A 72,089-nucleotide genomic window follows, 5' to 3' on the forward strand; every position below is an offset into this window, starting at 1 on the left:
GTTAAGGAAATCTGCAAACACCGTCTAGAGGACAGTACTTGGAGTCACTGTTCTCTTACAGCCCAGCCCTGAAGCTCTGAAGCCAGGAAAATGTCCTACACTTACCTCTTTCCATGTAGGAAGTAAAAGAAAAGAGAGGAAATGATAAGCGAGAAGAGGGACAGGCTCCGAGAAAGTTTTTGTTTCCAAGTCGAAAAAAATAAAAGGAATTAAATGATAATAAAGATAATGCTTAAGAAAATCTCTTGGAACTGGACCCCCCAATGTCAACGTGTTTTTATGAATGTGTTGAAGGTAGCTTGCAGGCCAGGCAAGCCTAAGCAGGATGTTGCCTGCTGAGGTGAGCATGGCAAAGAGAGCCCGTCCCGATGCACAGAAAGCAGGTGCTCTCGCAGGTAGGTGCCGTTACTGAGCCCGCTTGGGAGCCAGGCTTCTCTCTCCATCACCCACAGAACTCCAGATCCTTACAGTTTACAACTTGGCTTCTTAGATATTTACAAAGTATCAGGTTTTCTTTGGCTCAGAGGGAGACCTGGCTGGAGGCTTCTGTCCCATAAACTAAATTTCCAATGTCTCATAGAAGCTAGACTCCCAGCAGTGCTATGATGTCATGGCCCTGCTTGGCCTGGGCCCAGTTTTGTGATCTTGGTGAAGCCTTCATTTCTCCAGCCCTTGATCCCTTAGTTTCTAAAAACAGGAGGGAAAAGTTTTTTCTTGTTATAATAGCTTTAATTGAGGTAAAATTCACACACCATAATATTTACCCTTTTAAAAAGTATGCATTTCAGTGCTTTCTAGTATATTCAGAGCGCAACCATTACCACTATCTAATTTTATTTTATTTTAAAGATTTTATTTATTTATTCATTCGACAGAGATAGAGACAGCCAGCGAGAGAGAGAACACAAGCAGGGGGAGTGGGAGACGAAGAAGCAGGCTCATAGCGGAAGAGCCTGATGTGGGGCTCGATCCCATAACGCCGGGATCACGCCCTGAGCCAAAGGCAGACGCTTAACCGCTGTGCCACTCAGGCGCCCCTACCACTATCTAATTTTAGAACATTTTCATCAACCCCAAAAGAAACTGTACCGTTTAGCGGTCAATCGCATTTCCCCCTCCCCTCGGTCACTGGCAACCGCTAATTTACTTTCTGCCTCTATGAATTTGCCTATTCTGGACATTTCATATAAATGGAATCATATGTCCTTTTTTGTTTGGCCCCTTTCACTTAGTATAATGTTTTCAAAGTCCATCCGTGTTATAGCGTGTATCAATACTTCATTCCTTTTTATGGCTAAATAATAATTCCACTGTGTGGCTGTACTGCGTTTTGTTTATCCGTTCATCTGTTGATAGGCATTTGGATTATTTCTACTTTATGGCTATTATAAATAGTGTCTCTATCAACATTCATGTAAAAAGTTATTGTGTGGACATATGTTTTCATTTGTCTCAGGTGTATACCCAAGAGTGGAATTGCTGGGTCATATAGTCACTCCACGTTTAGCATTTTGAGAATCTGCCAGACTGTTTTTGGCCATACCATTTCACATTCCCATTGGCAGTGCTGAACAGGGTTCCAATTTCTCTACATCCTCATCAACGCTTGTTACTGTCTGTCTTTTATTTTAGCTTTCCTAGTGGGTTGGAAGTGTTTTCTTATTGAAGTAGAATTGCGAACAATATCCCACAAGCACCAGGTGTACATCATCCTAATTTGATGTTTGTATATTATGAAATGATCCCCACAGGGAGTGTAGTTCCCGTCCAAGGCATGCAAAGTTATTACAATATCACTGACTATAGTCCCTGTGCTGTGCATTACAGCCCCGTGACTTAATTATTTCATAAGTGGGAATTTGTACTTCTTAATCTCCTTCCTCTATTTTCTCTGTACCCTCATCCTCTCTCTTCTCTGGCAACCAACAGTTTGTTTCCTACATCTATGAGTCTGTTTCTGTTTTGTTTTGTTTTTTTAGGTTCCACATATAAGTAAAATCATATGGTATTTTTCTTTCTCTGTCTGACTTATTTCACTTAGCAGAATACTCTCTAGGTCCATCTCTGTTGTCACAAATGGCAAGATTTCATTCTTTTTTATGGCTGAGTAATATTCCATGATATGTATACACCACATCTTTTTACCTCTTCATCTATTAGTGGACATTTGCCGTTGCTTCCATGTCTTGGCTACTGTAAATAATGCTGCAATAAACATAGAAGTGACTATACTTCTCTGAATTGGTGTTTTTGTTTTCTTTGGATAAATACCCAGAAGTGGAATTGCTGGATTGAATGGTAGTTCAATTTTTAATTTTTTGAGGAAACTCCATACTGTTTTCCATAGTAGCTGCACCAACTTACACTCTTACCAATAGTGTATGATGAGTCCCTTTTCTCCACATCCTTTCAAACATTTATTGTCTTTCTGATAATAGCCAATCTGATGGGTAGGAAGTAGTATCTCGTTGTGGCTTTGATTTGCATTTCCCTGATGATCAATGATATCGAGCATCTTTTCACTGGCCTATGGCCATCTATATGTCTTCTATTCAAGTCCTCTGCCCATTTTATAATCATGTTGATTGTTTTTTATATATTAAGTTGTGTAAGTTCTTTATATATTTTGGATCTTAACCTCTTATTGGATGTGTAATTTGCAAACATTTTATCCCAATCAGTGTGTTTCCTTTCCATTTTGTGGATGGTTTTCTTCACTGTGCAAAAGATTTTTAGTTTGATGTAAGTCCATTTCCTTATTTTAGCTTTTGTTGCCCTTAACTGAGAAGACTGAGCCAAATACATAAATAAATAAATAATGCTTAGACTAATGTCATAGATAACTACCTATTTTATCTTCTAGAAATTTCATGGTTTCAGGTCTTATGTTCAAGTCTTTAATCCATTTTGAATTTATTTTTGTATGTAGTATAAAAAAATGGTCCAGTCTCAGTCTTTTGCGTGTAGCTGTCCAGTTTTCCCCACATCATTTATTGAAGAGATTGTCTTTTCCGCATGGCATATTCTTGCCATCTTTATCATAGATTAACTGACTATATATGAGAGGGTTTATTTCTAGAATCTCTATTCAATTCCATTGTCTCCTTTCATGCAAATGCCATACTGTTTTGATTACTATAGCTTTGTAATATGGTTTGAAATCAGGGAGCATGAAAGTTCCAGTATTGTTCTTCCTCAAGACGGGGCTTTTGGCTATTCAGAGTCTTCTGTGGTTCATACAAATTTTGGCACTCCTTGTTCTTGCTCTGTGAAAAATACCTTTGGTAATTTGATGGGGATTGCATTGAATCTATAGATGGCCTTGAGTAATACAGACATTTTAACAATACTGATTCTTCCAATCCATTAGCATAGTATATCTTTTCATTTATTTTCACTTATTTCCATTTATTAAATGAAGAATTTGTCTTCAATTTCTTTCATCAATGTCACAGTTTTCTGAGTACAGGTCTTTTACCTTATTGGTTAAATTTATTCCAGATATTTTATTCTTTGTTTTCTTCCAAATTTTATTTAAGTTGCAGTTAGGTAACATACAGCTTCAGGTGTAGGATTCAGGGATTCGTCATTCGCATCCAATACCCAGTGCTCATCACAATAAGGGCCCTTCTTACTATCCATCACTCATCTCTCCCATCTCCCTACTGACCTCCTCTCCAGCAACCCTCAGTTTGTTCTCTAGATTTAAGAGTCGCTTTTATGGTTTGCCTCTCTTTCTCTTTTCCCCCCTATGTTCACCTGTTTTGTTTCTTAAATTCCACATATGAGTGAAATCACATAGTATCTGCCTTTCTCTGACTGACTTATTTCACTTAGCACAATACTCTCTAGCTTTATCCACATTGTTGCAAATGGCAAGGTTTTGTTCCTCTTCATGGCTGAGTAACATTCCATTGTGTACATGCACATGTGTATACCACAACTTCTTTATGCATTCATCAGTCAATGGACACTCGGGCTGTTTCCATAGTTTGGCTATTGTTGATAACGCTGCTGTAAACATCAGGGTGCATGTAGCCCTTCACATCAGTATTTTTATATCCTTTGGGTAAATACTAGTAGTGCAATTGCTGGACTGTGGAGCCGTTCTATTTTTAGCTTTTGGAGGAAACTCCATATGGTTTTCCATAGTGGCTGCACCAGGTTGCATTCCCACCAACAGCGTAAGAGGGTTCCCCTTTCTCTGCATCTTCCCCAACATCTGTTGTTTCCTGTCTTGTTAATTTGAGCCATCCTGACTGGTGTGAGTTGATATCTCATTGTGGTTTTGATTTGTATTTCCCTGATGATGAGTGATGTTGAGCATCTTTTCATGTGTCTGTTGGCCATCTGGATGTCTTCTTTGGTAAAATGTCTTTTCATGTCTTCTGCCCATTTTTTAAATTGTAATTATAAATGAGATTGTTTTCTTAATTTCAATTTCTGATAGCTCATCATTAGTGTATAGCGACACAATGAATTTCTGTATGTTAATCTTGTATCCTGTTACTTTACTGAATTCATTTATTTGTTCTAATAGTTTTTTCATGGAGTCTTTAGGGTTTTCTACTTATAGTATCATGTCATCTGCAAATACTGTTAGATTTACTTCTTCCTTTCCAATTTTGATGTCTTTTTCTTGCCTAATTGTTGTGACTAAGATGTCCACACCATGTTGAATAAAAGTGGTGAGAGTGGGCATCCTCATCTTGTTCCTGATCTCAGAGGAAAAACTTTCAGCTTTTTACCACTGAGGATGAGACTAGCTGTGAGTTTGTTATATGTGACCTTTATTTTGTTGAGGTCCATTTCTTCTATACCCACTTTGTTGAGAATTTTTATCATAAATGTTTGCTAAATATTGTCAAATGATTTTTCTGCATCTATTTAGATAATCCTATGATTTTTATTCTTCATTTTGTTTTTGTGGTGTATCATGATGATTAATTTGCAGATGTCGAATCCTCTTGCAACCCTGGAGTAAATCCCACTTGATCATGCTGTGTGATCCTTCTAACCTATTGTTAAATTCAGTTTGCTAATATTTGGTTGAGTGTTTTTGCTCTATATTCACCAGGGATGTTGACCTGTAAATTTCTTTTTGGTGGTGTCTTTGTCTGATTGATACCAGGATAAAGCTGGTCTCATAAAATGAGTTTTGAAGTGCTCCTTCATCTTCAGTTTTTTGAAATAATTTGAGGACAGGTACTAACTCTTCTTTAAATGTTTGATAAAATTCATCTATAGTACTATCTGGTCCTGGACTTTTGGTTTTTGAAAAGCTTTTAAAGTACCGATTCAATTTCATTGCTTGTAACCAGTCTTTTCAGATTTCCTATTTCCTTGTGATTCAGTCTCGGAAAGTTGTGTGTTTCTAGGAATTTATCCATTTCTTCTAGGTTTGCAATTTGTTAGTGTATAATTGTTCATTGTAATCTCTTATGATTTTTTTTCCTGTGGTATCAGTTGTAACTTCTCTTTCATTTTTTATTTTATTTATTTGGGATCTTTCGCTTTCTTTTCTTGATGAGTCTGGCTAGAGGTTCATCGTTTTCTTTTTATCTCTTCAGAGAACCACTTTCAGTTTCATTGATCTTTTCTATTTTGTTAGTCTCTATTTCATTTGTTTCTGCTCTGATCTTTGTTATTTTCTTCCTTCTACCAACTGGGTTTTGTTTGTTTATTTTTGGTTTCTGTTTGGTTTCTTTGGGTGTAAAGTTATATTCTTTGAGACTTTCCTTGTTTCTCGAGGTGGACCTGTATCACTATGAACTTTCCTCTTAGAACTCTTTTTGCTGTGTTCCGTAGATTTTAGAAAATTGGGTTTCCATTTTCAATTTGTCTCAAGGTATTTTTTATTTTCCTCCTTAATTTCTTCATTGATTTCCTCTTCGAATGCTTCATTGTGTGTTTAGATGCATGTTATTTTAGGCTCCACATTTGTGTTTTTTCCAGTTTTCATCTTGTAATTGATTCCTAGTTTCATACCATTGTACCCAGAGAAGATGATTGATCTGATTTTAATCCTCTTGTGTTTATTAAGATTTGTTTTGAGGTCTAACATGTGATCTAACCTGGAAAATGTTTCGTGTGCACTTGAAAAGAATGTGTGTTCTGCAGTGGTTGGATGAAATGTCCTGTATATATTAAGTTCATCTAGTCTAATGTGTCATTTCAGGCCAACGTTTCCTTACTAATTCTCTGTCTGAATGCTCTATCCATTGGTATTAACTGGGGATTTTAAGTCCTCTACTATTATTGTATTACTGTCAACTTCCCTCCTCATGGCTGTTAATGTTTGCTTTATACATTTCAGTGCTCCTAGTTTGGGTGCATAAATATGTATGAATGTTACATCCTCTTCTTGGATTGACCCCTTTATCATTATGCAATATCCTTCTTTGTTTTGTTACAGTCTTTATCTTAGAGTCTGATATTATTTGAGATGACTATTGCTACTCCAGCTTTCCTTTTGTTTCCATTTGCATGGAATATTCTTTACCATTCCTTTACTCTCAGCCTATGTGTATTTTTAGGTCTGAAGTGAGTCTGCTATAGGCAACACAGAGATGGGCCTGGGTTTTTTTTTTAATCCATTCAATCACCCTATGTCTTTCGATTGTGGCATTTGGTCCATTTACATTTAAAGTGATTATTGATAGATATATATTTATTGCCATTGTGTTAATTGTTTTTTGGTTGTTTTTGTAGTTCTCTGTTCCTTCCTTCTTGGTCTTTCCTTGTGGTTTGATGGTTTTCTTCAGTGTTGTTTATTGCTATGTTTTCTGTGTCTCTATTATAGGTGTTTGGTTTGTGGTTATTATGAGGTTCATATATATTGATATACATATACATATGGCAGCCTATTTTAAGTTGATGGTCATTTAAGATCAAATGCATTCTAAAAGTATGGGACCCTTCATGAATTTGCATGTCATCCTTGAGCAGGGGCCTTGCTAATCTTCTCAGTATCATTCCAATTCCAAAATGAGAAATTGATCAGTAATTGTCAAAAATGACAACCCTGAGTGAAAAGTACATTTTTTTACAGAACTCAATATAAATTTAATTTAGACATCTTATTTTATTTTATTTTATTATTTTTTAAGATTTTATTTATTTGAGAGAGAGAGAGAGCCAGCCAGCGAGAGAAGGAACACAAGCCGGGGGAGTGGGAGAGGAAGAAGCAGGCTCATAGCGGAGGAGCCTGATGTGGGGCTCGATCCCACAATGCCGGGATCACGCCCTGAGCCGAAGGCAGACGCTTAACCGCTGTGCCACCCAGGCGCCCCCTATACATCTTATTTTAATTTAATAATTATAATAGGTACATTAAATCACTGTATTGAATTCCAATATTTTATAAAACAGTATTTATCCTTACTACCTGCAATATACTTTTTTTCTCTCTCTTTTTATTGCTGGTGGTCATGAAATAAATTGCATGACCTGCTAAGTAGTTCACAATGCACAGTTTAAAATCTCTGATCTAGATCATTAATTCATTCAAAAGTATTTATTCAACACTAGCATATGCCAGATTGCCAAGTATTGTTCTAAGTTCAGCAGAGAATTAAAAGACAAGAATTATTGCCCCTATAGAGCTTCCATTCTGGAAGTGGGAATACACACACACACACACACATTATATGTGATATATATGATATAGCCCTATAAATTATATGGTATGTCAGATTGTGTAGCAGATGTTATTAGTGCCGCACACATAACCCTGAATATCAGATCATATCATCACTGGTGTGCTTCCTCGTATTCCAGGAGCCAAGATCTGCATGTCTTTGCTTTGAAACTTTTTCCAAAATCACAGAAGGCTTATTTGTCCACCTTTAGGAGGAGCAGAAATTAATACTCCATCCCCAAGAAACCTACGCCCAACGACTGATGGAAGTTGGTGTAAAACTACCCCAGCTTCTTCTCCGCTTGAGTGGGGTAATTTTGGAGCATCTTCCAAGAAACCACTTACACTTGAGATCTTGGCACAAAGTCTACTTATGGGGTAACTCCAACTGTGAAAGAAGATAGTACATGTTTTGATAAAAAATTAAATAGGGAAAGAGGTTAGAGAAGAGCATAGGGGATAATTTTAAATGGGGAGATCTGGGAAGGCCTCACTGATAAGAAACCAGTGCTATTTGAGGAAAGGCCTGAAGGCAGGGGGGAAGAAAGATATGTGGTTATGGAAGAGAAAGGATGTTTCAGACAACGGGAACAATAAAGTGTAAAGGCCCAGAAGCAAGAGTAAGTGGACAAGTGCAATGGACTAAATGTTTGTATCACCACAAATTCATATGCTGAAGCCCTAATTTCTAATGTGATGGTATTTGGAGATGGGCCTTTTGGAGGTAAGTAGATTTAAATGAAGTCATGAGAATGGATCCCCCATGGTGAGATTAGTGCCCTTATAATGAGATGAAGGGAACCAGTCCTCTTTCAGCCATGTAGGGATATAACAAGAAGTCAGCTCTCTATGAACAAGGAGGAGAGCTCTCACCAGAACCCGACCATGGTGACACCCCGATCTCAGACACCCCGCTTTTGGAACCAGGAGAAATAAATTGCTATTTAAACTACCCATGATATCTATGTTATTCTGTTAGAGCTGCCCTGACTAAGACAACCAATGGAACAACAGCAGGAAAAGACAGGAGATGCATGGGAGAGGTCTGAGATATAAGAGGCAAATCTAAGTAGACACTTTTCAACTCACCATTTTGTTCTCTGACCATATATTGCTGATTGAGGGTTGTACATTTGGAAATCTGATTCAAAATTATACCATGTTATTTAAAGTCAGGAAATGTGGTAATAGCAGGCAGGCAGAGAAGCTGACAGAGGTGTCAGAGGTTGTATGTGAACATATCAGAACTTCCACCAAAACTCATATATGTTGGGGTTTTTTTAAAGAAATCTTTCTAAAAATAAATAATAAAGTAAGCTTTCTACAGTGACTTGCATGGTTTCCCATTATTAAGTAAGTCTTACCGCCAGGCTTCAGGGGTGCCCTGGGAGTTTTCACGTTTCCAGTCATTAGCTGATCTGAACCTTTTCATTGGCTGTTTATGGCACAATGCAATTGTCTTTTGACATCAGTTTTCTCATCTAAAAAATGACTCTACCAGCCTTGAACACCACTGACACCATCATACCTGTTTGGTAAACACTCATTCATTCCCTTAAGGAAGGGGATGGATCAAAAGAACAGTAAGAGAATAAAGGGGGTTGAGAAATAACTTTTGGGTTGTTATGGGGAGAAAGGACTCCTCCATCTTTTTTACAGTCACATTTTAGAGAAGGGAATTCCTTTTATGCTAATCCAAACAGAGGCCCATCTTTGTTTAAACTCTTTCAGTGATGGACTCCTCACTGCTTTGCAAAATGGCCATTTCAATTCTCATGCCCCATTGATTATATTAAAAGTTCCCCATTATTTTGAATTAAACTCCAAAGAACTTTCTAAGCAACTCAGAAGTATCTCTTTCATGTGACAATCCTTCATATGATTGAATAAAACCAACCCACTTGCCCCGGTTTTCCTCTGCCAAACATCATCAGATCTATAAGACATTCCACATATGATTGCAAGCACTTGAACATAACTTAGACGATTTACTTGTCAGCAATTATACTAACCATAAAACTTACTGCACACCCGATGCTGTTCTAAGTGCTTTTAGTTCAATTATCCCATTTAATATTCAAGCAGTCCTATGAGGTAAGTACATTATTATTCCTATTTTATAGATGAGGACGATATGAAACATAGAAGGTAAATAATTTGCCTAATTACATATAACCAATAAGTTGTGGAGCCAGACACTCAAACTTGCTAGTTTGACTCTAGAGCCCATATTATTCACTCATTCTGTTCTACCACCTGTCAGAAGTTCAGGAATAACAAAAGTAAAACCACTGAATCACTGATGTAGTACTGAGTAAAAGTTAATTGTGCAATCACTAAACAGATAATTTGCAAACCAGGAGCACTCAAACAAAAACATGGAAAGAGGTTCAAGGGTACACTATTATAAAGCAGCTTTACATCATGAGAAAACAGTGATTTTATTCTTCACAGTGATTGGTTATAATATTAGAATTTTCTTAAATAATGAGGAATTGGTCAATAGTTACCTTATATCAACCTTGAAAAACAGTTTACGTTTTGCTTATGATTTTTATAGGCACAAGCAAAAAATGACCCAGGTCAAGTTAGTCTTGCAAAAATAAGCTAAGTTAAGTTTTGTTTGTATGACTTAACTGATTTTGTCTCCTCAGGGAATTTTCAAGGCAAGTATCTGTTTGTTTTTTTAATTTTGACACACCTATCCACTAACAAACCCATGGTTAATTACTATGACTCCAGATTAAGATTCAGACCTTCTGGCTCCTAGTCCAATGCTCTTTTCACCATGTCACATTATCCTGAGTGGGGATGGAATGCCCTTGGGGGAAAGAAAGGGGGTTCAGGGAAGTGAGAAATGGGTATAGAATTCCCAAATCCGAATCCCCAGAAGAACTGCATATCTGTTTATCTTTCACTTCTGTTACCAAAAATAACCTTCCCTATTTCTGAATTTAGTCAGGAAAAATGCACATTGGCAAAGACAAAAAGGTAGTCTTGCTCTAGAAAAGACTTCTAAGAGTCTCCTTAATTGTCACACCTTAGGCCCCAGTGAAGACAAAGATCAGGGAAGTCTTCACTTCGAACCAGGAAGGAAGCAGTGGCCTCCAGCCACATACCCTTTTCACCTGAGGCTGTTGAGATGGTGAAAATTCCATGGTGAAAGCTTCTTTTGTGTGGTGTTTTCCTTCTTCCCCAAAGAGCTAAGAGATGGAGTAAGGAGAAAGGGATGGCTTCAGCTTATAAAGCTAAATCTGAAAGATTTCATCAAGCATGTGAACTCTCAGGAAGGGCACATGAAGCAAAATCTCAGAGAAAGGAACCAAGGAAGGAGACAGAAATGACAATTGCCAATAGCATTATAAATTGTCAATAGCATGGCAGCAGGCAGGGCGATCTACTCAATCTGAAAGCCAGCTCATGCCATGTTGCTCAATGCCCCAGTGGCTTCCCTCTTCCCTCTCAACAGGAGACAATTCAGAAAGGCACTGCCGAGTCCTCATTCAGATCTCTGCTGAACTTAAATTATCAGAGAGGGTCATCTTGACTCTGGGACTTAATTCAAATTCTCTCTCTCCCATTTCTCTGCTTTGTTTTACTTCTTAGCATATACCACTCCCTGGCATATGGTTTGTTTGTTTTTAGTCTCTCCTCCCCCCAACTCCAGAATATAATGCCATGGAAGACATTTCAGACTGAGTCTAATTTTTTTTTCCTGCTGTAATCCAGCATCTAAAACTGAAACTGATAATTGTTGATGGATGGATGGATGAATGAATGAAAAAAAAACGAATGAACAAAACTAGGAGGAAAAAAGAAAGCAGATAGGTAAAGATAATAACAAACAAATGAATAATTTCAATAGTAAGGAGACCTGAAAAATGAGGCTTGTAACACGAATATGGACAGGAAGATGGGGCAAGATAAGAGGAACTGATTAAGTCCTTAGGGGTTTAAAAAATAAGAATGTTCATCTTGTCTGCAAACCAACCAAGGGCCTATTTTAATAGCTCTTTCTCTCTGATCCCACACACACAAAAATGATTTCAATAGCTTTTACTTAGTGAGCCAGACATATGATATATACTAGTTCCAGTCTTCACAATGACCCTGAGATTAAGGAATTATTATTCCCACTTTGCAGATGAGGAAAGTGGGAGCAAAAAGTTAAGCAGTTTATTCACAATAACCAAAAGATGAGCACCACTCAAATATCCACCAACAGATGAATGGATAACAAAATGTTGCATATTATTCAATTATAAAAAGGAATGAAATTATGATACATGGGTAAACCTAAAAAAAAAGAAAAGAAAGAAAAGAGTGTGCTATGTGAAAGCAGCCAGACACAAAATGTCACCTATTGTATGATTCCATTAATATGAAACAAACAGAATACATAAATCCATAGAAACAGAAAGCAGATGGGATGCCAAGGACTGGGAGGAGAGGGATGGGTGCTTAATGAGTGTAAATGGGTCCTCCTTTGGGGGTGATGAAAATGTTTTGGAACTAGATATAGATAATGGTTGCATGACATTGTGAGTATAATAAATGACACTGTATTGTACACTTTAGAATAGTCGATTTTATGCTCACTTCGATAATTAAATTAAGCTTAAATTACATGGTTAGTAATTTGCACAGTGTTAAAGCGAGTTCCACAAGTTCAAATGAAAGGACACTAAACAGCAATAAGAACACATATGAAAGTATAAAATTCACTGGTAAAAATAAATGAATACACAATACTGTAATACTGTAATTAGAGATTAGCATTAATAATAACTATAGCCACAAATATTTGATAAAGGGTACACAATATAAAAAGATGTAAATTGTCACCATAAAGCATATGGGGGGAGAGGTCAAAGTGTAGAGTTTTTATATACTATAGAAGTGATGTTGTTGTACGCTTAAAATACTCATAACTATAAAATGTTTTATGTAAGCCTCATGGTAACCACAAAAAAAAAACCTATGAAAGATAAACAAAGGGAAAGAAAGCAAACATATTACCACAAAAAATCAACAAAATACAAAAGAAAGCAAGAGAGAAAACAACAAACAAAAGAACTACAAGACAGACAAAAACAATTAGCAAAATGTCAATAGTAAATCCTTTCATATCAATAATTACTTTAACATAAATTAATTAAACTCCCTAATCAAAAGAATGGCTAAATTAATTTTTAAAAAAGGAGAGAATGAGAGAACCAACTATATGCTATTTACAGTAGACTCACTCTAGATTTAAGGACAAACAGGCTAAAAATGAAGAGATGATAAAGATATTCCACAAAAATGTAAAAAAATAAAAGAGCAGAGATGGCCAAACTTATACAGACAAAATAGACTTTAAGTAAAAAACTGTCACTAGAGGCAAAGAAGGATATTATGTAATGACAAAAGGATCAATTCATCAAGAAAAAATAACAATTATAAACATATATTGACCTGACAAGAGAGCACCTAAATAAATAAAGCAAAAGTTGACAGATCTGAAGGAAAAAATAGACAGTAACATAATAATAGTAAAAGACCTCAATAACCCACTTTCCATAATGGATAGAATATCCAGACAGAAGAGCAATAAGGAAACAGAGGACTGGGCAACACTCTAGACCAAATGAACCTAACAGAAATATACAGAACGTTCCATGCAACAGCAGTAAAATACACATTTTCTTCAATCACACATGGAATATTCTCCAGGAAAGAGTACATGTTAGGTCACAAAACGAGCCTTAATGTCAATTGTAAAAATATTGAAATCATACCAAATATCTTTTCAAAAACAAAGTGGAATGAAACTAGAGATCAATAACAGAAGGAAAACTAGAAAATGCACAAATATGTGGAAATTAAATAACACACTCTTGGCAACCATTGAGTCAAAGAAGATATCAAAAGGGAAACCAGAAAATTACTTGAGACAAATGAAAACAAAAGTATAACATACAAAAACTTATGGGATGCAGCAAACGGAGAACTAAGAGGGAAGTTTATAGTGATAAACACCTGCATTAAAAAAGAAAGATCTAAAAACAAAACCCAACCTTAAACCTCAAAGAGCTAGAAAAAAAGAAAAACACTAAGCCCAAAGTTAACAGAAAGAATAAATAATAGAGATTAGAGAAGAAATCAATGAAATAGAGAACAGAAAAACAAACAGAAGAAAATCAACAAAATCAAGTTGTTTTTTTTTTGAAAAGATAAAACAGACAAACCTTTAGCTGGACTAAGGGAAAAAAGGAGAGAAGAATCAAATAAATGATATTATAAATGAAAGGGGAATTATTACACCTGACAGGAGAGAAGTGAAAAGGATCACAAGGGACTACACAAGAGAACCCCTGTGTGCTGTTGTTAGGAATGCAAAATAGTGCAGCTGCTTATGGAAAATAGTATGAAGTTTCTTCAAAAAATTGAAAATAGAACTAACGTATGGTCCAGCAGTCCCACTTTGGGTATATATCCCCAAAATTGATATCAGGATCTCAAAGAGATATCTGTGCTCTCCTGTTCACTGCAGCATTGGTCACAATAGTCAAGATAGGGAAACAAGCTAAGTATCAGATGAATGGATAAAGAAAATGTGGTATGTTCATGCAGTGGGATAATATTCAGCCTTTAAAAAAAGAAATCCTGTCATATGAGAGAACATGGATGACGCTGGAGGACATGATGTAAGGGACATAAGCCAGTCACAGAAAGATAAATACTGCATGATTCTACTTATATTTGGTATCTAAAATAGTCAAACTCATAGGGATGCCTGGGTGGCTCAGTAAGTTAAGTGTCTGACTCTTGATTTTAGCTCAGGTCATGATCTCAGGGTCCTGGGATTCAGCCCTGCATCGGGTTCCATGATCTGTGGGGGAATCCGCTTGAGATTCTCCCTCTCCCTCTGCCTCTCCCCCACCTTGCTCACGCGCGCACATGTGTGCACGCTCTCTCACTCTCTCACTCTCTCAAATACATAAATAAATCTCTAAAAAATTAAATTAAATTAAATAGCCAAACTCATAGAAGGAGAGTGGAATGGTAATTTCTAGCAGCTGGAGGGAGGAGAAAATGGGAAGTCATGGTTCGAGGGGCATAAAGTTTCAATTCTGCAAGATGAATAAGTTCAAGGAGAGCTGCTGTACCATGTTAGGTCTATAGTTAACAATATTGCATAGTACACTTAACATTTTAAGAGGGTAAATCTCGTGTTAAGGGTTCTTACTACAATTGAACATACAATAAAATAAACGAATATTCCTCATGTATCAGAAACGTAGTTGGAAATTTATCTGACAGCATGTTCCCAATCATATGATTTCTCAGTTTTACAATCTGGGAAGTGGAATTTATGACATCCAGCTGTCCTTATATTTCCCTCCATCCCTTCCCAAAAACACATACAAGATAGAGATGGAAAAAGCGTGTAAGTCGAAGTCAACTTTTCCCCTGATAACAACCAGGCACTTCGAGAGGAACACTCCTGTTACCCTCACTCGGGCTTTATGAACTCCAGCCCTGAAGCAGCAGATCTTGTCAAAAAAACAAAGTCAGATTCAGAAGGTATGGGCTGGGTCTGAGATCCTGCATTTCTAATAAGCTCCTAGGTGATGCCAACGCAGCTCGTCTAAGGACCACACTTTGGGTAGCAAGACGCTTACACACTAGCCCGAAGAAACCCGTGCATCTAATGCACAGACTAACAACTCGATTACATTTTATGCAGCGTGCTCAGTTTCCCTCTTTAAGGTTAGGAGACATGGATCCTCATCGGTCAACAGACCAGCTCTCTTAGCATCTTCCACGTGGAGAAAAGTATTCCCATTCCCATGTTCATAAAGGTTCATTGTACTTAGCCTAACTGCTTATCCACTAGTGAGGGTTTCCTTGGAAGAAAGGAAACATTATCTAATAATAGTAATGCCCTATATTTACACACGGGTTTATGATTTACCAAATGCACTGGCACATGTCATCAGCCTCACAATGATCCTTACGGGTAGAACAGAGGAGTAGATGATAAACCTACTTGATCAAGCAACCAGATAGAAGCAACAGCCTTCAGAATTCCAGTGATCAGGGAAAGCTTTTAGAAAAAAGTGACTTTGAATACGAAGATCAGGAACGGATACAGTTTTGAGTAGGTGAGGACTGGGGGAAATATCATGCCAAGGAGGGAAGATGGAATTCAAACACACCGTAAATATTTATTGAGCTACTACTCCCCAAACCAGTAAGATCAGCAAGAGCAAGTAGGCACCATTAAGGAGTTTTAATTCAGGGAGTGATCTTGGTTTTTTTTTTTTTTGTCTTTTTTTTAATAATAATATTTTTTATTATATTATGTTAGTCACCATACAGTACATCCCTGGTTTTTGATGTAAAGTTTGATGATTCATTAGTTGCGTATAACACCCAGTGCACCATGCAATACGTGCCCTCCTTACTACCCATCACCAGCCTATCCCATTCCCCCACCCCCCTCCCCTCTGAAGCCCTCAGTTTGTTTCTCAGAGTCCATAGTCTCTCATGCTTCATTCCCCCTTCTGATTACCCCCTTTCTTTTTTTTTTTAAGATTTTATTTATTTATTCGACAGAGAGAGACAGCCAGCGAGAGAAGGAACACAAGCAGGGGGAGTGGGAGAGGAAGAAGCAGGCTCCCAGCAGAGGAGCCTGATGTGGGGCTCGATCCCAGAACTCCGGGGTCATGCCCTGAGCCAAAGGCAGACGCTTAACGACTGAGCCACCCAGGCACCCCTACCCCCTCTTTCTTTATCCCTTTCTTCTCCTATCAATCTTCCTAGTTCTTATGTACCATAGATGAGAGAAACCATATAATTGTCTTTCTCTGCTTGACTTATTTTGCTTAGCATTATCTCCTCCAGTGCCATCCATTTTGCAGCAAATGTTGAGAAATTGTTCTTTTTGATAGCTGAGTAATATTCCATTGTATATATGGACCACATCTTTTTAATCCAGTCACCTGTTGAAGGGCATCTCGGCTCCTTCCACGATTTAGCTATTGTGGACAATGCTGCTATGAACATTGGGGTGCATATGGCCCTTCTCTTCACTACGTCTGTATCTTTGGGGTAAATACCCAGTAGTGCAATTCAGGGAGTGATCTGATCAGATTCAGCATGGGAGCATTTGAGTTTCACACAGGCAAGGCTGGTGAGAGGGAGGCCATCCAGCAGGGGGCTACAGAAGGGGAAGAACTGAGAAGCGATGAAGGCATGACCTAGAGCATTAACAGTGGAAAGGGAGAAAAAAATACTTGTGTCTGATTGGATGTAGACTGTGACAGAGGGAACATTAACAGTTGAAGCCATCAGAAGAGATAAGCTTTTATAACTCAAGGACCATAAAAATGTGCATGCCCTTTGACTTAATTATGTCTCACTGGGATTTTAGGCTAAGGAAATAAATCCCCCAAAGGCAACCTTTCTTTCCACAGACATGTCCATTGTAGTATTATTTATAACAGTAAAAGTTTGGGAACAACTGAAATGTTCATAAGATGGTATGATTAAGTAAATTATTGTGCAATGAGCGTAAAACGACATTATAAGATTGAAGAAAAAAACTGAAGAATATTTTTAAAAGACCTAAATAAAGACAGAGGTATATTTCCTGGGTGGAAGAATTAATGCTTCAATACTATATATTTTTTTCAAATTAATAAATAAATGCAATGTAATACCCAAGAAATTTTTTTAATTTGAACAAATTGATTCTAAAAGTTTATGAAAAAATAAATACATCACATGTATAAGCAAAATTTTAAAAAGAAAGACTGTGATAAAGTACTTGCACTAATTGGTATTATAATATGGTACTTTTACAAGACGGTTACCAAAATCATGCATTATTGGCATGCAAACAAAACAGAGTAGTGCCCAGAATAGACATGAATATACATGTAAACGTAATGTATGATATTGACATCAGAAATCATTGGAGAAATCCTGGATTTTTCAATAAAGGGAAATGGATAATTGATTATGCATTCAGAAGAAAATTAATATTTATAATATTTATAAATAAAAATATATAATTATATTTGATGTGTGTAATATGCATAAATATTGAATATACTAATATGTTAATAATTGCTTGGTCACATTTTAATTAAAATATATTATAATTGAATATTAATTATATAGTTAATATATGTGATATTTATAACATATTTATAATATTTATAAATATAAAATGTAATAAATATAATTTTTATAATATTTCTAAATTCCTAGGGTAATTAAAAAACTATTGTTAAAAAATTAACAGTAGTAGAAACAAAGAAGCAATAGAGAAAATCCAGTTAACCCAGAATATAATGAACAGGTTTGATGAGATGAAAACTCAAAACTTATGTGCAGTAAAATAGTTCATAAACAAAATCAAGGGAAATAGGACAGAGAAATGTTTACAATAGATTTTACTAGGTGTTAATATGTATAATAGTAGCAGAGACCTCAAAGATTAATTTTGAAAAAGACACACATACCATAAGAAAAATAGGAATAGGATTGAACAGCCACAGCATAAAAAAAGAGTTCAAATAATAAGCATATGGACTCAACCTCCCGAGAAGTCAGGAGACCGTGAATTAGAACAATAAGACACCATATTTTGCTTACCTGACTGGCAAAAGTCAGACTGATAAAACCCAGTGGTGCCAAGAATGTGAGAAAACATCGTTGGTAGAAGTGTATATTAGTAAGAGTGTATATTGCTAAATATTTGGGGAATATTTACCTACCTTATGATTCAGTAATCTCACTTCTAGGATTTTCTTCTATAACAACTTTGGAGAGCAACTTGGCAGTGATCTATCAAAAGTTCAGTTCTCATTCCCTCTGACCCAACTATGCCATTTCTAAATGCCTATCCTAAGGTACATGCAAAGATAATCATGGCAGCACTTTTTACAATAAAAAGCTGAAATTACCAAAGATCTAACCATGGAAGGATGGTAGAATAAATTACAAACTAGACAGCCATTAAAAATAATGAGTTAAGTCTGTAGCTAGTAACCTAGAATTTATAACTGCACTAAACTTAAAAAAGACAAATCACAGAAATCGTTACATTTTTAGTTTAAAAAATGTTTGTAGGGGCACCTGGGTGGCACAGCGGTTAAGCATCTGCCTTCAGCTCAGGGCGTGATCCCGGCATTGTGGGATCGAGCCCCACATCAGGCTCCTCTGCTATGAGCCTGCTTCTTCCTCTCCCACTCCCCCTGCTTGTGTTCCCTCTCTCACTGGCTGTCTCTATCTCTGTCAAATAAATAAATAAAATCTTAAAAAAAAAAAATAAAATAAAAAAAATAAAAATGTTTGCAGGTGCATATGGAGACATGACGACATACATGTAGGAAAGGGATAGATATGCCCCAATGTGTTCATGGCGGTCACCTCCAGAGATGAGATCAGAGGAAAGGAGGAGAGAGTATGATTTGGGAAGGTTATATCTGACTTTATAGATATAGATCTAGATTTTTTTAACAGTGCTGTGATGTGAGTGATTTTTTTTCACTCTTGGTATTTTAGCATTTTTCTTTTTCTTTCTTTCTTTCTTTCTTTTTCTTTCTTTCTTTCTTTCTTTCTTTCTCTTTCTTTTTTTTATATATATATTTTTGGAAAGGAATATAGTCCTCAAAGAAAAAAGATGAAGAACCAAAGGCAAAACTATTCCCAGCCAAGAAGAAGGAGAAAGAAGAGAGACATGGGCGAAAGGAAACCCAGAGAAGTCACGGACAGGACAGAAAGGGTCTGGGGAGGGCTGGGGCTGAGAACCAAGGAATGGCAGCTTCGGGAGGAAGAAGGGATGGAGGCCAGGCGCTGCAGAGAGGCCAGGATGAGGGTGCCACCCAAAGCACAAAGGATGAGGAGCGGTATTGCAAGCCGGGGTGCCAACGGGGATTATGCAGCCCTGTTCCACTCTGTCTGTGCGCCTCTGGAGAAACAGAGAATCAGGGCCTCACCCTAAACTTCCTCAATTAGCAGCTCTTCAAGTGACACCCAGAAGCAGTAGCTTTGAAACACTCCTCAGATGATGCTGGTGTGCAGTCAAGGTTGAGAACCACGGATTGAAGGCATTCAAATCCCAGTGAGTCAAGGAAGCTGAGGAGCGAGGTCCCTACCTTCCAAGAGTTGACAGTCTGGACTTACCTAGAGTGCTATCTTTTTTTTTTTTTTTAAAGATTTTATTTATTTATTTGACAGAGATAGAGACAGCCAGCGAGAGGGGGGACACAAGCAAGGGGAATGGGAGAGGAAGAAGCAGGCTCATAGCAGAGGAGCCTGATGTGGGGCTCGATCCCATAACGCTGGGATCACGCCCTGAGCCGAAGGCAGACGCTTAACCGCTGTGCCACCCAGGCGCCCCTAGAGTGCTATCTTTTTCACCAGCTATTAAACTGTCTGACTAGAACAAGTCCAAGAAAACGGAGGAAACCTTTGCCTTGCAAAAGTCATACAGAAATATTNGCTATCTTTTTCACCAGCTATTAAACTGTCTGACTAGAACAAGTCCAAGAAAACGGAGGAAACCTTTGCCTTGCAAAAGTCATACAGAAATATTCTGTCATTGAAGATTTCATGTCAGCCAGCCGTTTGGGAAATAAAAAATAGGGCTTGCCGACTTGTGTGGCCATCATGAGTGGAAGCAAAGGTCCCTGGAGGATCACAGGGAGCAGATGAAGGCTATGCATGAAAGATGCATCTCCCCCTAGACGGAGAGAACCAGATGGAGTCTCTTGCCATGTTACTGAACAGGAAGCATCAGGTGATGGAGGTGGGCTTCCAGGCCAAAAGGATGGCCAAAGCATCCTGGGATTTTCAACGTCTTCCTGAGGCCTGGCGAATGGCTGCCAGTAAACATTTGCCAGTGATTCCAGGGTGGCAGTAAAAGTGCCATCAAAGGGGGGAAAGCCCAGTGTTCCAGTAACTTATTTTTGAAACTAGAGGCTTTGTTTATAATATCTCCTTGATACTAGCTCTGGGTTATGAAACAATCAGCTGCAGTATTAATCAATGGCATCAAACAGACATGAGCAACTTAGTAATTGATGGATAACTATTTGATTCAGGCAGTTACTATTTGTTTCAGTACCCTTTTTTGCAAGAGAAAAGGCTGCGGTTGTGGATGGTTTTGTTATTACCAAATTTAAAAAAAAACCCTATTAGAAAAAATAAATTCTACATTTGCAGAAAATAAGAAAAGGGTGGCCCTACTCGTGTGGTGGAAAGGAAACACACAGCACCCTGGAAATTTGGGCTTTGGGGGATCAGAAAAGAAAGCGAAACCCTGCTTAGGTCACTGACTGTTTTCTTCTGCCCCTTTCACTCTGACCCCTCCTTCTTGTCAGGGAAGGGGAGATTCAACTCCCTGGAGCCCCCGCCAAATATGTCAAGCTGCTGTTACTCAGAAATAAGGAAAGATTTTTGACACGGAGACTGTCCACGTCTTGACTGCCTGCAGGAATACCATCTTCGAGGTCATTCCATTTTTTAAGCCATTCTTAACGATTATTTTGTCTCTGCATTTTCTGGGGCCGGCTCAGTGGAAGATGTGTGGCCCTGATCCTGCGAAACCAATCTGGGATAATCAGGTATTTCTTCTCCACGTCTTTGCTGTGCTCTGGCTCCCCCCAGCACCTCCCTCACCTTGCAAACCTGGCAGGCTCTGGACATTTTGCATGCTGAAGAAAATCACTGTTTTGCCTCCAGCAAGGAACATAAATGTTGCAACACTGACTCCTCCTCTAATGAAGAAAGGGGGAACAAGTGCACCGAGTTGAGCTGCTTCTCACGGAGCCACCGGGCTGGGGACGGTGGCTCCCAGGCTGGGATCCTGCGCCTCGCGTCTTCTGGGCTTCCCCCACCCCGCCCCCGCCCCCTCCTTTTTCCGTCTTATTGGATCCTCTCCCTGTCTCTGGATTTTACCGGCTGTTCGAGAAAGGGCTTTACACACAATGGATCTCCACGTCCTTTTGCAAGAAGTGCTCACGGACTGATATGGCAGACTTTGCTCCCAGGCAAAAGTGAGTAACCACCGCCGGGCTGAGCCTGCGGCGGACGCGAGGGCTGCGGGTTCGAGGCCCGGGAGCAAGAGGGCAGCGCGCGTTGGGCGCAGGGGGCTGCGGGTTCGAGGCCCGGGTACGGCGAGGGCTACGGCTCCAGGAAAGCACCAGAACCCAGCCGTAGGCGACAGAGGCGCTGCCTGGCTGCGGCCGCAGGTGCGAAAGCCGGGGCTGTGACCGCAGTCAGCCGTGCTGTCCCCTCGGAGAGAAACTAAAAGTGCCCCCTCCCCCTTACAACAGCACACCTTGGTCTTTTTTAAAGGCGCCTTCGGATGCGCCCTGGAGAGGGAGTTTCGGCGTGACCGTGGGATTCTCGCAATGTAAATTATTTACGTCAAACTGAAAAAGAAAAAATAGCGGGAAGGGGCTCGGGCATGTGAGGTGATGGACGCGGGCTCGCGCGGACTCCCGCCGGCGGCGCACCCTCCCGGGCAGCCGGTGGGGAAAGTTCAGTGTCACCCGCGCCCGCCCGAAAGGCGGGGCTCCCCCGCGAGGGCAGTGGGCGCCGGGGCAGGTCCGAGGCTCCCGCCAGAGCCGTAGCCCCGAGCGGGGGCGGGAGGGAGGCCTTCCAGCCCCGGAGGCAGCAGCGGGCAGAGCCCGCCCGCGGAGAGCGGCGGACTCGGGAGGCGGACGGCACACTCGGGTCACTGGGGAGCGGGGCGCCGTGCGGGGGACAGCAGGGCGGGAGTGCCGGCTCTGGCAGCAGGAAAATATCCTTGCAGTGACCTCTACCTGTATCCTGGGGAAACAGCCCGCGTCGCCCTCATAAGCAATTCAGGGTTTTCTGTGACTGCACTTGAAAACGGTTGCAAAATAGTACTATTAATCTGAAGAGATGCGTTTGTTTTCATTCATCAAGTTGGCTGGTAAAGATCCCCCCCCCCACAGTCTAATGCTTCTTGGTCAGCTCCCCCACCTAGTCCCATGCTTCTTGGTCAGTGGAGTGCTGCTATCCCTAGAGGTGCCTCTGGCTGTGCAAACTCTGGCAAGGCAATCATCCTCTCTGGGCCTCGGTTTTCTTTGCAACATTTAAGGAAATTAATCATTCCATATATGTATCATTAAACATTGTATATGTATATACATAGTATATTTTATATATAATATATATACATTTACCATATATATATTTATATATGGCATAAATGTGCTGAATAGTGTAAGGAAGAAGCAGATGAAAACTTTAATTTTAGTGGTTCTTAAAAATTTGGAATCGTGGGTGCTTTTGAGAATTAGCTAAGAGTCTTCTCCCAAGGGGGAAAATGTTCTTACCTAATGTACGTAAAGTTTTGCAAGCAATCCCTCAAGGTTTGTGGACACTCCCTGAAGACCCTGCCTGAACCCCAGGTAAACATTCCTCTTCTTCCTTTTGAGGAACTTTTGTATCAAGACCACCCCCCTAAACCTCTGCTGGCAGCTGGGCTGGCTAGGAAAGTAATCTACAGCCCTCCCGTGGGGGTCTGGAGTCAGCCATGCTGCTGAAGGAGCAAGCACTCCTGTCATGAGTAAGCTCCTGGGATACCATTTCCCAAAGGCTTCACCAGTCTCTGCCTCCGGGGGAACCTTCCTCACAAACTCTTTTCATGACTTTCCAAAGGTGAGGTCCTCACCCCTGGAGTTTTCAGTCCTATACACAGCACTCGAAGGCCACCTGTAGAAAGTCACAGTCTCAAAGACAGCTCTTTAGGTCACCCAGCTGGATGTCAGACAGTGATGCCGAAGCTTTTTTTTCGAAACAAAGTGCTGTTTGCTGCCCTGTGCATAGTAAGAGTAGTAATGATGCTCTTTTGGACCTATGCACTTTTCTTTTAAAGTACTAAGGACTCCTATTGGGGCACCTGGGTGACTCAGTTGGTTAAGCATCTGACTTGATTGTGTCAGGCTCCACGCCCAGCATGGATTCTCTCCCTTTCCCTCTCCCCCCGCAAAAAAGAAAAAATAACAAATAATAAATAAAATAAAGTACTAGGGACTCCTGTCTTATGGGACCTGAGGCTTCCATTGGCAATGCCAGCAGGGTACAGCAGAGGACACATGGAGCTCTGGAACCCAACAGACTGGGCTTCAAGTCTCAGCTCCCACACTTGGACAAGTCACCGAACTACTCCAAGCCTCACTTTCCCTGTTTGTAAAATGGGGAGCAATACTGCCTTTCTTGCACAGTTGTTAGGAAAATGAGAAATGGAGGGGCGCCTGGGTGGCTCAGTCGTTAAGTGTCTGCCTCCGGTTCAGGGCATGATCCCAGCGTTCTGGGATCAAGCCCCACGTCAGGCTCCTCCACTGGGACCCTGCTTCTTCCTCTCCCGCTCCCCCTGCCTTTGTTCCCTTTCTCGCTGGCTGTCTCTCTCTATCAAATAAATAAATAAAATCTTTAAAAAAAAAAAAAGGAAAATGAGAAATGGAAATGGCTGGTTTCTAGTCTGTAGTAAACTGGTATTATTAATATTAATGTGAGGTTATAAGTAAGTGTTAAATAGTTTCATGCTTTTTTTTAGAGCAGTTTACTCTTCCACAGGGCTTGTGTCAGCAAAAGAATGAGTAAAGTCAATTCTGGTCTAATTAGTCTCAAAGATGAGGGGTGGGTTCGAAATACAGAGTTGGCTTTACTGCTTCCCCTTTATCAAGCGGAGCAGTGTGTGTTGCCAGCAAATAAAATGTGCCCAGACTGACAAGGATTCTCGACCCTTCCTCCCTATTCTCTTTTGGCCCATAATCTCGAACATGGACTCGCTAGCTCTCTGCTTGTAGTGACAAATACCCCTGCGTGGACACCAGCGAGGTCTCATGGCTTCATCCATCTCCAGAAACCCTAGAAACTGTCTCTGTAAAGAGAATTGTCCCCACTGTCATCGTTCAAAGTGAGGCACAGATATAGCCAATTGAGCTTATCCCATCTCTCTGTATCTCTCCACTTCTCTCTGTGTCTCTCTTTGGTACTGGCCCCTCAGTTTCAAGAAGCTGGATGACTTTGAGATGTGGGAAAGAGATATCAGAATCCTAAAAGGAAATTGGATACCTTCAAAGTAGCCATTCCAAAGATGGGTCAGTTTTCTGGCAAGGCATTCTTGCATGCAAAGACGACAGTCCTGGTACCTCCTTTTCACTGAGCCTTCGAGATGGACTAAGCACTTTGCTATGTGACCTCAGTTAATTCTCATAGCAACACTGCAGGGTATGAATTATCATTTAAAGCTTTACAGATAAATTGAGACTTTAAAAAATTTACATAACTTGGCCAGTCTGCAGAGCTGCTGAAAGGCAGAACCAGGATCCCAGCCCAGGTCTGTCTGACTTTGACGCTCACTTTTTTCACACTGCCTGGTGCCACCAAGCTCCCTGGCATCAGGGGGTTGCCTCATGCCCATTGGGTCCCAACCCAGTTCTTCTTCTTCAGAGCATTTAGAGCAGGAATAAGCAAGTCTTCTAGATGATTTAAGTGGTGTGAACATACACGTTGCATGCAATACCTTTTAACAGGCAGCGACAATGAAATGGCCTGTGAAGAATGATCTTCTCAATGCTTTCCAGATCCAGCTGGCCACGGCAGGCAAGGCTGGCTCTGAGCCACTCACTTCCTGCGACTCTTTTAGGTTCAAAAGAGCTCTGAATGTTCACTCTCCACAGCCTTGAGAATCAGGACACCATTTACAGTTACCTCCCTGTGTGAAGCATTTATTCATTCGTTTATTCATTTAACAAACCCTTGCGGAGCTCTGTGTAAGGTAGAGCTCTATGCTAGAGAGAGGGACAGATAGGAGGCAGGTGAGCAAATGCAGAAATAAGATCATTTCAGATACTGAGAAATGCTATGAAGAAAGTGAAGAGCGGCTGGGGGCTCAAGAGTAACAGGGCTTGGAGGCAACTTGAAATACGGCAGCCAAGATTTCCACAAAGAGGTCACTCTTGAACTTAAACCTGCATAAAAAGAGGGAGCCAGCCTGAAGAAGGCCTGGGGACACACTGCCTTCGCAGAAAAACCTCCAGGGAAAGAGCTGGGAGCGGAATAAATGGACCAGTAGAGCCTCAAATATAATGAGATGGCACCTTGGAAATCAATTCGAGTTTTATGGAGGGGAAGTTCTTGACTGACTGCCTGTCATACTCTTTCTTCTCAGCTGTGCTGTGGACTTACCTCCTATCTTATTTAAGCTCCCCAACCACCTGGTGAGTTCGCTATTTTTGTCTTGATTTGATAGTGGAGGAAACCAAGATTCACAGAAGGGAAGCAGCTAGCGTGAGGTCACAGAGCTGGTCTTCGAATCCCGTAGTCTGTTTTGCTCCAAAGCCGAAAACTTTTTGCTAACATAGCATGTGGCCCTTGAAATAATCTCTCCCAGAAGATAGCAAGGAGCTAACAGAAGGAAAGTGTCAAAAGTATATCAGGTGACTAAATGCTGACAGGCAATTTGTATCTCGTGCCCCAAATTCCAGTGAGCGTGTCTAAACTTGCTCCGTGCAGCACACCAGCTCTAGCCACGTGTGAGGACTGGGTACTTGAAATGTGATTAATCCAAACTGAGATGTGCTGTAAGTGTAAAAATATATGCTAGACTTCAAAGACCTAGAGCCAAAAACAAAAACAAAAAAACCCACCTCATTAATTTTTATACTGATCATATGTTAAAATGGTAATATTTTGGATGCATTGGTTTAGATGAAATATACTATTAAAATTAATTTCATCTGTTTCCTTTTAATTTTTTTTAAGAGTTTATTTACTTATTTGAGAGAGAGCAGGAAGGGAGGGGGCAGAGGGAGAAGCAGACTCCCCGCTGAGCAGGGACCCTGATATGGGACTCAATCCCAGGACCCTGGAATCAGACCCGAGCTGAAGGCAGATGCTTAACCAACTGAGCCACCCAGGTGCCCCTCCTTTTAATTTTTTTTTAAAGATTTTTTATTTATTTATTCGACAGAGATAGAGACAGCCAGCTAGAGAAGGAACACAAGCAGGGGGAGTGGGAGAGGAAGAAGCAGGCTCATAGCAGAGGAGCCTGATATGGGGCTCGATCCCGTAATGCCAGGATCACGCCCTGAGCCGAAGGCAGATGCTTAACCGCTGTGCCACCCCGGCGCCCCCCCTCCTTTTAATTTTTTAATGCAATTAATAGGAAAGCTCAAATTGCATGTATGACTTGCATCATAATGCATTTAACAAAACTGGTATAGACTAATGGGTGACAAATATATGATAGGATACTTTTCTCCCTTCTTCCTAACATAATTTCATCTTTATTCTTGGCTTAGACTTCTCAAGTCTTACCCATCAGGCAAATCTCAAGAAGCTTTCCAACATCCTAAGACCAAAGCGTCATTTTGAATCTAAAATTAGATTTACCTTAAAGTCACTTCCCAGGACAATGTCTCTGTCATTCTGGCACTTCATAAAATCAGATTAGGAGACAGCTAGGCCTTCATGTTTGTGTGCAAAGCCCATCAAATAAGACATCTCATTGGGATGATGTTTCTTCCTCTCTTCCTTTCACTTAAAACAGCCTGAACAATATGGAGTCTCAGTTTCCAGAAGGACTGCTCCAAGAATATCACAGAGGGCCATTTTGATTTCTTTTGTCCGCTAGCTAAAGTGGCCCTTGAATATCACATCACCAAAGTAAAGATATGATTTGTTCCTATAATATCGTGTATTCCAAAGGGAAAGCAATCCGATTCTGAAGTTGTTACAGGAAGCCTCTGACCTGGGATATTGGAGGCCTGGATTCTGCTTCGTCTACTGGTTTGTGTATAACCCTCACCCTGCTTCCCCCAGCAATCCTGCAGCAAGTTCAGAGCTGATGAGATAATGCCACATAAAATGCTCATGAAGAAACATGCTATACAAATGTTGGCTGGGTGTCACTGATGACCTGAGGACTATAGACATTCATCCATGGGAAAGAGTTTCCTTTCTGTAGCTTGAGCAAAACACTATAGGAGATGTTCTGGGACGCCTAGGTGGCTCCGTTTGTTAGGCGTCTGCCTTCGGCTCAGATCATGATCCCAGGGTCCTGGGATCGAGTCCCGTGTCAGGCTCCTTGCTTAGCCGGGAGCCTGCTTCTCCCTCTGCCTACTGCTTCCCCTGTTGTGCTCTCTCTCTCTCTGACAAATAAATAAATAAGATCTTTAAAAAAAAAAAGATGTTGTTTTAGATATACAAATAGTGTTTGTTCATTTTCACTTGAAATCTTCATCTGAGGGGGAAATGACAGTGAAAAGCTGAGCCCAAGTGAATTTTAGTATATCTACATCAACAGCAACCATATCCTTCAGCATCTTTTAAGTCAAGAAGTCTGTGCCAGACTCCAGAAGGAAAATAACAGAACAAAACCGAGGTCTTTGCTCTGGAGGAACGTATTATCTTGTTGAGAAGATGGGCATAAACATAAAAACACCAGGAGCAATGTCAGATAATATTCTCCAAGTGTTAGGTGAATGAAACAGAGTTTGGAGATTCCAGAGGGCAGTGTGCCTGAGAAAGACAAGGTACAAGATGGATATCAAAGGGTGCAAAATGAGGCTAAGGACAAATGGAGATGGGGAGAGAGGGCATTTCCAGTAAGGAAACATGCACGTGGTCCCACAACAATAGGAATGTGCTGAGAGGGTTTGGTGTTGTGAAAAGGAATGATTGGCATCCTCACCAGGGAAACTTTTACAACATATTGATCCCTCAATCCCACCCCAAGGGTTTTCATTTAATCAGTTTAGGAGTAGGGACGGGGTATCGGTATTATTGTTGTTGTTGTTGTTTTTAATTCTCCAGAATATTCTAAAATGAATATTGTGAGTCAGAGTTGAAAATCACTGAGCAAAAAACACAAGGTTTTTAGATCATAATCATGGGAAGGAAAATTTAAAGGGTAATATTTGAAAGGGGATTAAATGGACAATCAAGAATTGTGGTCTTTATAGAAATTTGATATGCATGTATATTTCTTTTTTTTTTTTTTTTCTTTTTAAGTAGGCTCCACACCTAACATGGAGCCCATCACAGGGCTTGAACTCATGACCCGGAGATCAAGACCTGAGCTGAGATCAAGAGTTGGATGCTTAACCAACTGAGCCACCTAGACACCCCTATACATGTATATTCCTATGTAGTCTTTTTAATTCATAGATAATTGTTGGTCACAGTGACCCTGTCCACTTGGGTATGGCTAAAAGTTGTAACTAACTGCCTGTTTCCTTACTCTGTGTGTGCTTGCAGTGTCCTGTAGTCAGTCCTACCTAAGTGTGGGGCAGTTGGTATCTCACAGTTGCTCGTATCCACCAGGCTTGGTGTAATCTTTGGGAAGGGCTTTATTATCATGCCCATTTGTGCCCACAGTAGCTATTTTACAATAATCTGTAAACTTCCCTCACCTCTCCAACTTGACAAATTGGGAAATAAAATTTAATTACTTGCCTTGGGCCTTGAGGCTAACTGGCAACAGAGGTGAAATGAGAATTCTCAGCCACTGCATTCCCCATATCTTATTTGGCTCCCAAAGCGAGTCAGCCCAGTCTCCTGTTGATTTAGAATACTCTGTCCCGGCAATGTTATTTCTTCAATGAATGAATCAGTGTTATAGATCAGTAGGTGAAAAATGACAAGTCGGCCTGAGCTGCAGCGCTATGATGATGAGTGTCAGCAGGGCAGAGGCAGCCACAGCAGTCCCAGGAGGCCCATCCCTATGATCTAGGAGTTCCTATTCAAGTGAAAGTTTGGCCATGCCTTTTACAGCTCCTCCAGCCCTACCTCTGTGAAGCGAAGGCTCCTTAACCCCAGAACTTTGGGGCTATTCTAATTCCTCTCTGAAGCTCCTGTTCACTGAAAAGATGTAGATTTTTGTTACACACCTGAAAAGAAGAGAAGAAAGCCCAGCAATTTTTGCAGCTGCATTTTTAAAGAATTCTTTGTGTGTTTGGGGAACTTCTGGATTTATTGGCAATGGTGAGGCCGGGAGATCTTCATGAAAGGTAGTGGAAGAAAGCTAGAGTCTGGGCACTAGACTCTTTAGAACAAGATCAGTTAATTTTGCACCATCTCCAAATGGGTTATTTCCTCTTTTTCTGTCTCTAAGTCCGTTACCGATTTAAGAACAATTTCCAGGATCTTCTGTTATAGCAAAAAGCAAGTCTCTGAAACCGTAATCCTCAACACCAATTGCTCATGACAGTCATCTCAGGAGCTTTAAGAATACGGATGCCCAGGCCCCACCCACTGACCCACTGAATCAAGATTCTGGGAACAGAGCCTGGGTATCTGTATTTATTTACAATTCTCCTGGTGATTATAATGTGCATCAGTACGAGCTGATCTTACTGCTCAGCTAAGATCAAAATCTTAATTACTTATTTGTATTTCTCCTTTTGTTTTGTTTTAGATCACATGACCCCAGAAAATCATCCAAACCATATTTGTGCTGTCATTCTCCTCTTTGGGAACCATAGCATAATATTAAGTTTTCTACTTATCTAAACCAACTCCAAACTCAGAATGCCCTGCATAGCCTCATGACGAAAATTTCTGGAAGTGCAATTTGGAGATCAGTTTGCCAGAAGCTTGATGAGTATGAGACTGAAAGATAAAGGTTAAGCTTCTCTGCCACCCATGCATTGAATTTCCCAATTGCTATGTTGATGTGTAGCAACACTTGCTTTCCTCTCTCAGCCATTTCAAAGCCAATCAATTCCATTCTTGTTCACACCCTTATTAAAAATGTAATTACAGCAGTATGCTCCAGGGATTGTCATGGGATAGACTTTACAAAGTGAAATGGCTAAGAACTAACTAGGTTGTGCAAAACCCTCTCAGCCCGAGAAGTCATTTGGGATACAAGAGACTACCAGCCCCAGGGTAGGTTAGGTAAGTCATGAATTTTAGTTTGGAAAGAGACAATTACAAGTCACCCAAATGTGGAAGAACGTAGGATACAGAAAATGGTTCTGGAATCAATCTGGGAATAATAATCCAGGGTCTAGTTAAGTCTGAGACTCGGAAGGTTGTATTAATGCCAGAAAGCATTGGGTGGCCTAGTCGGTTAAGCGTCTGCCTTCGGCTCAGGTCATGACCCCAGAGTCCAGGCATCCGGCCCCACATGGGGCTCCCTGCTCAGCGGGGAGTCTGCTTCTCCCTCTGCCCCTCACCCTGCTCGTGCTCTCCTCTCTATGTCTCTCTCAAATAAAAAAATCTTTAAAAAAAAAACAACTAAGTTTTTATACTAGATTTGGAGGGCAAGGGAGAAAGGGAGTGATGTACCATTGTACTTTTCTAGAGTGTTAAGATTGCAGAATTAGAAGACAAGAAATTGTGAAGGGCGTTGCAGAGAGTAGGGTGGACAAAGCCCTCCTGGTAGCCAAGCATCATGGACGTTGGCAGTTTTTATTCACTCAACTTTGATGGAGGGTCCACTACGGCCAGAGGCTGTTATGTGACCTGGAGAGAGAATGATAAAGTTCCTGCTCGAATAAAATTTATGCTCCTGTGACAGGAAACAGATATCCACATTAAGAAATCAGTAAGTAAAATCCAGTAAGTTGGTTAGTGCTTAGATCAAGTGAGGTAAAGGGAATGGCGTCTGATGAGGGCTGCTTTGAACAGGATCACAAGAGGTGTTCTCTCTGACGTGGTGGCATCTGAGCTAACACGCCAGTGTCAAAGCAGTACAGAAATCAGGAAGACAGAAAGCCAGGTAGAAGCCCTGAGGTTGGAACAGGGTTGACAGTTCAGGAAACAAAGGAGACCCGTATGGCTAGATCTCAGCGAGGAAGAGGGAGAGCGTCAGGAAACAGCCCAGAGGGCTGGAGGTCATGGGGTGGAGTTAGGATTTTAAGTGCTTTAAGCAAATCGTTGGGAGGTTTTAAGTAGGGGTGTAATATGTTCTTTTTTTTTTTAGTTCAATTAATTAACATCTAGTGTATTATAAAATACCTTATTACATGTATTATTAACATAGTGTCGTTTCAGAGGTAGAATTTAGTGATTCATCAGTTGCATGTAACACCCAGTGCTCATCACATCAAGTGCCCTCCTTGCAGAATGCAGCGTAAGCTGGAAGCAGAGGGGGAACAGGGCAGGTAGAGTGGGTGAGGGTGGAACCGCTAAGGCGGGAGCATGGAGTAGAAGGAGGGTGGGAGCCAGGTGCGGTGTTGGAGGTGGGGCCAGCGTGCCTTCCAGGTGCATAGGGCCAGCAACAGTGATGGCGGACCTAGTCCTATTTAAGATCATTGCTTCTGCCCCATCCCTACTCAGGTCACCGGTTTTGAGCCAAAATGGAATAAGCTCTAATGCTATTTGGAAACATTAGGGATTTTACCCTAGCTTATTCAAGCAGAAAAAAAAAAAATCAAATTCCTGTCCAGGGAGAAATTTGTTTGCTGCTTTTTACCTCCTAACCCTTAAAATGTCATCCTGTCTCATAAGACTTTTTTGATGGATTTTATTGTTTTTGATTACTATGCTTTCCATAAATGCTGGAAACGTCACATTCACGTTCCTGAGTTTACTTTTTTTCTGAGTATTTGGACACTCTGGCTGCATTTACCGAACCCTTCATGCCATCAGACATTTACACATGGCTTTTTGCCATTGGTCAGTTTCTCCACGTAAATGCTGACATCACAATAGCAAGCATTTAATGAGCACTTACTGTATCCAAGGAATTGTTTTAAGAATTTCACATGTAATCCTCCCAGCCACCCTTTGAGTGAGTACTCTTACTACTATCATTTTATAAATGAAGAAACTGAGGCAAAAAAAAAAAAAGAGGTTAAAGTCATCTGCCCAAGTTCACACACCTGGAAAGTGGCCAAGCCAGGTCTTGCACTGAGGCTCGCTGCACAGCTCCACGTTCTCTTGCTGTGTTGCTTTCCTTCTGTTTCCTTTCCACTCTTTGCTACAAAACTGAAGCTGCTACCTTCAGAATCAGACTTGTTTCTCCTGCAAAAACCCCAGGGTGCCACTAAGAGACACTTTGGCGGGGCAGGGCTTCTGGGAATGGGACTGGAGAGGAAATGCCACAATTCAGAGGCTGGATGATTCAGCCCCTCTCCAGGAGGACACTGCATCTAGGCCACCCGGCCAAGGTGGGAGGAGAACCACCTTCCCAGGGAGCTGGCTGGACAAAGTTGCCAACACCTGAGGACTCTCATGAAATGCCCCCTCTTCTCCTTACCTCTTCTTCTGCCCACCGCTCAGAGTTCCTGTGTTGTGCCCACCTACCTGTCCCTTCTCAAAAGATGGAGGAACTCAGAGTTTCTCAATAAGCTATGCAACAAATTCTGGTTGCTCTGCAGGGTCATCTGAGGCTGGCCTTTAGAAACTAATGACAACAAGAGGGTCATTAACTTGTTTGTTATCACATTCTTTTCAGATGTAGTGTTCATAATTTATCAGTCGAGTATAACACCCAGTGCTCATCATATCACGTGCCCTCCTTAATGCCCATCTCCCAGTTACCCCATCACCCCACCCACCTCCCCTCCAGCTACCCTCAATTTGTTTCCTACACTTAAGAGTCTCTCATGGTTTTTCTCCATCTCTGATGACTTCCCATTCAGTTTTCCCTCCCTTCCCCTTATGATCATCTGTGCTGTTTCTTATATTCCACATATGAGTGAAACCATATGATAATTGTCTTTCTCTGTTTGACTTATTTTGCTCAGCATAATACCCTCCAGTTCCACCCATGTCGATGTAAATGGTAAGCATTCATCCTTTCTGTTGGCTGAGTAATATTTCATTATATATATATATATATACCACATCTTCTTTATCCATTCATCTGTCAATGGACATCTAGGCTCTTTCCACAGTTTGGCTATTGTGGACACTACTGCTATAAACATTGGGGTGCATGTGCCCCTTCAGATCAATACATTTGTATCTTTGGGGTAAATACCTAGTAGTGCAATTGCTAGGTCAGAGGGTAGCTCTATTTTTAACTTTTTGAGCCGCATCCATACCGTTTTCCAGAGTGGCTGTACCAGCTTGCATTCCCAACAAGAGTGTAAGAGGGTTCCGCTTTCTCCACATCCTGCCAGGATTTGTTGTTTCCTGTCTTGTTAATTTTAGCCATTCTGACAGGTGTGAGGTGGTATCTCATTGTGGTTTTGATTTGCATTTCCCCGATGCCGAGTGATGTGGAGCATTTTTTCATGTGTCCGTTAGCCATTTGTATGTCTTCTTTGGAGAAATGTCTGTTCATGTCTTCTGCCCATTTCTTGACTGAATTATTTGTTCTTTGGGTGTTGAGTAAGTTCTTCATAGTTCTTGGATGCCAGTCCTTTATCTGATATGTCATTTGTAAATACCTTCCTCCATTCTGTACGTTGCCTTTTAGTTTTGTCAACTCTTTTCTTAGCTGTGCAGAAACTTTTTATCTTGATGAAATCCCAGTAGTTCATTTTTGCTTTTGTTTCCCTTACCTTGGAGATATGTCTAGTAAGAAGTTGCTGCAGCCAAGGTTGAAGAGGTTGCTGCCTGTGTTCTCCTCTAGGATTTTGGTGGATTCCTATCTCACACTGAGGTCTTTCATCCATTTAGAGTTTATCTTTGTGTATGGTGTAAGAAAATGGTCCAGTTTCATTCTTCTGCATGTGATTGTCCTAGCCTCAGCAATCAGGCAACAAAAAGAAATAAAAGGCATTCAAATTGGCAAGAAGAAGTCAAACTCTCACTCTTTGCAGATGACATGATACTTTATGTGTTATCACATTTTTGCTTTAAAAATATTGAAGATTCACTCCACAGTTTCATTATTAGAAGAATAAGCCTGGGGAACACAGTAGTCCAGACTGTTTTCTCTACCTTCTTCCAGAAAATTCTCTCAAGTAACTTCATTTTCCAGTAATCAGTGTGAAAGTAACAGACCTTCCTCCTTTCCTAATGGTAGTATCAGCAATGAATTTAACAGAACTGAGGTTTATGCAAAGAAATGCATTAAAGTTTATCTCCTTTAATGAATTCTTCAGCAGCAAACTGTAGAGGCAATAATTGTAAAAATTCATCTTCTGTGCTGTAAGTTTTAACTTATTATATATTTCAGTTAAATAGAAAGCATTTTTTTCTTGCTCCAATTGCCGTAGGGTAATTTTCTATAGAAACTGACATGCATTCATTGGAAGTGTTGAATTTATGTAATCAAGTCATCAATCTGTTCATTCAACTGTTTGATTTTCAATAAAAGTATTATTTTAAAATGTTATACAATGTATGTCAGATATTTCCTATGGTTATATTAACTTCCAAATTCAAAACTACAAAGGAAAAAGAGAACTATAATTATAGTTGCATTAGACTCTCATCTTATTTAAGTTAGGAAGACAGCAGTGGGACATCAGTTAATTTTTAAAAAGTCTTCGAATATCTTCCAGATAGCTCAGAACCCTATAGACAGCTTCATTTTAAAAAATTTATCTTTAGGATTGTTTGTTCCAGATCTTTCAATCCTAAAATTTGTATGGAACCAGAAAAGACCCCGAATCACTAAGGAAATGTTGAAAAAGAAAAACAAAGCTGGGGTCATCACATTGCCTGATTTCAAGTTATATTACAAAGCTGTGATCACCAAGACAGCATAGTACTGGCACAAGAACAGACACATAGATCAGTGGAACAGAATAGAGAGCTCACATATGGACCCTCAACTCTATGGTCAACTGATCTTTGACAAGACAGGAGAAAATATCCAAAGGAAAAAAGACAGTCTCCTCAATAAATGGTGCCGGGAAAATTGGACAGCCACATGCAGAGGAATGAAACTGGACCATTCTCTCACACCATACACAAAGATAAACTCTAAATGGATGAAAGACCTCAATGTGAGACAAGAATCCATCAAAATCCTACAGGAGAGCATAGGCAGTAACGTCTTCGATATTGGCCACAACAACTTCTTTCAAGACAAGTCCCCAAAGGCAAGGGAAACAAAAGCAAAAATGAACTGTTGGGACTTCATCAAGATAAAAAGCTTCTGCACAGCTAAGGAAACAGTCAACAAAACAAAGAGGCAACCCAAGAAATATTTGCAAATGACATTACAGATAAAGTGCTGGTATCCACGATCTATAAAGAACTTCTCAAGCTCAACACCCAGAAAAACAAATAATCAAGTCAAAAAATGGACAGAAGACACGAACAGACACTTTTCCAATGAAGACATACAAATGGCTAACGGACACATGAAAAATGTTCAACATCAGTAGCCATCAAAGAAATTCAAATCAAAACCACAGTGAGATACCACCTTATACCAGTTAGAATGGCAAAAATTAATAAGGCAGGAAACAGCAAATGTTGGAAAGGATGCAGAGAAAGGGGAACCCTCCTACACTGTTGTTGGGAATGCAAGCTGGTACAGCCACTTGGGAAAACAGTATAGAGGCAGCTCAAAAAGTTAAAAATAGAGCTACCCTCTGACCCAGCAATTGCACTACTAGGTATTTACCCCAAAGATACAAATGTATTGATCCTAAGGGGCACATGCACCCCAATGTTCACAGCAGCAATGTCCACAATAGCCACACTGCGGAAGGAGCCGAGAAACCCTTCAACGGACGAATGGATAAAGATGTGGTCCCTGTATACAATGCAATATTGCTCAGCCATCAGAAAGGATGAATACCCACCATTTGCACTCACATGGATGGAACTGGAGGGGATTATGCTAAGTTAAAGAAGTCAAGGAGAGAAAGACAATTATCATATGGTTTCACTTATATGTAGAACATAAGGAATAGCATGGAGGATAACAGGAGAAGGAAGGGAAAAATAAAGGGGGGAGGAATCAGAGAGGGGGGTGAATCATGAGAGACTATGGACTCCAGGAAACAAACTGAGGGTTTCGGAGGGGGGACGTGGGGGGATGGGTTAGCATGGTGATGGGTATTAGGGAGGGCACTTATTGCAATAAGCGCTGGGTGTTATTCGCAAACAATGAAGCATGGAACACTACATCAAAAACTAATGAAGTACTGTATGATAACTAATATAACATAATTTAAAAAAGGAAAAAAATTCATCTTTAAACCAATAAAGTTATTTCCTCCCTTATTGGAACAGGTTTGATTAAATATTCAGCAAAAAGTAGGAGTGAATATGTACCAAATGTTGATATGTCCAGAAACCAAGTCATTCAAATCTCAGAGCAGTGTGATGGGAGCTGTTCGATCACAAGGGTGACTCCATCCATCACCTCCTTCAGGGCTTAACTAGAAGAATTTTATTTTTCTTTTAGCAAACTTTTCTGATTTTACTTTTCAAAGGACATCACTGAAACCGTAACACTGTTCAGACCTGTGACTTTTAAAACTGTATTTATTTTTGTACACGGTTTAAAAGTCAAGGTACAAAAGAGTGTTCATTGAAAAATACTTCTTTCTCCTATCTTGCAGCCACCGTATTGCCCCCATAGGCAATCACTCTTACTGGATAATTATCAAAAATATGCCATGCTTTTATGAAGATACACTATGCAAATATGGGCTAGATGTCCTTTGTTTAGTTATTTCATAGCTTTAAGATGCTGCAACTCCTTGAAGCCAGAGCTTGCATTCTATTGCTGACCTCCCAGTCCTGCTAGCATGGATTCTATATTGGTCCCAGAGCTTCCTGTCTAAACTCAAGTTAAGGCACACTCAATGTGCCTAGTAGAGGATGAATAGCAATATTTTTGGAGAAGGGTTCATCTGACAGGTATAGAGGAGGAGATGAGATTACATAAGATGCCCATGTGTGGCTATTGGTAGGCATGCGCTTTCAATGGTGATTTTACAAATAATCCAGATGGAGTAGTTAAGTATCAGGGTGAGAGTTACCCTCTGTGCCTTACTTTCTCATCTCTACAATCAGGACACTAAAACATCCGTTCCACAGTTGCTGGGAGAATAAGACAAGATGAGCGTATGTAAAACACTTGGCACCAAGGAAGCACTCCATTCACGGGAGTTGTTAGTTTCACCTTCATCAAAGAACTCATGACTTAGTGGTGGAGACCAACGAATGTACGGTCAATGAGGCAAAATTCCAAGGACATGGACTCAGTGTTGAGTCTGAGCTTAGCATGATTAATGAGCCTCTAAGTCCCTCAAAAATCCTGTCTGTGTCATTCAGTTCAACCATTTCCCTTCCTTCCTGCACTTCACCAGCAGACCAACATGGCACTTCTAGTTGGCAGTCCTTATAAAAGAATTGACCTGAATGCAAAGGCGGCATATTCCTTCTTTCTGCTGAATCTGTTTCAATCTGTGCCACTAGGAAGGGTCCATAGAAAGTTTGCTAAACCTCTTTTAAGCCTCAGTGTCCTTATTGGGAAAAATGGAGACTATAGTGCCTATATTCCAGGACTATTCCGAGGGTGGAGTACGATCATGGATGAGAAACACCTCATCTATGCTTTCCCCTCGAATGAGCCTGCGCCCTTCTCCCGTGAACCCCATATATTCGGATGGTTAGAGCAGTGTGTCGCACATAGAAGAAAGTCTCAGGATGACAATAGTTGGTTGATTTGGTGACTTGTGCACCCAGCCACACGTGGTGCACTTTCAGGACCGTGCTTATAGCCAGATACTTAATTGGGAGTACATGGGCCTTTAGAACCCAAATCTGATAAATATTCAGGAAAACTCCTCAAGAGAGATGATGCTAAGAGATTAGCTAAATACCCTTTCTCCAGTTGCCCTACATTTGATGCCAGCAGGCACATCAGAGCCGGTTGGGCAGCGTGTGATTCCGAGAAATGAGAAAAGTGAAGAAGCACCTGTTCTTCCTCCCGTAAAGCCAAGGCAAAGGGAGAAGCGCAGGGATAGATTGTACCATTGCAAGCACAATGGGGAAGGTTGGAAATGGGCTGCAAAAAAAAAAAATCACATTGCTGGTGAGGACACGGCTTCTCACTCATGCTGGAGAGCCTGTCAGACTGGTCTCAGGCCAGACAAAGGCCTGAGTGGCCAGGGGCTGGACTGTACGGGCACCGGGCCCCGGGCACCTAGGATTGAAGACCAACCTAACAAAGCATGTCTGTTTCCATTTGTGAGAGATGAAATGATAGGGGTTTTGTGGCAAGCCAAACAATTGCAAAAGCAAGAATGCCTGCTTTCCTGTGGCCACATGGAGGGGGCCTCAGACTCGGTGGTGGTGTGGCGCTGGCTCTGCGGACTGTGCCAGAAGGAACTGTCAGGGTTAGATGGTTGTTGTTGTTCTCAGGTTAATTCTTATTCTTTCATATACTTCTGATTCCTTAAACCTAATTGTGACTAGTGCTATGAAAAGGACATTTCCACTTGTGCACAAAGTGTGTGGTAAGAATCCAACAGCAAAAATCTACAAAAGACTAAAGTAGGTATAGGAACAGCTGCAACAAGGGCTTCGGATATCCTGTGTTGTACTGTTCAGGTGAGAATCAGTAATGTCCGGGGAATACTTGGAAACCTAAGGCACGATCCAAGTGTAAATCACTTAAAAGGTTGTGGGTTTCTTTTAAAATTAAAATCACATATGGCGGCTTAGGGAAATCTTCAAGTGGAACGTAAGCAATGCTCGTGGACTCTCACCAAAGTTCTCAGGAAACGGAGTAAGAACTTGACAACTACACGTCAAATGTAAAGCCGCTTCCCACAGTGGTATTTCATGGAGACCTGTTTTACAGAAGTGGACATTGACTGGGACCTTTTCACTGATGCTCCTTTGGAAGCAGTGAATTTCCCAGTAGGACTTGATTATCGTACAATGTGATAGGTAGCTCTGATTATCCAAGCACCTAGGACATTATTCAGAGGCAGAGCACTAAGCTTCTCCGGGAATCTTTCTTCTGTGCAGGTAGGAGGCTGCTATGGACACTTCCTTTTTGTGGGTGAATTTGCCCAGCAGATGGCAAACATTCAGTGGGAGAAGAAGGATGACACCGATTATCGCTGATGATGGTTAAAAATGAAATTACCTTAATGAATCTCATACTTGGACTTAGTGACTGAGTCAGAGATCTAGTTTTGTGCATGAAGTGTTCAATCATCATGTCTCAAAGTCGAGATCTTGATCATTAACTGCTGGGGCTTTTTTCCGCTCGGTTTTGACAGAAAATTTAAATTCTCTATGGGATTCAATATTTAGAAAATAGGAAAGGATTTTAATATTGCCAACCCCAACATAGCAACTCCCTGACTTCCAACTGATATCAATTTGTCACATGGGAACTACATTCAACTACAAACTCCACCTTTAACAATGGTCTCTATATTCTGGGCACTACTGTCAGAAGAGGGATCAAGGCATTTGCCCACAGGTGAAAATTTGTCCCAGAAAATGTGTTTCATTATGCAAAGTGGGAACAAAAACCCCCAACAATGGCTCGGTTTTTCTAACTTGTTCTCTTATATAACAATGTAGGCAGTGCAACTGTTGTGATTACCAAAATCATGTCATAATACATGTATGCAGATTGATTTCATGCCAGGGAACTTCATGGGGGAAAAAAAGAAGAAAAGTCACTATTTCCAAAGACTATGAATTTGATGTCTCTGTGGGTAAAATCCTGCTAATATATTTGGTGTACAGGAAAGTGCAATATTTGGATCTGAAAATCAGAAGCCCTAATCTTAATTCCAGCTGACCTTATGACATCATCTCAAACTTCTGAGTTTCATTTCCCAGTAATTCCATGATTGTTTGTGGAAGGGGAGCCCCCAATTGGAAAGCATCAAAAACAGCCAAAATACAATCAGAAGCGTGTTTTCTCATCATCCCCCTAAAATTCAGGAAGCGTCTTTAACTTGATTACCAAACCTCCAAAGATATGATGATCAAATGATGGCTAAATATGCATTTTTTTAAGCTGAATTGCTGCCCTAGCCAAAATTCTGCACCAAACAAGGGGTGTTCATCTAGATTAATGCATTTCATCTTGCTTAATGTGGACCTCAAATATGAATAATATTAGCATGTTCCTAATATGTCCTAGCCTGGAATCAGCAAACTTCTTTTGTATAAAGCCAGATAGTGATAAGTTTTAGGACTTGCAAGCCACATGGCTTTTGTCACAATTATTCCACTCTGCCCTTGTCAGATAAAAGCAGCCCCATAGCCAATGCATAAATGAAAGATGTGGCCATTTTCTTTTTTTTTCAAGATTTTATTTATTTATTTGACAGAGAGAAAGAGAGAGAAAGAGAGCACAAACGGGGAGCAGCAGGCAGAGGGAGAGGGAGAATCAGGATCCCCGCTGACCAGAGAGACTGATGTGGGGTTTGATCCCAAGACCCTGGGATCATGACCTGAGCCAAAGGCAGATGCTTAACCAACTGAGCCACCCAGGCGCCCCTGGAGTGGACATTTTCCAACAAAACTTCATTATCAAAAATAGCCAAAGGGGTCAGATTTGGCCCATGGGTTATATTTTGCTGACCCCTGTTCTGGACTCTCTTAATACCTCAGTGTCCATCTGCTGTCATATCACAGATTTAATTTATACTAAACTCTGTTTAACCTATTAATATTTTAGTTAATGTTATATAATACATTATGAAACTGTTGTCACACCATACGTGATTGTATCTAAATTTTTCTTTGCTCTATTAATATTTAGATAATATTACATCATGAATATGTTGTCATATCACATGTGATTTTTTTAATCTTTGTTTATTCTATCAATATTTGTAGTCAGTAACAAACACAACTTGAGGTAATGAGTCTCTTAACTGCCTAACGGATAATGTAGTAAATCCTCTCCCCTTCCTTAACCTTTTCTGATGCAAAGAGATTTTACATAGTTACAGTATTGGGAATAAGTCTATTTACCATATCCCTGTCTCTCTTGATTTTAACCATATCCTGTGGTAGCTTTTATCTTTGCAGAATGAATAGCTGTAATCTTCATGTTTGTCCCTCAATAACCCCATCTGCCTCATCTCCTTGATCACGATACGCCTCCATCAGTGAGTCTCTTCAGGCTTTGTGGGTCCTTGTAGTGTAGTGACTAGACCGGGACAGAGTGTTCCGGCTTGGTCATATCCTCTCTTCCTAATGCTGTCCAGTTGTATCTTTTGACTGCAGCAAGCAGTAAAGAAAGTAAAAAAAGGTGAAAGTGGGGAAGAAATTGAGAAAACCCAGAGGATTTTTGGAAGAACAAAATGGACCACATGAGAAGGAAACATTGACTCTTGTAAAACACTCTGAAGTGGCTACTAATGCATTCCGTAATTCCTTTAAATCTTAGTTGTGGACCACAGTTATGCTTTCTGGAAGGTTGAAAGAGTGAGAACAAAACTAACATCCTGCCTTGCGTAGGCATGATCCTGTAGAAATTTCAAGTGAAGAGCTCTGGTAAGAGTTTGTCTGTGATGGAAACCAAACACACAGAGTGTACACAAGTCACACTTCGGTGTGGTGAGAAAATTTGGGACATAATTTAGCACAATGGGCTAAACAACTCTGGAATGAGCTCTCCTGCCCGGACAGGACTACACTACTTATTCGGCAAGAGCTACCTTTGCACTGAACTCTCTCCTGTGCCCTCCTGACCCAGTGGGGAAAGTTAACCTGATTAGAGAGATCAGTTATAAAGGGACTGTGTCATCATTAAAAGTCCTGTGCAGGGACATCTGAGTGGCTCAGTTGGTTAAGCTTCTGACTCTTGATTTCAGTTCCGGTCATGATCTCAGGGTCATGGTATCGAGCCACACATCGGGGGGAGAAAAAAAAGTTCTGTGCAGAAGTTCAAATTAAAATTTATCATAATCATCATTGCAAAATGCAAATGAAACAAACATATCAAAATTCATGAAACAAACATATCAAACCACTTAGACACTGGGAAAATAATAGTGAGCAGAATGGTCTCTTCCCATGTAGAGCTTGTATAATGAGGAAACAGAGCCAATCAAATTCAAGTATGTTTGTAAGTATGGTAAGGACAACAAAGGGGAAGTACATTATTTAGTAAAACAGTAACTGTGAGAAAGTAATGATTGATCTAAGATCAAAATGGGAAGGAAGAGTTTTCTCAACAAAAGGAACAGCACATGCCAAGGCACCAAGGTAGGACAGAGCATGCCAAATATGGGGGAATAGAAGAAACTCAGAGAAACAAAATATAAGAAAAAGCTGGAGAATGAGAGAGAGGCCAGGCCACATAGGATCTCAAGAAGCAATAGGGAGCCTTTGGGGTGTTTGAAGAAGAAGGATAGCATGTCCTGTTGGTATTTTTAAAAGGAAATATCAAACCATTCATTTAGGGAAGAAATAGCTTAAAGTTAATGTTTTATCTTCTTTTTCAAAAAATCAAAATGAAATAATCTAGGGAAAAAAAAAAAAACAACCACTCAGGCTACTCTGTGGAGAATATTGTCAGAAGCAAAAGTCAATGCCTATGCACTTAGTATGATTTTTAAATTATAGCCTGGAAGGTGGCCCAAGCCTCTGTACCATCACACAGTTAAGACGTTCCTTTGGTAAATGCTTGGAAATGAATGTTTGATTGACACCCTCCATGAGTTTTAATACTTTGGGATCTCAGGCAAATACTTTAGAGGATGAAAAAGCGATTTAATTACCCTCTGTTTAGGAACTCACCAGCCCTGATTTTCCCTAGTGTTTACCTGGCATTTCCATCTCCAAGAATTACTTCCAGCAGTAAGCCAACCAGTTGGCTTATCCTCCAAGTCTGGCTAGTTCTTAACTGTGGGTCTTAAGTAGCTTATTGGTCTCTGAGGGTTTGTTTTTTTATTTGCCTACCTCTTGACTTTGCCCCAGGAGAAGAACTGTGCAGGAGTTCAAATTAAAATTTATCATAGTCATCATTGGGAGTAACTCTGCAAAATTCATGATACAAATGTATCAAACCACTTAGACACTACGCCAAGTGCTGGGGAAATAATAGTGAGCAGAATGGTGTCTTCCCATGTAGAGCTCATAGTATGATGAGGAAACATGCCAATCAAATTTGCTCCAAGACAACTGTTTTTAGGTCAATGGAGTCTAAGAAAGTTTGATTTTATTTGGTACTTTAAGGAGATAAAATAATTTTGCATAAGAATATAAATGTTTACTCTACATATTATAGAGTAGGCGAGGAGTCCAGGAGTCAGTGAATGGTTAGAAAAATGGATTTTTAGGGGCACCTGTGTGGCTCAGTCATTAAGCGTCTGCCTTCGGCTCAGGTCATGATCCCAGGTTCCCGCATCGGGCTCCCTGCTCCGCTAGGAGCCTGCTTCTTCCTCTCCCACTCCGCCTACTTGTGGTCCCTCTCTTGCAGGCTGTCTCTCTCTCTGTCAAATAAACAGATAAATAAAATCTTTTTAAAAAATGGATTTTTATATAGGCTTAAAATTTTAATTACTTTTTTCTGGCATTATAGAACGGAATAAAGAAAATTGATATCACCCATATTCCATCACCTAGAAAAAGAATTACTGTTTACATATGGTAAATTTTTCCTCTTTCAATTCTAAAAAAAAATTAGCAATATATTATATATGCATTTTTTAGAACTTTTTTTAAAACAATGTTACATGATAATCAATTATATGTGTTTCTGATAACATGTGTTTGAAGCCGTCCTAACATTCCATCATAGGAATTACTGATTTTGCCAATTTGATAAGTCTAAAATAATATTAATTTTCATTTCTGTGATTACCAGGCATAATTATTTTTCATACATTTACCACCCTTCCTATGTCTTCTTTTATGAATTACTTCTTATGTCCATTATCAAGATTTCTATTTGTTTCTCAGTATTGTCTTAATTTTTAAGAAATGAACTCTATTTTAAGGATATTAATCTGTATTCTATAATATTTATTATACATATTTTTACCCAGTTTGGTCTTCTTCTTTTAATTCTGTGTCAAGTATTTTTGGTAAACACGCTAGTAGATTTTTATGGCTCGAGTTCTATCCCTGTTTTCCTTTGTGATTCCTTTGTAGCTGTACTTAGTGTTATGTATCAGGCAGGAAGTAACATACTGGAAGTAAAACAGAACAAGACAGGGGTGGCTTTGCCTTCTCAGAGCTTAGAGTCTAGTGAGGAAGACAGACAAAAGCCAAGCACATTATATTACACATCATGTAATATGTGAGAGAAAGTACAGGGCGGCATGAGGCCCCTAATCTGGACGCTGAGTTAAAAGAAGTCTTCTGGAATGAAGCAACTTCCTAGCTGAGTATGAAGAGACGGGGTGATGTCAGTTGGGGCAGAGAAAAACAGTATGTGCGAAGGTTCGTGTTCAGTGACCTCAATGCTAAGTGTCTCCTGTGCGTAGGACATGGAGTGCCTACGTGCTGGGGGGGAGGGGAATGAAGGTGGAGGGTGTGGGGAGACCACCAGGAGGCTGCTGTTTGCAGTAGTGCAGGGGAGAGAGAATGATGATGGGCAAGGAATGTGCTGCATCGTTCATCCCTTTTCCCTGGATAAACAATGCTTTGGCTATACAGTTCTTACGCCTATCATATCGTCTACTACAGAATAATTGATTGTTTTATTGTCTTATGTCAGTTCGGGGGCCAGCACCATACTGGTTTTGAGTTTTATGAAACATTTAAACTGGTAGGACATGTATCCTCTCATCACTTTTCACTTTCAGAATTTATCTACTCTTGTCAGTGTGTTCTGGGTAACCTCTAAAACAATTTTGAAAAATTAGAAAAGCGTATGTATATATATGTGTGTGTGTAGAGATATATGTATAGGTATGTATGTATATGCATGTGTATACACACACACACACAATCTCCCATTGGTAATTGGATAATGCGTTAGGCCTATAGATCAGTCACAAAAGAACTGACAATCTTTTTAATAGAGTCAGCTCATCAGGAAGCATAGAACATCTACCCATGTACTTGAATTTTTTTTATATTTCTTGTTAAAATGTTATAGTTTTACTCAAATAGGTTATTCTTTTTTGTTAAGGTTATTCTTATGTATCTTATAATTTTTGTTTTTTCTTATGAATGGATCTTTTTTTCCATATCTTCTCTCTGCTATTGCTGGACTATAGGAAAAATACTAATGCATATATATTTTCTTTATATCTAACTATTTAACTCTCAATTGATTATAAGAATTTTTAGTTGATTATAAGAATTTGTAATCATGGTGTCTATTAATAATATGGTAATTTTCCTCTTTCCAATAGTTATATCCAATTTTTATTTGGTGTCCTCTAGCATTGATTACAATTTTATTAAATAGTAATGATAATGGTGAACATCCTTAGTATCAATTTTAAGAACAATGCTGTTATTTAATATTTTTTATAAGTATGTTCTATGAGAGCTAATAAAACAAGCATGGGAAATGCTACAAATGAAATCCTCTCTCCCAAGGATTAATAATTCATATTCATAAATTAATGGTATGAGATCTGCAATAAAGACACTAGCTGAACTGAGCTGAACCCAACATTTCTAAAATGTATTTGACCACAGCAGTCTTTTCTTTCATTTGGAAATTTACACCAGTGATAACAGTCAACACTATATTCATTTGATCTTACTTTTCTCAATTTTTCTGTGCACCCTTGTCATAGACATGACCATCTACTTTTATAATCCAGTTCAGAATGAAATGATATGCTTAAATAGCCCTATTAAAGATGAGACATTTAATCCATTTTATTCCTTTCAACCATTTTCTCAGTATTTGTGGGAATAATTTAACATTTTTTTTCAGGTTACTGTCGGTTACACATTTTATATTATTTTACTTCTCTTTCATGAATTTTTTAAATCTATTCAGAAACATAATCATATTTACAATACATTCTTGGATAGTTACATCGTTATCTGGTTTCTGTGTACATAGTTAATGGCTGCTTACACTATAAATTTCTTATTTTTGACTCATTTTAATTAATCTCTCAGGCAGCTAACGATATCTTTAAGAGTTATTGTAAGTAAAGCAAGGAGATCATATTTTTTTGAATCCTTTGATCTGCTTAAACAAACTTCTGTTGTCTTTCACCATAAAGAATGATTTTCCTGTGTATAAAATTCTTGTCTCACCATCTTTCTTGCCTTTTGCATTTAAGTCAGGTGGTGGAAAAATCTGAGATGATTCATATTTTTGTTTCTTAGTAACCCTTTTTTTTCCCCTGGACTTAAAGGTTTTGCTTTCCAATTCAAATATTTTGTCATAACGCATCTAGGTGTGAGGTTTTTTTCTGATTTTCATAGCACTTGCTGAATCATGTCAATTTTCAGAGTCAGACCTTCCATTAGCACTGGGACGTTTTCCATTTTCAAAGCTTCTTTTCTGATTCTGAATATTTCTTCAGTTATGTTTTATTTATTCTCTTCTTTAAAATGCATTCTTAAAATTTGAATGCTTTTTTATGAGATGTAACTTACATCCAGTGAAATACAAAGATGCTAAGTGGACAGTTTTATCCACTTGAGTTTTGCCAAAACTCATATATATCTAAGTAACCCACATCCCTACCAAGATAGCTAACATTCCCATCACAGAATTTCCTCATATTCCTTCCCAGGTAATCCCAACCCCAGAAGCAACACTGATCTGATTTCTATCACTTTAGAGTTGTTTTGCTTGTTCTGAATATCATATAAATGGAATCATACAATAATATTATGCATGAGACTTCTTTGCATGAATTTTTTAGATTTTTTGAGATTTTTTAACTTTTTTTATTCAGGTTTATTAAGTGATGTATTTTATATTCTTTTACTGCTCTTTCATGAATTATTTTATCTATTCAGCAATGTAATCATATTTACAGTGCATTCTTGGATAGTTACATAGTTATCTTTTTCTGTGTACATAGTTTTTGCCCATGTTGTTGCTTGTATCACTGATTCATTTCACGTGTTGCTGAGTAGTATTCTATTACATGGATACTGTATGATTTGTTGATTGATTTTCCTACTTATGGATACCTGGGCTATTTTCAGTTCAGGGCTATTATGAATAAAGTGGCTGTTAACATTCTTTTTAGGTTTGTTGTGGACATTGTTTTCTTTTTTTCTTTCTTTCTTTCTTTTCTTTTTTCTTTCTTTCTTTTTTTTTTTTTTTTTTTTTTTTTTTTTTTTTTTTTTTTTTTTTTTTTTTTTTTTTTTTTGATAATTCTGTAGGGATGGAATTTGGAGGTCAAAGACAGGGAATATATTTAACTGTTGAGAAACTGACAGCAGTTTTCCAAAATGCTTGTTGCCATTTTACATCCCTCCCAGCCATTTATGAGTTTCGCTTACTCTATATCCCTGGTGGAACTGGTGGTGTCATTCTAATTTAGCCCTCCTGGTAGGCATGTAGCACTATCGCATTGTGTCTCTTTTTCATGAGTATGAATTGGCCCTAGTTTGATTGTGTGCCCTACTTTGTGTTTCTGGCATCTCATCTCATTGAATCCTTTTAAGGAGAACAATGTAGGGCTTCTATTTTAAGGAGTGTCTGCTTCTGTGTCCCGTACTGTCAGTCTTACCTCTTACTGCCTTCAGTGGACATAGTAATATGATTATTAATACTATTCATTTTTTGATCTTCCTACCATCGTCCTTGTCTGACCCAGCCTTCTATCTCCTAACAGCTACCTGTCCACTTTCACGGTGTCTTTTTTCTACATCAGCCGAGAATGAGAAACGGTTTTCTAAAATTGCCCTTGAGAGGGTGTTTGTTTAAAGTATTGTTAAATACTTTATCCACTGTCTGTGCTATTTGCTTTTCATGCTTACTCATCCAGGAATGAAACTGAATCCACTTAGACCCAATATTTGTGAACACATGACATGTGCAATGTGTTCTGGGACCTGCTCGATATGTACCAGGCTGTAAGTTTTCTGGTTCACAGCTGGAGGGCAGAATGACATGTTCTAGTTCAGTATCAGCATCGAACAGCCATGACGCTGGTGTAGCTTTGTGTATTGAGATACGATCTCCTCTTTCCCCACCACCTATTCTCCTACGCACAAGGCAGGAACCACAAAAATTCATCATCTTCGAGATGCCTTCCTTCCAGGACTCTTCCTCTCTCCCCCCACTAGTCTTTACTCATTGGATATATGTTCCAGGATCCAGTGTGCTATTGCCTGCTCTTGTAATGTCCCAATTCACTGTTTTCTGAAGTTTGAGATTTCTCTGTGAATATGGAAGGGATGCTCTGCTGGGTTGAAGATGGTCGCATTCAGTGAAAGGGTAGCTGAACATTTTCAGGAAGGGAGTGAACTATCTGCCGTCTTCTTTGAAGCCAAAGGTTTGGTTTTGTTTTCAGCAGCAAATTGTATTTGTTAGTAATTGGGGTTCACCTTTCAGCACCGTGGATCATGTTAGTCCTGATATTTCCTCGGTGTTTCTGGCTGCAGACTGACCGTAGGTCTTGGGGTTTTTTTATATTGTCTAGACCTATTCTTCTCTTCCTTTCTCCACACCATGTCTTTATAAGTAGTCAAAAACAGGTACTTCTTTCCAGAAATCTAATAAATGTCTTCTTAAGTCCTTTTCAATTTAAGATTTTATCATTCTGCCTATTTCCTCCATGAATCTTGGCTAACTTCCTCACCTAATCAAGTCCAAGTTTGTGTGAACAACTATCATATTTCTCTATTTTACATGATGAACTCTCTATCATTCTTTAGCATTTTGAAGTTCTATCTCCACCAGAAAAACCTTTTACAGATGACCAAATATCCTGGGGGAGAAGAGTGGCAGAAATCTAATTAATCCTATTTTTATTATTTTCTTAAAAGGATGACTAGGTGTATGTCTTGAAAGATGTGGCATTATCATCTCTGAGTGGCATCTGAATTCAAGACACCTAATGCTCACTGAGGTCCTATGATGCATCAGGAATTGTACTAGAAAGTAGATAATATAAGACATTATCTCTTGCATTGAGGAATTCAAGGTCTTCTTCTTACCGCTACCAGTATCATGGGCAGGACTGCTGAGTCCAGCCTTTGGAATTTGGAAGTCACCCACATTGTTTAAAATTCTTTTGACTAGAGATGCCTGGGTGGCTCAGTTGCTAAACATCTGCCTTTGGCTCAAGTTATGATCCCAAGGTCGTGGGATGGAGCCCCAAGTCGGGGGCCTTGCTCAGCAGGGAGCCCGTCTCACCCTCTGCCTGCTGCTCCCCCTGCTTATGTGCTCTCTCTCTCTGACAAATAAGTAAATAAAATCTTAAAATAATAATAATAAAATCTAACAATAAAAATAAAAATCTTTTGACATTCATACAAATATATATTTTTTCCCTTTAGGAGTATATTCTTTACGTCTCTCAGGAAAGTTTTTGACTCTGGAATTATATTGCATTGTTCTCTGAGGGTAATAAGATTGGTGAGGTGAGAGCCTTTGAAGAATAACACTAAGTAGCCCAGAAACTAAGACTGAGGCTTCAACGTGGCTCTCAAGGCATCCTATAGGAATCCTCTGCCACGTACGATGAAAATCACAAACCCTGCTCCCTCAGGAAGTAGGCCTACCCTAGCCACAAGATTCAAAACATAGCTATTAAATATTCCATCATCATACATAAGTATGTGTTATACACAGGATACTTTTCTAATCCAGGAGTGAGACAGCAAAGTTAAATTATAATCTTCTTTTGAGAGAAAAGTTTCATGCAATTAGCCTTTGAAATATTCCCTGAAGTACCATGAAAACATTGTCCCACAAAACAGTGTTTCTAAGAAACACATATGTCCCTGCCCTTGATTTTTCTTATCACCACCAATAAAAATAACAGCTAGGTTGTTCTCTTCATGACCCTCAAAAAAAAAAAATAAATAAATAAATCAGTCTTCACTTTCTCAATCTTGACTTGCAACCCCAAGGATACCGAACAAAGATAAAGGTTCAAGGAGAAAAAGATCAACTACGTGCTCAAAATATTTAGCATAGCAATTCTGAGCTTTTGATGAAGCCTCAAAATTCCCATGTTTGTCCACTAGCTGAAAAAAGGAGCTTTGTTATTAGGAAACCATATTCAAGAAGTAAGGTAGCCCTACTAACAGTTTTCCTGCTCCCGTATGAATTACTGGTCTCTTTACACGGATGTTTGACAGGTTCTTAGCAAAGCTGTATTGGACCAGGACAGAGCCCCATCAGATCTGTACTAATTGCTATGGAACCATCATTTACCAGATTTCTGCTCCCTTTTATGACATGAGTGGTAGACAACACTTCAGACCACAAATGGGCAGAACATGTTGAATCTGAAGTTTGGGCATGACATGATGCTGTCTGCCTCCTTGTGATGATTTCAAATACAATGGAATGACCCTGGCCATGGTAGGAACTCAAGAAATCTTGGTTCGTCATTTCTTTTCTTCCATCCAATGGGTCTTGCTAGTTACACATGCAACAGAATGTCCCACTGAACATGGCATCTCCTGCGGCCACTGTCCCCTCTGGCATAACCACATGTTAGATAGCTAAATGTTTTTTTTTTTTAAGATTTTATTTATTTATTTGACAGAGAGCGAGACAGCCAGCAAGAGAGGGAACACAAGCAGGAGGAGTGGGAGAGGAAGAAGCAGGCTTCCAGCGGAGGAGCCCGATGCGGGGCTTGATCCCAGGACTCCAGGATCACACCCTGAGCCAAAGGCAGACGCCTAACGACTGAGCCACCCAGGCGCCCCAAAAGGGTTTTTTTAACTATATTTTGCCGGGAGCCCAACTTCTATAGCACTAGACTCCCAGTCACTGGACTTCTACTACCTATAGAAAAGGACAGCTCAGTCTTTCTAAAAGGATTGTTCTCAAACAAGGGAGCATTTGAGGCAACACATCAACAAGGTAGCCTGGTAATTGGTGCTCCTTCCAAAGCCAGATGAAAGATTTGTGGTTGGCTCAGATCGTCTTCTCTCCCATTAGAAAGCAAAATTTACCAAGGACACAGCTGACACTGAGACGCCATCAGGGATATATGACATGTTTAAGAATGAGGTCAGGAATAGGGCCATTAAACAATGTCCCCTATTTGATTACATTAAAGGAGGAATTTCCACTGACATTGTCAGAGGCATAAAATAATTGCCAGCTTTCACAGGAGCATAGGACTGACCTAAGGCTATATTGCATTCATGTCGTGTCTTTTGTTAATATATCTTGTGTTATTAGTTTACTTTCAAACAGATGCCCTGACGTATTTTTCTAAAGTAGAAACAAGTCGTATTATGATCATCGTTCTTAAGAGAATTACCTAAAATGTATTCATTTAATCTCTCAGTCATTTTCCAACTGCTGTTGCTTGCCCATTATGTATTGGATATGATGTAAGGCACAAATATAAAAAGGTGACCATTTTCTACCCTCAAGAAACACACAAGTCGGGTGGAGGAGAGAGATGTGATAGAGGCATGGATGGGGGTCGGGGCAGTTATTAGACAAGCAGAAGAAGAGAGTAAGGAGGAGATTCTATAGAGGAAATAGCACACAAACTTGTAGCGAGTCACATGTTCCTGAGGTCTGGAGCAGTTGCAAGTAGCCTGGCAGGCAAAACACACGAGGAAGAAGTAGCAAAGGACAGCAAGTGTAGCTGAGAAAAGTAGTTTGGGTCAGACTGTAAAGGGCTGAATATCGAGCTAAGTGCTTTCTTCTGTGATTTGTGGGAGTCACAGTTAGTAGAGGACTTGAAGTCAGACCTCTTGATTCGCAGGCATGGTTTCATCTGCGGGATTACACTTGTCCCTCCTAATGCAAATGACCGTCACACTGGATTTAACTGAAGATCACTGAATGCAAATACATAAATTGCCTATCAGAAGCAATCATGGAGTTTTCTTCTCATTATCTCCATGTAATAAATGAGGAAAGTAAAGTATAAAGAGTTAAGTGACTCGTCCAGAGTCACACGACGAGTTAGGTGATCCCAGGCAATCTGGCTTCAGAGACTGTAGTCTTAGCTACACCACATATCCCACTTAGACCTAGAGATCTTTATGCAGTTGTGTGTTCTTCTGATGTGAGCATTGGCAAGTAAAGGCTCCCTTCCAGAATAGATTTGATAACTGGCTAAGTTGGAAACTAAAAGGATGAATGGTCTATAACGCAAGTCTTGGGATCAAGGAATGAAAGATACTCCCTAATCATGTCTCCAGATATCTTTTTCTTTACCCTTTCCTGGCTTTTTGAAGCCAGGCATCTGGGACAGGGCAGCCTCATCCTGTTAAGAGCAGTGAAGTATTAGAAGGATGCTACTCTGTGAGGCTACAAATACTGCAATTGTATTCACTACTCAAGACTTTGAAGTTATAGCCTGCAAACCTGAGAGAGAGGATTTTGTGCCCGATTAGTATTGGTTGTTTGGTTTTGTTTAAATATTCATGGAGAGAATGGCAAAGAAATTGGACTGTAAGTTGAAGTTCAAGCAGGACAGACAGGCCCTACAATGCTTCTCTTTGTGCAATGATATTAATAACATCCCAACAGGCCTTAGGGCTGTCTTCTTCCTTCATACTTATCAAAGGAGTAAGATATCATTTTCCTTGGAAGCTTGAATGTTAAATATATTCCACAACAGGATTCGAAAATCATGGTTTTAAAAGTCACCTATTGTGTTTTGAATATCTATAGCCTTCGATACCTTATTAGGAGTCAATATTTGCTGGAAGTTTAACATCAAAGATCCATTGTGTGGAGGAGGCAGAGACAGCCTGAAACATAGAATCGGTACAGTGGCCATTGTTGCAGTAGGACATATCTAACAATGTAAAGAAAAGCTTTCAGTTAATTAGGACAGAACTTCCTCAGCTTACAGTAGGGTCACATCCTGGTGCACCCATTGTCAGTTGAAAATATTGTAAGTTGAAAATACATTTAGGACACCTAACCTACAGAACCTTACAGCTGAGGCTAGTCTACCTTAAATGTGCTCAGAACACTTCCGTGAGCCTCCAGTTCGTCCCAATCATCTAACACAAAGCCGATTTTATAATAAAGTGTTGACTGTCTCATGTAATTTATTGGCTACTGCACTGAAATGGAAAACAGCATGGTCGTATGGGGACAGAAGGCTGTAGGTGTAATAGTTGTTCGCCCTCATGATGGCTCTTTGCTGTAGCCCAGCATCACCAGAAAGGCTCTTCCCACATATCACTAGCCCAGGAGAAGATCAAAATTCACAATTCAACGTATGATTTCTACTAAATGCATATTGCTTCAGTACTGCCACAGTCGGAAAATCCGAAGTCAAACCACACTGAGGTTGGAGACCGTCTGCGCGGGGGTACGCTGCAACTGCTGTGCCCAGTGGTGATCTCCGTTTCCCCAGAAGTATTTGGGCAGGGATTGAATGACCCTTGGAGGGTGGTGCTGAGGTGGAATAAGAGCATGATGTCCCAGGCTAGAATGGTGGCCTCCAAATGTTCCTGCAGCTCTCAAGTGTTAGGAAATAATTTGCAAGCATGGGCCTGCCCAAAGACCTGAGTATTCCATTTTATCATACTGACCCATTCCATATAGAAGAGGATGTTCAGTCCACTTTTTGGAAGTTGTTGTCATCTTCATGTTCATTTTTCTATCTCTGAAATTTTAATATATGTTGAGCATATAGATATTATATATCCATATGTTATATATTCGTATGTTATGTATTGACAAATAGTTATATAGATCTATGCATCTGTGTGTATATGCATATGGCAGATACCTTTAACAACATTTCAGTAATCCTCTGACCATGTTTGCAAGGTAGAACATGAGAGGTATTTCTATGATTATAGTACAGATGAAAAAACAGGGGCCCGGGATCTTCCCACAGTCTCCTGCCTCTGAGGCTTGTTTGGTAATGGCCCTTTGAATAGAGTCCTTTATTTTATGTGTGGATATTTTGTTCAGTTTTAATTACAATGAAAACTGCTTAAAGGAGGGGCCATAGGAAATTTGGATAACTTTCTATGGAGATTTTATCGTTTGTTTTGTTGCTTTAGAATGCATTGTTCTTGGTCTAAGATTTCCCCTCCTCACACATAGTTAATATTTAAGAAGCACATCTTAAATTCAGTTGTCATGCAAGCACTTTCCCAGTCTCTGGTCAGAGCAAAAGGAGGCTATGCACAACTTACCTCTGATGAGACAGCTACAAGTCAAAGCATCCCGACAACAGGGCGAATTTCAGGTAATGTGATGCTCCCAGGATTTACATAGAAGTAGCAATTTAAATGTGTATGGGTGACGAAATCAGCTCCTGCCTGGTCAAATGATAGATTTCTCAGAAGCATTTGTAAAACTGAATCCAACTTTTGTTGCCTTAGGGAGACTGTATAAAGCAGGAATAACTGCTAGATTAAAAGGAGAATTGGTTTGCTTTCCTGTTGTGATGTTGAGAGGCAGGGGTGATGGTTTGGCTAGACCCTGCTGGAGAGCCTCCAGAAAAAGATTCAGAGTCCCCTACTTGGAAATAAGAAGTCAACTTTTTTCTCACTTTCTTTCTTTTTTTTTTTTAAGATTTATTTTATTTTAGAGAGAGAGAGAGAGTAGAGGGAGAGGCTGAGGGAGAGAATCTTCAAGCAGACTCCCTGCTGAGCACAGAGCCTTACACAGGCTCAATTCCATGACCCATGAGATCATGACCTGAGCCAAAACCAAGAGTCGGGTGCTCAACTGACTGAGCCACCCAGGCACCCCTGAACCTCTTTCTGCTTTCAGGCTTTGTATAAGAAATCTCACTCAAGAATCAACTACATATTTTTATAAGGTCATGGTTTTGCAAGATACTGGGACATGTTTTCCCAAGTCAGTGGTTTCACTAAGAACTGAGTGTCTTAGAACTGCTAACATTTCTGAGGCATCTTGATAGACACTAAATCAAATAAGCCCCCACCCCAGGGCTTGTCTGTATTCCAAGTCAACACAGGCTTTATTCTCTCTTGCCATAAAGATTCATTTGCGGTACTCATTAGTCATTCTCCAAGCTTTTTTTTTTAATGTTTTTGTATTATATTATGTTAGTCGCCATACAGTAGTACATCCGTGGTTTCTGATGCTAAGTTCGATGATTCATTAGTTGCATATAACACCCAGTGCACCATGCAATACGTGCCCTCCTTACTACCCATCACCAGCCTATCCCATTCCCCCACCCCGCTTCCCCTCTGAAGCCCTCAGTTTGTTTCCCAGAGTCCATAGTCTCTCAAGCTTTTAACTTGGGCAAGCACAGATTAGTGTCAGATGCTTTTCTTTTTCTCTGTTGGGATGCCCTCAAAAAACTGAGCTGTACCAACTGGTGAAAATTCTACGTTTCTTTTTCTTGTCCAGCTGAATTGCCACTTCTTCCCTTTCATCTTACCCCCTTGCCCCAAAGCAGTGCTTGGTACGCTAATGTCACTGTCATGATGGATTGTTCAGATGGCACCAGGAGAGTGAGCAATCGAACTACCTCTGTTCAGTGCTGTGTCCCTGAGTCGTAGAAGATGGACCCAAGCTTTTCACCACTCTTATGAGATAGGAGACTCTTCAGGAACATACTTCACTGTCAAAACATGGGACAAGAAGGAGAGAAGGTTTCCAGGAGATGAATTTCTGCTCACTCCTGCCCATCACCTTGCCTTTGCAGAGTTCTTCCAGGGATTTATTTTTCATTCCATCCTCATAGACACTCCAGGAAGTATGTATTATCAGTCTCATTTTTCAGAGATGAAGAGAACGAGGCAAAACGGTGAAGTGATGTGCCCACGGCCACGTGGCCGAGAAGCAGCCAGGCAAAGGCCTGGGCACAGGTCTTCTGACATGTGCCGTATCCAAGCCTCTTTTTTCTCCTTCCTGGCTGCCTTCCCAGTTTTGTGGAAAGAATCAAAGCCTGGAAGGATAAATAACAACAACAAGAGTAAAATTAATGATCGGCTTTTTAGCATTTGCCATGTGCTAGATTCCATACTAATAACTTCAGGTACATTATTGCTTCCACCCTTTCATAATTTTTGAGGGCTATCCTCAGCATTCCCACTGAAAGAAGAAACTGGGTTTCAGATAGGGTAAGTGACTTGCTCAAAGTTACATGGGTTGGTAGAGACAGAATCCATCTCTAGGTATTGAACCATGGAATCTGCTAGTTCTATCAAGCAAAAATTGGAGGGGAGGAAAAGAAAAAAAAAAAAAAAGCATGGCCTTAGGAACAGAGTCCTGAGCAAAAAGGGTAAAAGATCTGCGTCTGAAAATGGGGCTGATACTATTAGGCCTGGTATCTCAAAGAGGAGGATCCAGCCAGGCCAGGCATGGCTGTAGTCTCTCAAAGCTGAGGAACACCATACAAAGAGAAGGTATCATTCTTAGTGTTAGAACTGCCCTAGTGTCCTGACCCCTCATAGCACTACAGGCCAGTCTGGGCTCTTCCCTCAGCCCCCTGTTCGCTCCATAGCTGCCAGATCACCTTGGTTAGGAAGAACTTCATTCTCAGAGAATGTGTCCATAAAAATATCTCCATTTCCTGGTAGTAAGAAAATTTATTGAGTGAGATTAAGCTACCCTCTACAAACAATATAGATAGATAGATAGATAGATAGATAGATAGATAGATAGATAGATGATAGATAGATAGATTTTGTTTATTTATTTGACAGCAGAGAGCACACAAGCAGGGGAAACAGCAGAGGGAGCGGGAGAAGCAGGCTCCCACTGAGCAGAGACCCAGGTGTGGGGCTCGATCCCAGGACCCTGGGATCCTGACCCAAGCCGAAAGCAGACTCTTAACCGCTTAACCGACTGAGCCCCCTAGGCACCCTAAACAGTATATTTTTGAGCAGTCTCCTCCTGGCCTCTGGGCAAAGCCATTGTCAGTCAACAAACTAGAGGGAATCGCTGCCTGGAGGGTTTTTATACTCTGGGAATGACTACCAACCTTCTCTTACGCTGGAGCAAGTAGGGCTTTCAGAGGGAAGATCCTAGGGCAGGTTGGGGCCAAGGCCAAGACAGAATGAATTGCTCTTGTGTCCAGGGTCATTGACCAACACGAGAGTCGCCATTTACTGATTGCCTCCTATGGGACAGGTATGTTAATACATTATTTCTCCTGATTGCTCTGTGAAGTATTTTTATCCCCAGTTTCCAAAGGAAGAAAGTGAGGTTCTGGGAGAAATACTTCTAGAGCTCTAGTAAGTTTTATACTGGTCTTCCTGCCGTGTCATCCATCCCCTGTCACCTCAACAATTAGCCAAGTTTCCAGTTTCCCACCCCTCCTCCAGGGCAGCCCTCCTTCCTGCCAGTCATCAGAGCCACTCAGGGCTCAGAGGACCATGCTGGCAGGAAAGAAACTGCATTTTCTGAAACTCACACCCACACTGTGGGTTGGGTCTGGGCTAGGACCACTGACCTGGTCTCTACTTTTTTTTGTTTTTGTTTTTGGTTGGGAGGAGACTTTCTCAAAGCCTCTGTTTTTCTTCTATTCATTCAGTCCTGGGTTTCTATTTAGTTGTGATGACAGATAAAATATTTTTGGAAATTTTGCTGCCTTGTAGTACAAATTTGGCAGTTATGGCAATTGAGAAAGCTACAAAATGTAGTGGGAGTTGAAGTATGCCAAATACTAGTTTTCAGCCTCCTTTACAGGTCTACAGTCACCTTACTTTGGAATATCAAGATAGGTTATGTGGTTACTGCATTGCTCATGCCATAAGCAGATTTTATTTAAAGAACTATAAAGGACAAAATGGAAAGGGGGAGAATATATTTGGTTTTTTTCAATGTTCAAGTTTTGAAGGGAAGTGTTTTAGAAAATACTTTAGAAGTTTCCTAAATTTCACTCCCTTTAAGGTAAACTTATAGCTAGAAGAATGGTGATTTAAAAACCTTTCTGTCATTACCCGAATCACAGGGAACTGGTGGGATTTTTTACTACTAGTCACATAGAACCGCAGAGTAGATCACAACTCTTCCTTTCAGAAAATAACATTTTCAACCAGATATGTTATCTGACTCATAGATGTCACCATTTTCACATCTGGGAGATCTTTTTTTTTTTTAATGATTTTTTATTATATTATGTTAGTCACCATACAGTACATCCCCGGATTCCGATGTAAAGCGATGCTTCATTAGTTGCCTATAACACCCAGTGCACCATGCAATACGTGCCCTCCTTACTACCCATTACCGGTCTATCCCAATCCCCCACCCCCCTCCCCTCTGAAGCCCTCAGTTTGTTTCTCAGAGTCCATAGTCTCTCATGGTTCATTCCCCCTTCTGTTTACCCCTCCTTCATTCTTCCCTTCCTTCTCCTACCGATCTTCCTAGTTCTTATGATCCATAGATGAGAGAAATCATATGATAATTGTCTTTCTTTGCTTGACTTATTTCACTTAGCATTATCTCCTCCAGTGCCGTCCATGTTGCAGCAAATGTTGAGAATTCGTTCTTTCTGATAGCTGAGTAATATTCCATTGTATATATGGACCACAGCTTCTTAATCCAGTCATCTGTTGAAGGGCATCTCGGCTCCTTCCATGATTTGGCTATTGTGGACAATGCAGCTATGAACATTGGGGTGCATATGGCCCTTCTCTTTACTACGTCTGTATCTTTGGGGTAAACACCCAGTAGTGCAATGGCTGGGTCATAGGGTAGTTCAATTTTTAACTTTTTAAGGGACCTCCACACTGTTTTCCAGAGTGGCTGTACCAACTTGCATTCCCACCAACAATGTAGGAGGGATCCCCTTTCTCCACATCCTCTCCAACAATTGTTGTTTCTTGCCTTGTCTATCTTTGCCATTCTAACTGGCGTAAGGTGGTATCTCAGTGTGGTTTTGATTTGAATTTCCCTGATGGCTAATGATTTTGAACATTTTTTCATGTGTCTGTTAGCCATTTGTATGTCTTCATTGGAAAAGTGTCTGTTCATATCTTCTGCCCATTTTATGATTTGTTTATTTGTTTCTCGTGTATTGAGTTTGAGAAGTTCTTTGTAGATCTTGGATACCAGTCCTTTATCTGTGGTGTCCTTTGCAAATATATTCTCCCATTCCGTGGGCTGTCTCTTAGTTTTTTTGACTGTTTCCTTGGCTGTGCAGAAGCTCTTTATCCTGATAAAGTCCCATAAGTTCATTTTATCTTTTATTTCTCTTGCCTTTGGAGATGTGTCGTGAAAAAGGTTGCTCTGGCCGATGTCATAGAAGTTGTTGCCTATGTTCTCCTCTAGAATTTTGATGGATTCCTGTCTCACATTGAGGTCTTTCATCCATTTGGAGTTTATTTTTGTGTATGGTGTGAGAGAGTGGTCAAGTTTCATTCTTTTGCATGTAGCTGTCCAATTTTCCCAGCACCATTTATTGAAGAGACTGTCTTTTTTCCACCGGATGTTTTTTCCTGCTTTATCAAAGATTAGTTGCCCAAAGAGCCGAGGGTCCATTTCTGGGTTCTCTATTCTGTTCCATTGGTCGATGTGTCTGTTTTTGTGCCAGTACCATGCTGTCTTTGTGATCACAGCTTTGTAGTACAGCTCGAAATCCGGCATTGTGATGCCCCCAGCTTTGTTTTTCCTTTTCAACAGTTCCTTGGAGATTCGGGGCCTNGGGGGTCCACCCTGAATTCTGTCTCTGGGAGGATCCTGCATTTCTCCTATAGCACTCTTTACAGTTAAAAACAAAAAAGCCCCATTGTCTTGTGAACTGTAGGGAGCCTCTGTAACCTTTTGGGGAGGTTAGGGGGCTTACAGCCCCATTTCTACGCCTTTTCCCTTGTTTTTCCTGCTTCAGAGGAAAAGAAGCCCTGTTCCCTCTGACACTGGAACTTCCTGCTCAAGGGACTGACTCTGCTTTCTCAATGTGGCCAACTCTGGAGAACCAGAAATCCAGCCTGTTGGGGGCAGCCGAAGTCACGGGCAGAGGACACATAATTAGCTCCTTTGAACTTTGCTGTTGTTATTGTGGTGGTGGTGGTGGTGATTGAGGGTCAAAGAGTTCAAGGTGGGGACAGATCAGCTGGCTGCAGGGAAAGTGCCAGGCTTCTTGGCTTAATCAGCTCATTGAACTAACAGGTTACCTGTAGAGAGTATCTGCAGCTCTGAGGACAGTGCTGTCAGAGCTGCGGTAAACACCGTCTAAGTGACTGATTCTAGAACCTAAACCAGGTAGGTGTTACATGCTTTTTAGTGGTAAAGAAGGGGTGGGCAAGAAGGAGAGAACAAAGACCCAAGTGGTGGAAGCTAGTAATAAAAACAAAGCAGGAAATCAAAAAAATACTTCTTTCGACAGCCAGCCTATTTTCCTGTTTAGAGAACTGTTGTCCCCCTGCTTAACCACAAATAGCAAAGAATGAAATAAAGCAGGGCACCTGGGTGGTACAGTGGGTTAAGCAGTCGACTCTGGGTTTCGGCTCAGCTCATGGTCTCAGGGTCGTGGGCTCGAGCCCTGTGTCCAGTTCCACACTCAGTGCGGAGTCTGCTTAAGATTCTCTCCCTTCCCTCTGCCCCCCTCCACCATGCTCTAAGTAAATAATTAAATATTTTTTATAAAAGAATATAATAAATTAAGATTAAATGGCCAGTTACTCAATAGGAGCAGGGAAGTTAGAGTCAGGAAATCCTGCGCTTGTCTTTGAGAAAGGAACGAGGCAAAGAGACGATGAAAATGCCGTTGCCTGTTCTGTAAAATAGAGAGACTTCTGTAAGCATCCCGCAGAAACACACCTTTCGTCTGACGCCAGGAAAGCCCGCGGGAGATTATCAGCCTTGCAGCCTCTCTACGGGCTCCACTGAGTCAGGGCATGAATAATAAAGTGTTCTGTTTGGGTACTTCGGCAGGTGTAAGACAGCTTCCCTGAGTACTGCTCTGCCAGGGCCCGGGACCAGCACCATGTGAGCAGGAAAAGGGAATCCTTCTCAGGAACAAGGTCTTCTCAACCCTCCTGCTCTCAGAGGGGCCTGAGATGGCTCCAGGAGGAGGATCTAATTTGTCAGCATCATGGAAAAATTCCTGAGGTGGATCTGGGCTCCCCAGAAAACTGCTCTGTCATCGGGGGAGCCGAAGGGAGGCCAAAGGATGTTGTGAGAGGAATCCAAGGGCTGGCTAGAGAAACGGTCCCGTGCCTCACCAGTGCAACGCCCAGGACTGCTGCAGCACTGTCAGGGCAGGGCCCAGAGGCTGGTTTGCCCTCTCTCCAGGACGGGTGTGGCTCCCCCACCCGCCAGTCTCGTCCTCATGCTGTTGCATGCCCAGGGAGCATCCCCAGGGTCTGAGGCAGATCCAAGTTGGCAAACTCAAGTGGTAAGGGATCCCTGAGCCTTGGCTTCTGGTAGCTTTGCTCTGGTCCACAAATTGAGCAAGGATGCATGCTCAGAGCAGCACTTACTGGTGACAGAGGCTTCCTGAAGGGGGTGGTCTCAGCCCAGCCCAGAGTGCTCTCTCAGAGATGGTGCCAAGTTAGCGCACTGGTCTACCTCCAGCCGCCATCCACATTTACACCCTGGAGGTCCTTCTCTACAGCCTCATGACTGAATGGCTGTGATGAGAAGACTGGCAGTCGTGGTCGTCGGAAGGGAGAGAGGGAAGCTGAGCTGAGCGGGTGAGACAGAGATGCAGACTCGAGGAGAGCTTAATCCTTCACCTGGGCTCCAACCCCATCTTCAGTGCCAGATCTGAGCCAGCCTGCAGGGAAGCCCAGCAATTGGGGAAGCAGCCAGAGGGGGAGGAGTTGGCCCTCTGGCTAAGTGGTGTTCAAAGACAGAAAAGAGAAAAGCAAACAATGATTATAGCTTTAAACCCTTCCACTGAGTCTGTGAGTCCCTCCAGGTCCTAGAGCAAAGCACATGTGGAAAGCTGGTCTTTCCCTCTTCCCTTCCCATGTGTGATTTATTTCTCCTCATGACTAAAGTTCTCTGTAAAATGATTTACCTTGGGTAAGAAAAAGTTGAGGTCAGTGGAAAGTGGTGCCCAAGGACCTACACATCCTTGCCCCTGAGTCCCATTCCCTCGGAGAGGTCTTGATTGGTCTCCGCTTAGTCCATTCGCAAACACGCTGGAGTGTCTTTGCCAGTGGCTTTGGGCTGCTGTCCAGGCTCCCAAGCAGGAGCTCTGTGCCCGTCCTGTGCAGCAGTCCTCATGCCTTAGCCCGGGGAGTGAGGAAGATTATTTCAACAGAAGCAATGCTTTTGAGGAGGCAAGCCCTGCTAGCTGAGGTTTGTTCTGCTTTTGCTCATGGAGGTCCCACCCTACCCTCTGCCTTTTACTCACTTTCCTTCCACCCCCTGCCATGCAAGACTCCTTCAGCTTCGGGCTAAGACCAGACCACTTTGACATTTTAGAATATGGTTTTATAAGGAACTCCAACTAGGGCAGTCATTGCCAACCTCACCTCCTCAAAGGAACAAGAGGACTTCTCTTCTCCTAACTGCCATTGCGGTGGTTTCCACTGGTGGTCAGAGCACATTGGTGGGCGGAGCACACTGGTGGTCAGAGCACATTGGTGGGCACACTTTGGTGGGCAGAGCACATTGGTGGGCAGAGCACATTGGTGGGCGGAGCACACTGGTGGTCAGAGCACATTGGTGGGCACACTTTGGTGGGCAGAGCACATTTGTGGGCGGAGCACACTGGTGGGCAGAGCACACTGGTGGTCAGAGCACATTGGTGGGCACACTTTGGTGGGCGNAACAAGAGGACTTCTCTTCTCCTAACTGCCATTGCGGTGGTTTCCACTGGTGGTCAGAGCACATTGGTGGGCGGAGCACACTGGTGGTCAGAGCACATTGGTGGGCGGAGCACACTGGTGGGCAGAGCACACTGGTGGTCAGAGCACAGTGGTGGGCACACTTTAGTGGGCAGAGCACATTGGTGGGCAGAGCACATTGGTGGCACACTTTGGTGGGCAGAGCACATTGGTGGGCAGAGCACACTGGTGGGCAGAGCACACTGGTGGTCAGAGCACATTGGTGGGCACACTTTGGTGGGCAGAGCACATTGGTGGATAGAGCACATTGGTGGGCGGAGCACACTGGTGGTCAGAGCACATTGGTGGGCGCACTTTGGTAGGCAGAGCACATTTGTGGGCAGAGCACACTGGTGGGCAGAGCACACTGGTGGTCAGAACACATTGGTGGGCACACTTTGGTGGGCAGAGCACACTGGTGGGCAGAGCACACTGGTGGGCACACTTTGGTGGGCAGAGCACATTGGTGGGCAGAGCACATTGGTGGGCAGAGCACTTGGGTGGGCAGAGCACATTGGTGGGCAGAGCACTTTGGTGGGCAGAGCACATTGGTGGTCAGAGCACATTGGTGGGCACACTTTGGTGGGCAGAGCACATTGGTGGGCGGAGCACACTGGTGGGCAGAGCACACTGGTGGTCAGAGCACATTGGTGGGCACACTTTGGTGGTCAGAGCACATTGGTGGGCGGAGCACACTGGTGGGCAGAGCACACTGGTGGTCAGAGCACACTGGTGGGCACACATTGGTGGGCAGAGCACTTTGGTGGGCAGAGCACACTGGTGGGCGGAGCACACTGGTGGGCGGAGCACATTGGTGGGCGGAGCACATTGGTGGGCACACTTTGGTGGGCAGAGCACATTGGTGGGCAGAGCACATTGGTGGGCAGAGCACATTGGTGGGCAGAGCACATTGGTGGGCAGAGCACTTTGGTGGGCAGAGCACATTGGTGGGCAGAGCACTTTGGTGGGCAGAGCACACTGGTGGGCACACTTTGGTGGGCAGAGCACATTGGTGGGCAGAGCACTTTGGTGGGCAGAGCACATTGGTGGGCAGAGCACATTGGTGGGCAGAGCACTTTGGTGGGCAGAGCACATTGGTGGGCAGAGCACTTTGGTGGGCAGAGCACATTGGTGGGCGGAGCACACTGGTGGGCAGAGCACATTGGTGGGCAGAGCACATTGGTGGGCACACTTTGGTGGTCAGAGCACATTGGTGGGCGGAGCACACTGGTGGGCACACTTTGGTGGGCAGTTGGAGCACATTGAGCATCTCTACTCTTATAAGCAAAACTTGGTTGACTTCTCTTTCCTATTTTTCCCTCAAGGATCCAGGGAATTGCTAAATGTGACCCAGAGCCTTGCCATGTCTTCTTCAGAAAACTTGGAGACATTCTCCCAAAGGTGTGACAGTTTGCCATGCCCTGGGCATCTTCTCATGCTGGGGGAGGCAGTAGAAAAGAAAACTATGGCTTTCATACCGCCATTTCCACACCCAGCCTACCTGTCATAATCCTTAATGCAAACAGAGGAGGAGGGGCTAGGATGTCCTAGAAGAAAACGGTTGGCACAGTCAGTTCAAAAAAAGATTACCCTGAAGCTATGGCTCCAATTTTATACAGCCATTTATTCACCTAGCGTTTATTGAACACCTACTTTGCGCCGGGGTTCTAGGGCCACAATGTGGATGACAGACGGCACTACTGCAAAACCTAGGGGGTTGAGTCTAGGACAGACCCTCACGGCCAATGAGGATTCTATGCTCAGGTCAGATGTCCCTCGGCCCCAACTAGCTTCTGCTGTGTGGAACTGCCTGCCTTGCGGGCTGCTTCTGGAGGGAGCAAATGATTAGGTATGAGGAACAAGGGTACAAGGAGCTGCTTCTCCTCAGGGAGTCAGGCTTTGGAGAATTCCTTCAAGAGTTTCAGTTAGCCTTAAGTAATTCAAAATGGGCTTGCCCTTATATTAGCCCCCTTTCTCTCTGTGTGTCCAGTTTCTGAACAGGCAGACAGCATGTGAGTGAGAACCTTAAGAAAGTAGGACTGTTCTCTCACTCTTTTTGCTTTTTCTCTATTTAATTTCCTCTCTTCACTTCCTTTCCTATTATCCTCCCATACACTTGGCACCTCCCCAAAAGCTTAGCGGCTCTTCCTTGCCTACAGGATTGAGTTCAGACTTCTCAGCTTGCCCTTCCATGGCATGCAAGCTCAATATAGGACTGTTGAATATGGTATCAGAATGAACCATTCTCTTGGCGTTTTTCAGTACCTGTATTTTACAGGAGTTGATGGACTGCTTTTTCTGAAAACTTGAGGATTAGTATTTTTCCTTCAAAATCAACTTTACTTTTTGCTTAGAGCCTGTCAAAGACAAAGGTCTTCTCCCCACCCCTTAGCCCAGCCAAACCCAATAGACAGAGGTGAGCAAGCTTTCCCCTGACCCCATGCTCTCACCCTTGGAACGAGCTGAAACAAAGTGTACCTCATGTTTTTCAGCAACGGGTTTTCTTGCCTGCCCTCTCCCCATAACTGAACAATGATTACAATCCTCTGTACTTTAATATGTAGATAAATTATTAACAGTGGGTTGTACCTTTTCCCAGGGTGTAAAAGGATGACTGGTTAGAGTCCCAGCGTTCTCCTTGTCAGTATAGGAAATGTAGGGGAGGATGTCATCTCAGGTCCCTCGTCTCTAAGACTTGTAACAAAGATGTGGCAGGCTCCAGCCAGGAGTGTGAATGGGGTGACAGACAGCAGGAATGCCACAGGTGAGCCTTGGTGACTTTCACCTTTCTTTGTCAATTTTGATCCTTTTTTTTCCGTCTTTCTCTTCTGGAATTGAAAATGGGCAGGGGGTAGGGAGTATGACTAGGATATCAATGGTTGTACAAAGGTCTTAGGGAAAGGTCTGTGTTTTGATACGAAATGGGCAAGGGCACTCTGTGTTAACATAAAGGCCAACGTGAAGGCCCACTGTGGAGCCCAAGTATTCCAGGAGGAAAGTGTGGACCCAGCCTGAGCACAACGATCAAAAGGCCAGCATGATAATATGCCAGCATGATCACATGACAGACCAGTCTGTCCTAGGAGACTGGGAAGGGGCAAACTGGGGGGTGGGGGAGGGCAGGGACTAAAAGATGCTGGAGTGAAGGATGCATTGCCTTGATGTGCAATTGGAAACATCTCCAGATCCGGGGGAAAGGCAGAAAGAGAGAGGCCAGCCAGTGAACTGTGCAGAGCCACGGGAGCCCATGCATGCCAGATTCAGGTCAGGGTGATTGGGGCTGAGGTGTTTTGTTTCTTTTAACAGATGTCTTTTTTTAGAGCAACCTTAAGTTTACAGAAAAATTGCAAAGAAAATACAGAGGGTTCCAGTGTCTCCCAGTCTTCCCTATCTACAAATTCCTCTATTATTAACATCTTGCATTAGCGTGCTACATTTATTACAATGATGAACCAATATGGATTCATTGGTATTCACTCAAGTTTGTAATTTACATTAGGGTTCACTCTTTGTGTTGTACAGTTCTGTGGGTTTTGACCACCTCATGTCAGATAGGCACCATTACGGTGTTACGTGGAATAGTTTCACTGTCCTGAATTCCCAGCTCCCCCAATCCTCCTTTCTCCCAAACCCTTGGCGGCTACTGATCTTTTTACTGTCTATATTTGGCCTTTTCCATGATGTCATATAACTAGAATAATATAGAATGAAGCCTTTTCGGATAGCCTTCTTTCACTCAGCAAATATGCATTTAAGTTTCCTCCACGTCTTTTCATGGCTTGATAGGTCATTTCTTTTCAGCACTGAGTGGTATCCCATCGTGTGGATGTGCCACAGGTTGTTTATCTGTTCAAGCAGACTTTTCCATGAGTTAAAAGGGAGAAGCAAAGGGCGCCTGAGTGGCTCAGTCGTTAAGCGTCTTCCTAGGTCCTGATCCCAGGTTCTTGGGATTGAGCCCCACGTCGGGCTCCCTGCTCAGCAGGGAGTCTGCTTCTCCCTCTCCCTCTGCCCTCCCCACCTCTGCCCCTCGCTTGTGCTCTTTTGCTCTCTCGTGTGCGTGTGCTCTCTCTCAAACAAACNATCCCAGGTTCTTGGGATTGAGCCCCACGTCGGGCTCCCTGCTCAGCAGGGAGTCTGCTTCTCCCTCTCCCTTTGCCCTCCCCACCTCTGCCCCTCGCTTGTGCTCTTTTGCTCTCTCGTGTGCATGTGCTCTCTCTCAAACAAACAAATAAAATCTTTTTTTTTAAAGATTTTATTTATTTATTCGACAGAGACAGAGACAGCCAGTGAGAGAGGGAACACAAGCAGGGGGAGTGGGAGAGGAAGAAGCAGGCTCATAGCAGAGGAGCCTGATGTGGGGCTCGATCCCGTAACGCCGGGATCACGCCCTGAGCCGAAGGCAGACGCTTAACCGCTGTGCCACCCAGGCGCCCCCAAACAAATAAAATCCTAAAAGAAAAAAAAAGGCAGAAGCAATGAAAAGAGTGGATGAAGAGAAAGTAGCAAGGGCCACATCACAAGATGTGAAAGAAGTGAAATGTTTGGAGAAGTGGAATAACTTGAATGAGAGGCCTGAACCAGCCTAAGGCAAGGTTCTTGAGACCAGTATTCAGTGGGAGAGGCCAGCACCTCACCGACTCCCACCAGGCCCTCCCTGCTTTTATAGACATGAAATTTTATAGAAACTTCATAAGGGCGGGAACTATGCCAGCCTCACCCTAAGGGCCCAACACATGGCAGATAGCCAATAAATAATTGTTGAGCCATCTAAGCCTCCAGAATCTTTTCTAAAGAGCAAGCTTGCCCAATCACCAGGAGATCTGAAGCTCCTGAGGCTGGCCCGTCATCTCAGGCTGTCTCAGCTGCCTGCTTTGCGGAGACCCTCTGTGCCATGGGGTAGGGCAAAGGTTACCTGGGACATTCACCTTCTGCACTGGGAAAGCATCTCTCTTGCCACCATCTTCACCTGCCTTGTGAGATGTTCTGTGGACACAAGCAGAGCCAACCGTAGGGAGGCAGGAGAACCAGGGGAGGAACAGGTCAACCTAACATACCAAGTAAAAAAAACATTCTCTCCATAGGATTAGAATCTGGCTCTCTGTGCACTCATTTTTCAGCCCAATCACGTGGCAGTAGAATTGCCCACATAACTTCTGTAGAACAGAAAGAACAAACAGGGTGATTCAGGTGGTCAGCAATAGCTATGAGAGCCAGAGGAGCCATGCCTTCTACTCAGAATGGATGCTCACACGCGGGAAGGAAGCCTCCACCACAACAGTCACAATCCATGGGCGGGACTGGTTGGAGCCCAGCCAGGGGAGTGCAGCTGGATGGAAGGGGCTGCTCTCCAGGGGAGCTGGTAAGTCAGGTCAAAAATTGCAGGACAAATAAAAATGTGCCAGTTAGAAATTACTAGCTCAGTGGTTTTCCGTGGGCAAAGGAGCATATCACTGGTATGTTGGTGCAAGGTCATTGCTTAAAACGTGGTCCATTCCTAGGCCATGATATTGGTGTTCCTGGGTACCCATACCACTTTCTCTTGGTGTAATGAAAAGGGTAAGTGAGCCCAGGGAGACGATGAGGGTGTTCGGCTTGCAATCTGTTCCTCTTCTACCCATTGTGTGCTCCTGTGTCTTACGCAGTCACCACAACCAGTGGAGAGCTCTCGCGAATGTCTTATCTACAAAAAAGAATGTGGTGGCTACATGGCCCAAAGGCTGTCCTGAGCAGCGGGGCTCCTCCGGAGACACACATGGACTCCTTGTCCCCACTGTTACATCGCTCGAGGAGACAGAGTTACTGCGGACAGTTCATTGGACAGAGGGCAGAGGTAGAAACATGAGGTGGATTGAGGACTAGCTGCCTTCCCGCCTTGCAACTCCACAATGGCAATCCCTAAGGAAGGAGGACACGTCTGTGAGATGGATGGCTCAGGGTGATGCTGTATGTTCCCAGAGGGGCAGCAAAAGGAGCCCCAACATCTCCATGGAACCAGAAATGCAAGCAGAGGAGAGCCAAGCTCAAATCACAGCAGCGGGTCAGTCTTGGGGACAGCTGGCCTCCCCTAACACAACAGCATCTGGCCCCTTCTGGTGCCCCTGGCCGGTGTCTGCAGCATTGCTTGCTCATACGGACCCCACAGAGCTGCGACAAAGTTTTCCGTATCCAAAATATCTATGAGGAAGAGAGTATCTGTGCCTCACCGGAATCTGTTTTCTTGGGGCATCTGCTGTTTTGGTGCTTTCCAGCACAGAACTTTAGTCTTAAATTCTTGCTCATTTGCTTTTGTCTTCACATGGAGGGCCTGCCTGTGGAAGTCCAGAGCACGGTCTACCACTTGGCAATAGTGGTGGAGAGACAGTGCGAGGCTCAGTTACTCCGCCCTGGGAATATGCATTGCAACGATACAGTCCTCCTCTTCCCTCCTCCCATTCATGCTTTTCCTCCCCGGCTTTCCGGAACACTCTTTAGACTTAGCTCCTTCCGTCTTGGTCTATGCCCTTCCTTCCCACCCATCCTGTTTGTTAGCCACAGACGTTGGAGCCCATTTAAACATCCACCCATAACCAAGGTAAACCTAAGCATGGGGCTCAGAGTCCCCAGAAAATTGGGAGGTGGAGGAGAGAGGAGGTCAGAGAGCTGAGAATGGCATGTAGAGGCAGGCACTGGCTCTTTCGCAAGAAGCCCTGAATTCCCAGGGCCATTAAAGAACAGACATTTATGACAGAGCCCAGAGCCATACCCTTACTGTTCCTAAAGAAATTATAGTTACTTATTGATGTATTGTCTCAGCAAATGCTGACTGAGCACCAGTGAGATGACAGGGTAGGCCTTAAACACAAGATACCTGAACTATAGTCCTTGTCCCCAAAACGTGTGTGAGTGACACAGACACATGGACCCATAATGGTGTTAACAAAGCGTCATGAAGTCTAGGGTCCTGAAAGACACCCGGGCGGTGGGTCTGCGTGAGGAAACTGGGAGCCCATCTGGGCTTATCTGGGAGGAAGTCATAAAGGACTTGATACCTGAACTGAGTCTTGAAGGTAGGGTTGAGAGGAGGAGGGCACTGGATAGCATGTTCTCAGCAGGAGCCAATACAGGGGCAAAGGCACTGAGCAAGCAGGGAGGTCATTGGGATTAAAGTGGCTGGAAGCCTCAGTGCATGGCCCAGGGAGAGTGAGACCGGAGAAGGCAGAGCCAGCTCAGGAGGGACCCAGAGGTCTTTGCATTGGAGGACAGTGCACTGGAGAGGTGTGCAATCAGATTTATACTTCCAGAAGGAAAGCCTAGCTGAAGTGTGGAGAACAGTTTCGAGGGGACAAGACAGTAGACACAGAGAACGCATCGGAGGCTGTTACAGTAAAATTGGCTGGAAATGATATCCTTGGAAGCCTTTCTCCTGTCCACCTTGGGCTTCCTGTCAGAGGGGAAGGCAAGCTGGAGAAAAGAGCTTGCAGGAAATCATTCATTCGTCTCATCATCGTTGTGCTGCTGGTGACTGCAATGGCTTTGTTTTACAGTCACCATCACGTAAAATCACCATTGTGTGAACATTCCCCTCTAATGAAAGCTAGCCTCCAGGAGTGTGTGAGACGACAGACGTCTGGTGTGTAAGCCGCTCAGCTTGCGGTCCTTGTTCTGGCAGTTCCAGCACACTAACACAAGCAGGAGGTCTCACGGTCCCCTATGGAGGATACTGAGGTGCAGAGAGTAAGGGCTCTGAGCGAAGAAGAGACACACCCTCTACATCTCCAAGATGTCTCCAGGGCGAGTCCAGGTTACGTTCTAGTCTGGATGCTGGGCAGCCCAGCCAACAAGACAGTGTCGCGCTGTGGGAGAGCCGCAAGGCCAAGTGACTAGCATTCATGACACCAGCACCTCCCAGGAGAAATATAAGGCACTAATGTGCTTGGGAAAACTTTCTCCTGCTCCCAGTATTTTGAACAGAACCAGATGCAGCCAAATATAATCCTGAATTTCCTCCTCCCCACCCAGCCTCTCCCCACAAGGACTCAACAGGCTACCCTTAGAGCAACAGACTCATGGTCGGAGCAGAGACGACTGTTCTTGCTCCTTCATGAGCCTCCACCCGTCCTCCCAGCAGTGTATATGTAGAAATTCCACCAGTGTCGCTGCTCCTGCTAGGAGTCCCAGAGTTAATTATTAACAACCAAACAAATTCATAGTGAGTGCAGATTTGGTTTTGTTGCAAGGCTTGTACATTTTTGAGAAGCATGTTTCCATGGGAACTTTGCCCCCATTAGATTCCTTGTCAGGGCGCAGGGCAGAGAGACAGACAAATGTCAGGTATGTAATTTTAGCTAAAAGAGACCCAAGCCTGAGACCTCAGGGAACTCACTTGGAAAGTTTTCCCAGGAAAGTGGACTTCCCTATTCGACATCTCAACCTAACTGGTGTTTGGAGGGAATAAAAATCACGTTACCTTGGAAGGAACTGGGGTAGTCTGGCCGGACTTGGGGATTATTTAGAGAAAACATCATTCATTGTACAAAAGAACTCTAGGGGCGCCTGGGTGGCACAGCGGTTAAGCATCTGCCTTCGGCTCAGGGCGTGATCCCAGCGTTGTGGGATCGAGCCCCACATCAGGCTCCTCTGCTATGAGCCTGCTTCTTCCTCTCCCACTCCTGCTTGTGTTCCCTCCCTTGCTGGCTGTCTCTATCTCTGTTGAATAAATAAATAAAATCTTTAAAAAAAAACAACTCTAAATGATGATCAGCTGTTAGGAGAATTTGACTCATTGCCTACGTAAACCCACTGTGAA

General features: G+C 41.9%; 1 long non-coding RNA gene and 1 other non-coding gene across 2 annotated transcripts; one reads left to right on the plus strand and one right to left on the minus strand.

Moving 5' to 3' along the window:
* Positions 1–6,903: 6,903 nt before the first annotated feature.
* On the minus strand, positions 6,904–7,011 carry LOC117801620. Its single transcript, XR_004624381.1, has one exon. It is a non-coding gene; the product is annotated as a U6 spliceosomal RNA (small nuclear RNA).
* A 14,052-nt stretch (positions 7,012–21,063) lies between these two features.
* On the plus strand, positions 21,064–30,450 carry LOC117801601. Its single transcript, XR_004624333.1, has 2 exons — positions 21,064–21,696; positions 30,099–30,450. It is a non-coding gene; the product is annotated as an uncharacterized LOC117801601 (long non-coding RNA).
* Positions 30,451–72,089: the final 41,639 nt, after the last annotated feature.

The sequence above is a fragment of the Ailuropoda melanoleuca genome, chromosome 3 (genome assembly GCF_002007445.2).
Source record: "Ailuropoda melanoleuca isolate Jingjing chromosome 3, ASM200744v2, whole genome shotgun sequence".
NCBI lineage: Eukaryota > Metazoa > Chordata > Mammalia > Carnivora > Ursidae > Ailuropoda > Ailuropoda melanoleuca.